The 67703-nt window shown below is 33.2% G+C and overlaps 4 protein-coding genes and 1 non-coding gene across 8 annotated transcripts; 4 read left to right on the top strand and 1 right to left on the bottom strand.

Moving 5' to 3' along the window:
- Positions 1–25047: 25047 nt before the first annotated feature.
- LOC134262432 (neurogenic locus notch homolog protein 1-like) lies at positions 25048–31514 on the top strand. The gene is made up of 8 exons (XM_062744829.1): positions 25048–25172; positions 25743–25909; positions 26283–26412; positions 26514–26674; positions 26924–27288; positions 27593–30475; positions 30625–30787; positions 31009–31514. The coding sequence occupies exons 1-8, from the start codon at positions 25122–25124 to the stop codon at positions 31106–31108; spliced, it is 4020 nt and encodes a 1339-aa protein (XP_062600813.1). The 5' UTR covers positions 25048–25121; the 3' UTR covers positions 31109–31514.
- Positions 31515–34172: 2658 nt separating this feature from the next.
- Positions 34173–34245, top strand: Trnat-cgu (transfer RNA threonine (anticodon CGU)). The gene has a single exon. It is a non-coding gene; the product is annotated as a tRNA-Thr (tRNA).
- A 7564-nt stretch (positions 34246–41809) lies between these two features.
- Positions 41810–44669, top strand: LOC134262428 (uncharacterized). Its single transcript, XM_062744822.1, has 4 exons — positions 41810–42053; positions 43270–43503; positions 43961–44026; positions 44119–44669. Exons 1-4 carry the CDS (start codon positions 41810–41812, stop codon positions 44556–44558), a joined length of 984 nt encoding a protein of 327 aa, XP_062600806.1. The 3' UTR covers positions 44559–44669.
- Positions 44670–49809: 5140 nt separating this feature from the next.
- LOC134262424 (E3 ubiquitin-protein ligase TRIM45-like) lies at positions 49810–52533 on the top strand. Its single transcript, XM_062744817.1, has 4 exons — positions 49810–51254; positions 51379–51462; positions 51555–51641; positions 51733–52533. The coding sequence occupies exons 1-4, from the start codon at positions 49814–49816 to the stop codon at positions 52371–52373; spliced, it is 2253 nt and encodes a 750-aa protein (XP_062600801.1). The 5' UTR covers positions 49810–49813; the 3' UTR covers positions 52374–52533.
- Positions 52534–55545: 3012 nt separating this feature from the next.
- Positions 55546–63172, bottom strand: LOC134262431 (zinc finger protein 808-like). Of its 4 annotated transcripts, none has more exons than XR_009991008.1 (7): positions 63125–63172; positions 62530–62606; positions 61712–61868; positions 60090–60185; positions 59713–59871; positions 55781–59243; positions 55547–55737 (listed from the first exon to the last, which is right to left on the bottom strand). XR_009991008.1 is itself a non-coding variant. In XM_062744827.1 (7 exons), the coding sequence occupies exons 2-7, from the start codon at positions 62563–62565 to the stop codon at positions 56335–56337; spliced, it is 3321 nt and encodes a 1106-aa protein (XP_062600811.1). In that variant the 5' UTR covers positions 62566–62606; positions 63125–63172; the 3' UTR covers positions 55547–56334. The 4 variants fall into 4 exon arrangements, 3 of the variants coding, with proteins under 3 accessions (XP_062600812.1, XP_062600811.1, XP_062600809.1); XM_062744827.1 differs by having other exon boundaries at positions 55547–59166; positions 59203–59243; XM_062744828.1 differs by having other exon boundaries at positions 55546–59186; positions 59692–59871.
- Positions 63173–67703: the final 4531 nt, after the last annotated feature.

Below are 67703 nucleotides of genomic sequence, written 5' to 3'. Positions count from 1 at the left end.
AATATGAAAACCTTTTGGTTGTTCAAGTTCAGTTTATTCACCCAATCTATTCGTACATGGGGTACATGGGGTATTGTGCATAAATAACATATAAACATTATGTACAATATAAACAGTCTGGTCAGAGGTACATACACAATATAGGAAACATGGCAGAAGATTAAGGGTAGAAAAAAGAGTGGGGAAACATATCAAGGAGGACAGACAGCAGCATAGATTTTTTGGATAAATATACAAAGTTTTTTTCAACATATTTTCGTTTGAGGTTGACATAATTTCCATAAATTTAATAATATTCGATCTATGAGAATAATAATTTCCCAGGTAATTCTTTCTCACGTTAGCTAATGCTTTACATTCTAAAATATAATAAAATTCATCTTCAATTAGTGTTTTTACAAAGTGTACATACATGTATTCTATCGCAGAGTGGTAAACCATGCCATCTTCCAGTCTCCATCGGTAAATGGTGATTTGTGGTACGAAATTTCATAAATATTGTTCAAAATTTAGGAGATATCTTAATACAATTTTCAAATCCAAAATTTTGTTTAAATATTCTAAAAGTTTGTCCTTTTGAAGAATTATTAACGTCACTAAACCACTTTTGAATAAATTGATCTTGTAATATTTGTTTTACGGTAGCAGTGATCAATTTATAATTCATATTGGCACTTTGTTCGTACCATACATTTAGTTAACCACATATATTACATATTCTTACAAGGATTAGGCTTTAAACCTAAAATTTAGCAAACTGGAAAAGAAGATCTATAGTGCACTCTCAAAATTTCTTTTCAGACCCATCTAGAAATATCACTGTATTATCTGCATATTGCAAAAAGCAGACTGTTCCTATACAAAATTTTATACCCTTAAATACTATTCTGCAAAACACATAATGTGGTATTTTTATATAAAAGTTAAATCCATCTAATAATCACAGCTAAATTTAAGATATTCTTAAGTTTTGTTCAATACATTTTTATATTTTTCAATGCAAGTGATGCTTCTTCCTTGGTTATCAGACCCTCTTATTTGGAAGCTTACTCAAGTGAATGTTGTCCTTAATTTTTAATTTATTTAAATTTATATCCAGTAAAGTGTTATTACAGGAGGAGTATAATTTTTTTAAATCAAAATTTTCAATTTCTTTAAGGCATTCTTGTTGCGAGTTTATTTTTAAACCGTTTCCATAGATAGATATTGTTACTGTTTTATTAATGTAATTTCTCTAGATCTTTTCTAGACTCAAGAAATAGTTTTTAAGTTTCTTACCATATATATTCGATGTCTTCTATCTATTCTCGCTTTTTAAAAATATCAATTCCACCTATTCCCACTTGCAAATAACAAAAGATGTTTAGATTTACCTGTATTTTGTATATTTTAAGACAGAAAATATTGAATACATCTATGAGAAAATATGTGTTTAGGATTTTTTAAGTAATGAAAAGATCTTATACAAAAAAGCAACTTAATACCTAAATTTAAGAACATATATTCCACCTATTCCCACATAAAATCTTACTATTTTCTACATGATTTTTAAAAAGTGGGAATAGGTAGAATTACTTAGACGTCGCGCACGGTGTTGGTGTCAAAAAGTTAAAAATTACAGTTGCGGCGGCATTTGCGCTATTTTCATAATTTTAAAACAATTCACTATATGAAAACTATATATCATTCGGTCGGTAATTATATACTTAATACTTTTTAACAAAAATATTGATAAAAAAGTTCCATTTGTTGAAGATATTAATTTGACTTTTCTGTCAATTACGTGAAAAACGCGTGTAGACCGGTAACAAGGGCGTCGCACACGCAATTACAAAATGTTGATAACTTCCTTAAAACAAACAATACAAACATAAAATTTGGCAGAAAAATTCAAAATGTGATGCAAATGATGTAAAGTTTTAAAATTGTAATGTCATTCAATCCGTATGCTCTGAACGCGTCGCTCAAAATCCAAGACAGAGGTGTAGACGCGCGTTAATCGACGAAATATGGGATACACATAAAAAGTCTTTGGTTACTTAGAATAATAATTACATGAGCTAAGTCTATTTTTAAATTACATCTCGATACTCCTTTTTGTGTGTTGAGAACTATATTTTATAAAAGACTGATATTTTGGGTTGATATGTATGTTGGATTTCTGGTATTAAGCCGATTTATAGTGAGGATGTTGAATAAGATGGTGTGTCACAAAGTTAGAGGTTTCAATGTCACAAAGTTTTTAAGATTCGTAAAATGGTAAATTTCGTAATGCTGGGTGAAAAATTCATGTTGAAAATTATTTTAAATTCTACAAAATGTTGCCATGTTATTACGGAAAAGATCTCTAGACAGAAATTTAACTTGCGGTGTCTTAATTTTTAGTAATAATTGCTGTTTCACATATATGCACTACATGTAAGTATATGTTACAATTGAATTTGACGGCAAAAACGTCACATTTAAATGCTGAACTCCAGAAATTACCTTCACTTTAAGAATTTTTTTTTCTAATTTGGCACCAAACGACATTTAATACAAAATGTGCAAAATCAAAACTTTATTTAGATATGAAAATGAATTGATTCTATTAAGGAGTGCTTGTTTTACAGGTTTTTTACAAAGTCAACATAAATGTCACACATTGTCCAAAAGTAATAAATATAACTATAATTGTATAAATGTGGTAATATAAACCGTATGTATAGTCATTAAAAATAGACATATTGAAAATTAGAAGATTTTTATGAAATGTGCATCTTTTCAAAAAGTTATTAGTATATTCAAAAATAATTTTCAATGGAATTTTGACAAAATCCTAACAAAATATAAAACTCAACATAAATGTCACACACGTAAAAATTCGGCGTTTTGACGTTATAACGTTTTAAAAATGCAATTACATAACCTAAAGCGTCAAAAGATAATTTGCCAAATAGACTAACTCTTACTGCTGATGAGCCTGATATGGATAAAAGAAAAATGTACCAATAATGATTGATTTTAAGAATAACTTTAAGTTTTGAAAGTTGTATTTATATATATAAAAGTAAGACATGTGCAGTGTATACTGTACTACACTGTATATAAGTATATACTGTAACTATATCTCCTTGTACCATTCAGAGTCCGAAATCATATCCTTACATAAATTTTGGTTTGTGTGATTTTTTTTTCTCGTGTCTTAATTCGGACTCTGAATAGTACAAGGATTCTGGTATTTAGTTACATTATCAAAATGGAATTATGATTTCCAATTTGAATAACCTGATACACGATGTAGTAAAGTGTGTCAACTCTATTTGATGCTGTTATAAACTGTTCTACATGGCGAATTGAATAGGGGTACTACTAAACAGAGTACGATAGAGTACGATAGAGTACTTTAGAGTACGCTAGAAAAATTGTGTAATTTGATGCAATTATATTGTTTATTTATGTATGTACAACTTGATTAATTTATTATAAACTTATTTGCCAATATTTGTTTCAAATATTTGTTTTTAGCGATATTTTGACAAGAACTAACATCCAAAATTAAACGCATTAAACAGTTAAATATTACGGTATACCTATAGCTAATACACCAATCTCGATTACAATATTGTTTCAGACTTTCTTTCTAAAGACTTGCATCTAAATTTTATTTAATAATATTAAATTAATTGCATGTGTAGATTTTTCACATTCACAATGAGACATTTTAACGTTTCAGTTAAATTAGATCGGGATCAAACGATCAACCGTAACCTGAAATCAAAATTGAAATAACTCCTAAAATACAGAAAAAATACAATTTTTTTTTAAAAATATATATTCAATATGTTAAACTAAAGTAGAAAAACATACAAAAAGTAGTTTAATTGCATTAAATTATAAAATATTACTAGCGTACTCTAAAGTACTCTATCGTACTCTGTTTAGTAGGACCGATTGAATAGTCCAATATTGAATAAGGATAAAGGGTTGTCGGAGGTTGTGATTTAGATAAAGTATCAGATTTTCACTACAATTATAGTTCTTTTTGTCATCATTTACTCGGTAGCATCGTATGAAATGAAAAAAATTATTTTATTTTGTTTTAAACAAAAAAATAGGTATATAAATTTACATATGAATTGCCGACATTTGGAAACAGAGTAAGGCGAGATCGGCTATATTACCTTATTTCTTTCAATTAAAAATATCTGTTTTTCATTTATATACTTTGTTATAAGCAATGGATCTTTCATTTTTCAATATTTTTTAGTAATGTTTTAACTCATTTAAACCGACCAAAATAGTACCAAGTAACCATTTATTTGAACAAAATCTAGTTTAGGGATAGGATAACGCCTCTATACATTCGCCTCAATCTGATTAAAATCTGCAGACCCCGCCGTCACCAAAAATCCTCAACATCAACCTCAATTAATTATTTAGAAATAAATCTTGATGGATAGGCGTAGTCACGGGGGGGGGGGGGCAGCGGGGGCACTAGCCCCCCCCCCCAATTTCAGATATGGGGGGGGGGGAAGAGGATGTCTGTGCCCCCCCCCCCTTTTTAAAAGAAGAAGAGAATCACAGCTATTTTCCCCAACATTACCTTTACTATAGGAAATATTCATTGAATACCCCCCCCCACTTGTATAATTGGATTTAAAAGTAACTTGCCTTTGAAAAAGTTGGCCTCTACCCCCCCCCCCCCCCCCCCCACACACACACACACGAAATAGGATTTTCGAGTTTGGAGAACTTTTCCTTTTTCTTTCTTTTTTTTTTGCTTGTCAAAGAATTTCTGGAGTTGTGGAGCCCCCCACCCCAACTTTTTTTTTTCTTGTCAAAGAATTTCTGAAGTTCAGCCCCCCCCCCCCTCCCAACTTTTACGTTTGTGACTACGCCTCTGTGATGAAAACATATGCGAAACGCTCTTTGAAACACTCTTTCTTTCCATTTATAAGCATGGAAAGGGCACACAATCCCATAAAACAGGTAAACTGCATGGGTATCCAAAGAAGTAGGAAACTTTCGATCATTGATCAGTGAGCTAGGTACGTATTAAGGGGGGTGGGGGGTGGAGAGGAGAAAACTGAAATATTTTTCGAATAAATGCAACTGAAACCTCTAATTGAACTCCACTTCAATGAAAATTCTTTTCATGGAGAACTAAAAGTGAGGGAGAGGGAGGGGTCGATTCTCAAGTTCGATTCCTATTCTTTTTTAAATTGAATTATTCTAAATATTAAGATCTATATTGCTGTAAGAGAATAGTACTCGGTACGTAAGGGTCTATGTGATGGCTAAAGATGGAATGGGAATAGGTACTTTGAACGAAAAAATTAATTCAGTGATAAATCAGCAACATAGTTACAATCGTACAACTAACTGAAAACAAAGGACAGGTTCGAGGGCCTACTGATATATGACATAGAATGGTTTCGAATTTATCGATATTGAAGTGAAATCACATCAATTTATTTCTACACAGTTTTTTTTTTGAATACGAGAAAACTCATGCTTATATTTTCCACACGCAACATGCATGTAAAGTTTAGACCTAAAATATCTGCATCGAAGTACGGCCACGTATAATATACATTTCCCTTTGGGATTTTTATGAAACTAAAAGCTATTTTCTGATTGAAACAGACACATTTTAATCATTTTTATATAGACTATATATGAGTAGAAACATTAGTAAAATACAGTTGAAACTTTGTCAGACAGACCATGATGATACCCGACCAGAAGAGAATTTCAATTTAATCCCGGGATCAATCAAGATTAACTCGTAAATATTAGATAAAGCCAAGTTTATAAAATCATGAAAACTATTTTACCTTTAATCGAGACCCATCTAACAAATATTGGAAAAATAACAAAATAATTTATTTGATGTATTTTATATCTACATTGAACTATACTCGTACTTACGAGAGTTTAATTGCGTGTGTTTTCAATGAATTGCACTATATACATGTAATTGGCGGTATTACTGGGTGTTTATTTTAATGTTAGCGAAAAAAGTAAAAACGTAAAATTTTCTAGAAGTTCGCGTAAAATAACGTCATTTTGACGTTACCGAAACTGACACCAACACCGTGCGCAACGTCTTAGTAACCTTTATGTTCTACCCATTTAGCTTTTTGTCTTACAAACAGACCATTAATATGTTTTCTAACTTCTTCAAATTCAGATTTTGCGGTATAAAGTTTTTCATCAGTTTCGTTAGAATCACTGAAATATCTGATGATTTCTAATTCTTGTATCTCTTCTTCTAAAAGAACGTTGTTTTAGGACGATACAATATATTTTTCTCAATGTCCCCCTAAAAAATTTGCACTTGTGTAGAGAGGGTCCTTAATCATTACACGATTATATAGTGTAACTACATACTGAAGTTTAATCTTATTTATTGTGTCTTTCACTAAACTTATATAGCTTTTATCTTTTAAGAGAGAGCTATTAAACTTCAAGAGCCCTTAACCCATCTTAAACTCGGAAAATAAAATACGATGTTCAATAATTGACTGATCAGTTCTGTACCCAGACTTTATATCAACCTTTTATCATATCTTTGCATGTTGTCAGATAACCATTTTTAGTCCCCTACCGGTGAAATTGGAGGGGACTACAGGTTTCCTCTGCGTCTGTCTGTCACTGTCTGTCTGTCAATCTGTCAGTCTATCCTACATGGTTTTCCGCACTTTTTTCGAAACGCTTGCAGATATTGATCTGATATTTAGTATGTGAGTGTATCTTGAAGAGTGTCAGATCAAGTTAAAATGTCGTTTCGCTTCATTGATTTTTGACAGAGTTATGACATTTTTAATTTTCATAATGGTTAACGATCGGTTTTGTGTTGCGCTGAATTCCGATGGGCAACATTGGAAATACATGTCTATGAAGCGAGAAAAAGACGTTAAAAAAGCAGTTGAATTTTCGGCTTTGTGTGGATTATTTTATTAGGTAAAAGACATTTGCAACCTCAAAATTAAGCAGTTTTACCTTGGTCATAACTTTTGCATATTATAGAATAACTTCCTAAAGAAAAAGGGGAACCTGTTTGGTAAATATGAAGCGAGGAAAAGACGTTGAAAAAAAAGGAATTAAATTTACGTCTTTCTGTAGATTATCTTATTAGGTAAAAGGCATTCACAATCTCAAAGTGAAGCAGTTTTACCATGGACATTACTTTTGCATATTATAAAATGACAACAACTATGCAGGTCACTGTATATATGAATATACATGTATAATATATTATGGGACAAATTAGTGAGTTTGCATGCATATTGCTGGCGTAATTATATTGGCGTATCACTATATTTATAAATGCTCATACCGTAAAAAACCTATTGTTCGTGGGTCACTATATATATGCATATACAGAAATATGGGATATATATATTGCACCAGATTTTAACTAAATAAATTGTTGGTCACTGAATATATGTATACATGTATAATAAATTGTTTTATAAATATACTTCATGTGATTAAAGTGATTGCGGGCCACTGTATAATTATGCATATCAAGAATTGAAAGGGGGTTAATGTAGTGATTGTACCAGTTTGTGAGTCCCTGTATATATGGATGTGGGATAATTATAATATTGCACGTGATTTTCACTGATTGTTGGTCACTGTATACATGCATTTTATGAAGTTTGAAATAATATATTGCACGTGATTAAAACTAATTGTGAGTTACTGTTTATAAAAATAAAATGAATTGTGGGATAAATTATCTCACCTGATTATAACTGATTGTGGGTCAATGTTTATATAAAGAATTGTTGGATAAATAAGTAAGTAAATCGTTTATGATAGCGGCATGTGTTATCATACAATACAATTATATCAGAAATATTTACGGTAATACAAATATTCAACACTCGGCCCTATATGTCACTTTTAACAAAAAATAAAGAAAAGATATATACCGCTGCACAAAAATTTTTTGCGTAGCGTTTTTCTGTACAACAAAGATTGCATTTGCATGCATGATTAATATAAATATTTTTAAGTGTGCCAAGGAAAATGCGTTAAAATGAAAATAAAAATAATTATTAAGATCCAACATAGAAAAAACTGGGTTGCAATTAATTATGAAACTTTAAGGAAAAAATATATCAAACCATATTATTTCAGATCACCAAATATGTACAAGCTTACTCAGTTACTCAGCTCTCATGATGTTAGGGTTTTAATTGGTTTAGGGAAATTTATTCTCCATGCTATGAAATTAAGAAATAATGAATAATATGATCCATATGTATTCATGTATTATGTACTATAATAATAGTATTTTTTCATTTAAGAATTTAGAATTGGAAACATATTGTATATCTGTTACAAGAAACAATGAATAATATAACTCATATGTATACATGTACCATATGCTATGATAATTTTTCATGTAATAATGGAGAATACTTGATATCGCGATTACTTAACTTAGCGGAACTCTTTCGCGAAGGAGGTAGGAATCGTCTGTTGGGTTGGGGCAATGTGCTATTCAATACAATGCAAGATCGATCATTGTAGCATTTATAAGGACAGATAAGTAAAAAATCCTGGTAGAATACCTCGCTAAACAATCCCTGAACCAACCTAATATATTTTTGAGAGGAGCCAATTCTAAATTGTCACATTTTTAACGATATCTTTAATTAAGCGGACTCTTCTTGTTAAATTTTCATTTAAAATCGTCACATTTTTAAGCAGATAAAATATTCTTAGCTTGCCTTATTTGACGATCTACTATTTGAAGTTCAATATCTGGCAAAACATCGTGATTTCGGCATTAAATTGTTCGAATCATTCGATTGTCACTACTGTAAACAATGTCATTTGCCCCCAGAAATGTACACTTTTCTCGACTCCCCCGCAAAAGAGCGGTAGTAAGTTAGATAACTGTGAGGAACTCATTGGTAGTCGCGATATTACGTATTGGAAATATATTATTGTATATTAGTATCTGTTACAAGAAAAAACGAATATTATTATATGATTGAATAATTTCCAACTCTGATTGGCTGGGATCCAACTATGTTCGAAAAATATTACGTTGTATTGACCTGCACGTGACCTTCCAGGTCAATACAAGGATTTATTTCCTCTACATTGATCTAAAAATAGATTGGGAAATTCTAAATTCATACAAATTGTTTTAGAAAGCTATTTAAACTACTATGATTTTTATTTTCATGTGAACAAAACAAAAGCAAATATATATTTTAGGTGCGTGTGGTAAGAAGGGATACAGGGACCTCCCCCTTCCAACACTTTTACTGAACAACAATTTTTGTTTTATTTTTGGGCAGTCAGTTTTCCCTGATAATACTGCTTTCTTTCAAAATAAATCCTATAAAAAAGACTAACATTGTATATTTCATTCATGGCTGCTAAAATTGATTTTTTTTAAAATTCAAATTGATACGACTGGTAGGGTTTATTAACATTTTAATTCTGCTACTCTCTTGTATTTGGCTAGGACCTAATAAAATGCAAACAAGTAATGAGCTTTATCATTTTATCAGTGAATTATATAATAAAACAATTATTGCTGCTGTTTTTTCGATCAATACAGTGATTTAGCCATCTTTGAAGTACAATATTCACCTCGCCCTTCGGGCTCAGTGAATATAGTACTCCTCAGATGGCTAAATAATAGTATTGACCTCAAAAACCAGCAATAATTGTATAATATATCTAATTAACATATGATAAATGCTAGTAAATAAATCTGATATGTATTTCAAGTACATGTATTCTGTACAATTCAATAAAAAGTGGCACTTGTTCTCTACTTCATCTTTAGAAAAAAAATATATTAATATACTGCACGTGCTTATAACTGATTGTGGGTCACTATAAATATGTATAAAATTATATAATGAATGGGGGGTTAATGTAGTGATTATACCAGTTAATGGGTCACTGTATACAAGTTTATAACGGATTGTGCGATAAATATATTGCACTTGATTAAAACTGATTGTGGGTCACTGTATATACATTGTACATAATAAATTGTGGGATTAATAAATTGCAGGTGGTTAAAACTATGGGTCACTGTATATACATGTATGTATATGATGAATTGTGGGATAAATATACCGCACGTGATTATACATGATTGTGGGATACTCTTTGTTTAAAATATGTAGTGATCATCGCTGTTTGTGGGTCACTTTGTATATTTAACATCGTGGGGCAGTTGATTATATAAATTATATTGCCAAAGAGCATAATCCCTAGAATATCTTGTTAAGATTCTTTTAAATAAGGTATCGCAGTGAATCATTATGATCCGATAATACTCATAAAGTAATATTAAAAATGTTGTACAATAAATATATTGCACATGATTAAATCTGATTGTGAGTTACTGTTTATAAATATAAAATGAATTGTGGGATAAATTATCGCACGTGATTATAACTGAATGTGGGTCACTGTTTATATGTTATAAAAAATTGTTGGATAAATAAGTAGGTTAATCGTTTATTATATAGCGGCATGTGTTATTATACAATACAATCATATTAGAAACATATAATACAAATATTTAAACACTCGGTCCATCGGACCTATATATAACTTTTTTTTTAAAAAATAAAGAAAATATGTATATAAATATATACCGCTGCACAATAATATTACGCATATCGGTTTTCTGTACAAAAAAGCATGCAATATTAATATAGATATTTTGAGGGATTAAGAGGAATATAAAAGTATTTAGATCCGACATAAAAAAAAGTTCCGCCGAATTGTGGCTGAAATATTGCCGCCTCGGCGTTAAACAATATCAATAAATCAACCAATCATAAAAAAGATGGGCTGCCATAATTGTTAGTAAATAAATTAATATGATCCATATTTCAAGTATTTTGTATAATTTAATGAAAAGTAGCACTCGTTCGCTACTTTATCTTTTAGAAAAAAATAAATAAATATGTAACTGATTGTGGGTCACTGTATATATGTATGAATACGAAGAATGGGGTGGAGGTGTTGATGTAGTGATTATATACGAGTTTTGAGGTCACTGTATGTATGTATTGAACGGTTTGTGCAATAAACACATTAAACTTGATTAAAACTTACTGTGGGTCACTGTATATACATTGTATGTTAATTATGAATTGTTGGATTAATATAATGGAGGTGGTTTTAGCTGTGGGTCACTGTATATATGTACATAATGAATTGTGGGATAAATATACCGCACGTGATTATATATGATTGTGGGACACTCTTTGTATAATGGATGTAGTGATCATCGCTGTTTGTGGGTCACTATATATATATATCATCGTGGGACAGTTGATTGTATAAATTATATTGCCAAAGAGGATATCCCTAGAATATCTTGTTAAGATTCTTTTAAAAAAGGTATCGCAATGAATCATTATTTAATATGATACGAAAGTATTGGAAAGTAATATTGAAAATTCAGCAAAACTGTTCTTAATGGTTTATTTTACATTGTATATAAGTAAATATAAATACATGAATATATTTATAAATATTTTATCAAATATTAATGCTAATATCTTTTCATTGTGAATTACAGCAAATAATATAATTATATAGCATAAGATAATGTTGCGGGTCACAAAATTCATATATAAAGAGCATTGTGCGATGTATATAGTTTATCCCACAATGTTCTATATATATGAATGTTTTGACCCACAATTATTTACAATATTTTTAATATTAACTCAAAAATAATATTATATATTATATAAGGACCATATATAATGCCTAAATAATGAATGTGGCATAGCTATGCAATTTAGAAATGCGAGATCCCACAAACCAGCTTAGAAGCTCGGTGCCCACAAACAACCTCATATACCTATATATATATATATATATATATATATATATATATATAGTCTTGTTTAAATAACAAAGCAAATTCCAGGGGGGGGGGGGGTCCAATCTCCCTAGCCACTCCCTGTCCATGAAATAACAATCTATTTTGTGATTCCAATTAAATAGTACATTTTTTCCCTTTTGACTAATTATACATATTTTGTTTCTTGTATTTGTATTATGTCTGTCTAGTGTTTATTTGTCTGCAGAAACTTTAACCTTGCCCATAAGTTTTAAGTGGGATGGGCTATACACATGGCTTCCACATTTCATAGGCTTATTTCTTGTGACAAGACCTTTTATTTTGACCTCTTGATCGCTTGACCTAGGATTTTTACACATTTTTACAAGAAAAATACCAAACTTTAAATTTGGCCTAAATTTTGATCAGTAGGTGCTAGGGCTTTCATGCTTAACATGTGTATTCATTGTGAACTGTCAACAGTTATAAATATGTTTGACCTTGACCCTAGAGTTTGAACCACATAAAAAAAACTTTAACCTTGGCAATTAACTTTTGAACAGGAAGTACTAGGGATGACTTTTTTCACATGTGTATTCCTTGTGACAAAACTTTCTTCTGATACCAACAATTTGAACCATTTGACCTTGACCTTTGAGTTTGACATATATTTGAGAAACTTCAACCTTCGCCATAGGCTTCCATACAGGGGCATCAGTGTTTCACAAACACATCTTGTTTTCATTTTTATTTGGTGGTGTCTCCATATGAGGGAAAAATTCCTGAGAGAGATGTATTCACAACAAACAAATTACTAAAGAAAATATAAAACATGAATATGTTGGTCATGCATATCTCTGCAAGAAAAAACAGCTTTTCAAATACTCTAACCATATTGTAACCCTTTCAAAACACTCATTTGAGTTTTTCTGGTTTCCTTATCATATAACGTCTGTTGTGACGTGTCGTCCATCTGTTTGTCTGAAAACTTTTTACATTTTTAACTTCTCTAGAACCACTGGGCGAATTTTACCCAATTCATATAGAAATATGTAAATTTGCATGTCAGACTGTCCATCTGTCTCAATAAATTTAACCTTGGTCATCACGGTCATATCTACTGAATGAGAAGAGACAAGGCATTCATATTAAACTTATGTACTAGTATTTACCTGTGAGAATGGCATGGGTTTTTTTTAAATGTGACCTAGAAGTTTGACCTACTAGCAAAACAGATAAATTGTTATAAATTCATCATTTTGAAAGAGAAAAGTTAGCCCTTAGAAAAGTAAAATTATTGCAGCAATTATATTGCCGCTATATTGCGGCAACATTGCAGCAATACATTTTTGTCACCAGAAACAAGCTTTTTGGGTTAGTGAAATATCACCGCTAGCGGCAACAACTTCTGGTGACATTCTGGCAATACTGCCAGAAAAAAGCTTTCTGACAGTATTGCCAGAATGTCACCAGAAGATCTAGGATTACCCATTAGGCATTTGTGAGCATGCTCAGTCATTTACTTCCTCTTTTTAAATAAAATGGAGGGAATTCAAAGGCAAGCATGTTTTGCTTCATTATTGAATGGTATCAAGTTAATTGGGGTTGTTAATTGTGTACAATAGGATTAGACATGATGACTAGTAAGACTGAATAATGTGGAATAGCCAGAAAAAAAGAATTTCAGCAATTTCCATGGCATATGGCCTTTTGAAAGAATTATAGGAATGTCTAACTCTGTTTTCATGGTACATATGTATATATATCAAACTTGGTAAGTCAAAACCATATTCTTTTTTAGATGAATGATTCTATGGAGATAAAATAAGAAAAATTATAAGTATTTCAACTAGTGCTTGTGAAGCATGTATACTATACTTGTATGTCTAATATATATCATACCACTATTGCAGAAAAAGATGAATGCATGTTATCAATTAAATGCATGAACATATATAATTAATTTATTGCATAAATTTGAATACCTGCAAGAAAATTATTATGATTCTATATATATGTTGGAAATTACAAACAAGCTATATATTATACTGATTAATTGGCATTGGGGAATATGTGATGGGCAGCTAATTAATTAGGTTATTTGAAAAATGATGCAGAGTTGCTGGACATTTCCACAGTGGCATATTAATATTTTTTATATAAACATTTTTTTATGTGCATGCCCGGATTGATAGACTGGGGGCGCATATTGTTTTTGTCTTGTCTGTTTGTAAACTTTAACCTTTGCCATAAGTGATAACTTTTGAACCAATGAGAGATAGAGACTTCATATTTGGTATGCATATTCCACTTATTAAGTCCTTTCAAATGACACCAAGGTCAATGACCTTGTGACCTTGACTGTGACCTATATGCTAAAAATAGTTTTTTAAATTGAATATTCGCCATAATTTAAAAACCATGAGAAATAGAGACTATATATTTAGTATGCATACTCAACTAATTTAGGTCTTTAAAATGACACCAAGGTCTTTGACAAGAACCTTGGCTGTGACCCATATGCTTAAAATAGGTTTTTTGAACCTTCGACATAACTTTTGATCCATGAAAGATGGCAACCTTATATTTGGTATGCAGTCTCCACTAATTATGCTCTTTCAAATGACACCAAGGTCAATGACCTTGTGAACTCTGCTGTGATCTATATGCTAAAAATAGCCTTTTTAAACCTCCACCATAAATATTGAACCATAAGAGATAGAGACTTCATATTTAGGATGCATATTCCACTAATTAAGTTCTTTCAAATGACACCAAGATCAATGACCTTGTGACTTTGACTGTGACCTGTGTGCTAATAATGGTTTTTCAAACTTTGTTGCCGCTTGTTTCAAAAACACATCTTTTCAAAGAATAGCATAAGCTTAAGAAGCTATTTCTTACTGACTCTGTAGCTTATTATGCTATTGATTTTTATGTTCCTCAGCACAATTTGTTAATTGTTAGACTGATAGATAATTTTTTTCTATTAAATACCAAATTATATAGGTAGTACTGCAGTGTTGCCCCAATATTGCTGCAGCAAAACCTTAAATAATACATGTACTGCAATTGCTTTGCAGCAACATTGCCGCAACACCTTTCTGGCAATATTGCCGCAAATCTAATTTACATACGAAAAACGATATTGCCGCAATATTGCTGCGATATACTGCCAGAATGTTGCTACAATATTGCCGCAAAATTGCCGCAACACTTTCGTGGCAATATTGCCGCAAATCTAATTTACATACGAAAATCGATATTCCCGCAATATTGCTGCAATGTATTGCCAGAATGTTGCTGCAATATTGCGGCAATAATGCCAGAAAATGTTGCCAGAAGGTGAGTATTTTGGTAAGGGAGGGCATTCATATTATAATGCATGTATATTATTACCTGTGAAAAGACCTTTCCAAATAAATCATGACTTTTAACTCTGTGACCTTGACCTTGAAGCCTAACCTACTTTTCAAAAATGTTGCATTTGCTTATAACTTTTGATTGAGAAAAGATATGACTCTCACATTCGACATGTACATTAATTACTCATAAGAATTCAAGATGATTCCCAGCATGCGATGCTTTTTTACCCCTTGACGTTGATGCTTTACCTAATATTCAAAATATTTAACTCTCCTAAAAGATTATTTGGCTTCTGAGTAATATTAAGGAGGACTTCAGGGAATACAGGGCTTTTTGCATAAAAAACGTAATTTTTCCACCCCATTTCACCCCCCAAACCCCCCCCCCCCACCCCGGGGGGGGGGCAAAATCAAAATTCCGAAAACTTACTGCACATCTGTATATCACCACCAACAATCTCCCAAAAGAAGATTAGACTACTGTGTAAAATGTAGGAGGAGTTCAGGGAAGACGGGGCTTTTTGCATAAAAAACGTCATTTTTCGACCCCCATTTGACCCCCCGGGGCTAGCTGCAGATCTGTGGCTCTCCGAAAAAAATATATTGATAGACCGGAGAGCTACAGTGCTACCCATTGAAAAAACTGTATATTTATTGCGCTCAAAAAAGTGCGCTCGGTTCTTGATTAATTCTTCCAAATTCTTACCTCAATTGCAAATAAGGAAAGATTTCAAAAAATTCCTTTATCTTCTATCAAGTACTCTCATAGTTGATATGCAAACGAAGCATATTGGACCGAATTATCTTTGAAACCAAAATGACAGTATGAATAAGCGAAATGTTCGATGATTACAATATCTGGGTCAGGAGTTCTATTAACAACAATTATGAGGAATGTTTGGTTGTGGAAACAGCGAAAGAATATGCTAGGAACACACAGTTAGTAATATTTTGAGATTACAGTTTTAAAAACATGGAGAATAAAATCGAGAACCGAGCGCACTTTTTTGTGCGCAATAAATATACAGTTTTTTCAGTGGGTGGCACTCTAGCTTTCCGGTCTATCAAGACGTATATTTTTTTTCGGAGAGCTACAGATCTGCAGCTACCCCGGGGCAAAATCAAAATTCCAAAACCTTACTGCACATCTACATGACACCATCAACCAACTCCCAAAAGATGATTAGGCTACTGTGTAAAATGTAGGAGGAGTTCAAGGAAGACAGGGCTTTTTGCATAAAAAACGTCATTTTTCGACCCCCATTTGACCCCCCGGGGCAAATCAAAATTCCAAAACCTTACTGCACATCTACATGACACCACCAACCATCTCCCAAAAGAAGATTAGACTACTGTGTAAAATGTAGGAGGAGTTCAGGGAAGACGGGACTTTTTGCATAAAAAACGTCATTTTTCGACCCCCATTTGACCCCCCGGGGCAAAATCAAAATTCCAAAACCTTACTGCACATCTACATGACACCACCAACTATCTCCCAAAAGATGATTAGGCTACTGTGTAAAATGTAGGAGGAGTTCAGGGAAGACGAGGCTTTTTGCATAAAAAACGTCATTTTTCGACCCCCATTTGACCCCCCGGGGCAAAATCAAAATTCCAAAACCTTACTGCATATCTACATGACACCACCAACCATCTCCCTAAAGATAATTAGGCTACTATGTAAAATGTAGGAGGAGTTCAGGGAAGAAAAGTGTGACAGACGGACGGACGTACGGACGGACGGACATGAGTAACAACAATATACCCGAACTTTCTTTAGAAAGTGCGGGTATAAATAGGTCTATAATTGTTGATATCATTTCGTTTACCTTTTTTGTGAACAGGTGTAACGTTTGCTTGTTTCCATTCCGTAGGAAACAATGAACTTTGGAGTGATTTATTGAATAATATGCATAATGGAAAACTTAATATTGTTGCAGCTTCCTTTAGAAGTCGCGGGTTTATGAGATCTGGCCCAATCGCCTTAGACGTATCTAATGAAAGAAGAACGTTAGTAACTTCATCAACAGTCAGTATTATTTCTGAATACACGTGATCAGAAGCGTTGTTATTACATATACTAGTATGTGGAAGACTCGCTGATGAATCGTCGATTTTTGACTGGTTCGTAAAGAAATTGGTAAATGCGGTTGCTTTATCGTAATTGTTATCAATAACACTGCCATTAACCTCCAAGGGAGGTAAGTCGTTTCGAGTCTGAGTGTTGGATATTTTATTTACCATATTCCACCACTTTCTTGAGTCATTACACTGGGTTATATTATTTGATGGCTTTTTGTAGTAGTCCTCGCGAGCATTACGAACAGTGCATATACTAAATTCAGACCATTTGTCAGGGTGATCAGTTCGTTTAGCGATTGAATGTAATCGTTTCCGTCTTTTCGAATTGCATTATTTATCCAAGGAGGATCGGATTTTCTAATTGTCACTATCTTATTGGGAATGTTATTTCTAGCATGCTCTATAATTGTTTCATTAAATCTTTTTACATTGGTGTTGATGTCAGAATCGGAAAGTATTTCTTCCCAGTCGACTGAATTCAGGTTATCTCTATATGAATCATAATCGCCATGATTGAATGACCAAATTTCGCGTTTAAATGTGTGAGATACGAGGGTTGTCCCGTTAAATCGTGGACAAGTTGTCTAGTGTAAAAAATAAACATCACTGCGTTCTGAAATTTTCACTATTATTTAGTACATATTTAAGTAATATACACAGCAAATTGCAGATAAATATATGCATAAATAAGCAAATTATGAGATTTTATGCTATGTATTGTATTACCTTACGGAGCATGGATTATAACGTCAAAGTGTCTAAAACAGCGTCTCGTTTTATCTTTGCTGAAAATGAAGTTGGATGAGTCCGACTTAAATTTAGGAATTTCATTGATACACATTCTTTAGTCTCCATAAACAGTCGGAGAACCAGTTGGGACCCTCATGCGAACTTCTGAAGATTTATTAGTAAGTCATAGACAATATTCTCACCAACATTCAACTAATAGAAAATCTCATATCGGTGGTCTACTGTGTTTTGCTATTACATTATGAATTTGTCCGTATGTTTTGTACTCCACAGGGACTCGATCAAAAAAGACTTCGCTAAGAAAACTCCTATTTCATTTGTATACTTAAGATATTGTGATATTTTTATAATCTTTTTTCTTCTATGGTCATTTCAAGTCTCTAAAGGTGTCATTACAACATCGAATTAAAACGGAACTGCTCTCCGGTGCGCCGTAACGTCATAAAACGTCACCATTTTTCATATGATGTGTTTACCACTTTCCCATTTCGAATGCTCGAGAAACTGCCAAAAATTAACCAAATGCCTTAAAAGTTGTACACAGACTATAAAATTGATTGTGGAATTGAAGTAGGATAATTTTAATCCAAATCTTATGTATTTAAAACTTTTATTTTGAATTCAAACTTGTGTATTCTTTAATAAAACCTTGGTTTTTTGTCCATGCGCCGTAGGGCAATATACCCCGTGCTCATTCAAGCATAACAAAATCTTAATTTTTGCCTATATTTTATCAAAAAAATTATCATGCACTCAAATATGATATATAAACATTTACTGAAATTTTCAGCTTAATGCGCCCATTACTTTTCGAGAAAAACGCTTTGTCCACGATTTTACGGGACAACCCTCGTATTTGATCATATTGACTTATCAACGCATAGACAGGACAATGATAACGTACGTTCTGGTCCAGAAAACAATCGCCAACATAAGCTTTTTCCAGAATATTATTATCACTGACCATAATAACATCCAAAAGTGTATAGAAGATTCTTCGGTAAAATGAGTAGGTTCTTCAATTAGTTGGGTCATGTTGTACATAGTTATTATATTGATGAGATAATCAGATTGATAATTGTTGGTCAGTAAGTTTGCGTTAAAATCGCCTGTGATTATTATTTTACTTATTTTAGTGTTATAAGCTAAGTCTATGGAGTACTCAATATCACTCCATATAGATATAGGAGAGTTTGGGGGTCGATAAAAAGTTCCATACAGACAGGATTGGCCACCCATAAAAAGTTCCAACCAAACGCACTCAACCGTGGTTGGTTCGAGGTCATTTCGGCGTTTTGCAAAAATATTGTCCTTGACATACACTGCCACGCCCCCACCCGTTTTCGACTTTCGACAATGACAGAATGGAGAGTGGAAGTTGTGTAAATCGATGTCCGAGTTAATATTGTTTTCGTGAAGCCATGTTTCAGTGAACGAAAGGATGGTGTGGTTGTGAAGTTCTGCTTCAAGTGTTTGGATCTTGGGAATTAGACTTTGGACATTTAAATGGGCGAAAGTAAATACAATGAAGCACATTGAAGTGGTAAAATTTTCCATTTGGATGAAACGTTCTGAGTCATGTTTTGAACGTTAAATATAACATAACGACACGCCCATTTTTCTTTAGAAACAAGGAAGAAGTATTCGTCGTAATGTTTCAGGACACCCCATTTTCCACGACAAGCAACATGAGTTATACTGAATTGAAGATTTTTAAATAAGAAAGAGCTATATATAGAGTTCCCGCTTAAGTAAAACAGGCATTGCAGCGAATTTTACATAATTATGATTTTATCATGGTTATTGGAGTTAGCATAGCACATGTATCAGTCGAACACGTGCTTACTCGGTGTTTATGTAGGCCGCCAATTTCATTGGCTATTACATTTATTCTACAGGTATTCGATTGAATCATTTGACCGATTTTCCCTTTCTAAAGAAATGGGCGTGTCTAAAGATAGCTCAAAACGTTCCATCCAAACGGAAAATTTTACCACTTCAATGCGCTTCTTTGTATATTTGGGTCGAATGATGTGTTGTTTTGAGTATTTGTTGATGAACTACATGAGGATATTGAACACGAGACACTTGATGATAAGATAGGACTTGGATTCACTTCAATATATACTGACATATACTTAAAAGCTAAGGATCTGACTTTCTTTCTATAGACGCTGCAAGAACTCTTTCTATGCGCAGAAAATGTAATCTCTTCTAACCAGAATAGACACTATGAATATATGATTTAATTTAGTGACTTCTTAAGCTTCCTTCTCTTATACTTTTCCAAAATCCACACGGCCATGAAAAGCTCTACTGACTAGAAATGATCACATAAATTACTACGTATAGTCAAAGATAACCAAACAAAGGTGGCCGGTTCTGTAAACACGACGTTATGTCAATTTATTTTTTTAAAACCTTTTATCAAGTTTTACTTCATTAAAATGAATCATATATCTTACTGATAATTTTTTTCTGATACCTGGCTCTTATTCTTAGTTATCAGGAATTCATTTTTCAACACTCAGCTGTAAAACTTGTTCAAATTGGAATTTTCAAGACTTTATTATATGTACATACCAATAAACAAAATATAAAATATAGGATTTTTTACATACCAATATTTATTCAGCATTTATTCATGTAGACGAACCTTCTATCTCGATATAGACTATACATGTATACGTAGTAATTGTTTATTTTTTGCAGTTCTTATTTATTTTTTAAAATACTTTATTTTTGAAGGGAAGGAATTGTCATGTTGTAAATTTTGAATTTACCGGGTGGCAGTAAATACAAAATTTATAACAAATTTTGTATTTACTGCCACCCGGTAAATTCAAAATTTACTACATGACAGAATTTTCAGGTAATTAAGCACAAGAAAAACCCATTTATGAAAAATTGACTGCAAGTCACTCTGGTCACTCTGGTGTAAAAAAATATATATATGTGTAAATTGGGAATACACGGTAAACCTTTTCAAGATTTAATTACAAAAAAGTTAATGTACCATAAACAAGGCCACGCCAGCTTTGAGATTTTTCATACATGTTCATTTTTAAAGGACCGACTTTCTTCACTGTACACTTAGAAATAAATCTGAACAAAAGTAATGTTAATTTGAATTGATGACCCATGACTTTTTTCCTTGACCAATGTACTTGTTGAATTCTCGAATATATAGCTCATATCCAACTGTATAGAAAAATACAGAAGTAACTGTACATGAAAATACACAAACAACCAAAGGTCTGAAATTCTGCAAATCTGAAATTCAGGTTAATCTTAATCTGTTCGGATAATTGGTCGTGTGTATTGACGCGTGACTCTCGAAAAAAAAAAGACAGGTTTATACAGGGTCAAACATTTTTTTTAAAAATTAAATTCATATGATTTTAAAAATATGTATCTAAATGTATAATAAATTGTTTTGATCTCCCATTTTACTATTTTAGAATATTTTGCTAGCCATAATTATCATCAAACTGAGAAAAAAAATATTTGTAATCAATAACTGGTTCTATTTAAAAACCGACATTTACAAAGAATTTTGCAATTCGTGTTTTTCTCAAATTACCTGATTGACAAGAACTTTCACAACTTTCAATGTATCTTCATTCTGCCAGCTGCCTTCCAAATTAGTATATTTATGATCCAGAACATAAACATGAAGTACACGCTTTAAACGTTTGTCACGTGCACGTGTATATATCGTATATTTGATCCTCTCCTCATCCCTTATCAAAAGTTTGCGCAACCAGTCAATGAATATTACATTGCCATTCGGGGTGTTTCTGGACTTATGTATGGAATGGTATAATCTCGGCAAATCCATTTCGTGTCGGAGAGAGGATTAAAATCGTTTTGTTTACGTTGCAGTAACAAGTCCATTGACGAATAAAAAAAAGCTTCGATTTTAAAATCACCGGTTACTAGTGCGTACACGAATTAAAGGAATATCCTAAGAGAGAATTTGTAAATTACAAAATTTCAATGAAATGCATTGAGATAGGATAATAATTTTTTTTTATTCATTCGTCCCTTACCCCTGAAGACGGAGAGGAGGCTAAGTGTTTCCTCCGCGTCTGTCTGACTGACTGTCCTACGATCTGTCAGTCTGCCCAGCTTGGTTTTTCGAACTAAACATATCATACAGTTGTATGTTCAGTACATCGCATTGTTTTCGTACCAGGGCTAAAAAGCAGTGAGCGAGAAAGGGGGTGATCCCAGCTAAAAATTGAAAACAGGTCGTTTTTACGAAATGATTTTTTATAATTCAAAGTTATATTGGCAATCGGTTTCAGAAAAAGGGTGGTTTCAGCTATAAATTCACAACAGGTCGATTGAAAAATATATTTCAAATAATTTAACGATTATAATTTGAACAAGCTTCAGGTTGAATTTTCCACTAAAATTGAAAGAAGAAAATTCCATGAAAAATTTTTAATTGAACCCCCCCCCAATTTTCAATAGCTAAATTGCGTTCTTCAAGATCTTTTTTTTTTAACCGATGTTTACCTCAGTCTACAAAGATAGAGGTGGAATATGATGAAAAGCATGCCGAAATATGAAATTTACGGCCCGATCACGTGATAACCTAGAACACATCAGATAACGCGTTGTGTAGAATATTTGTAAATAGGTATAATAATATATATTTATCTTTGACATGTTTGACCCAAGCGTCTATGGCCTTTTCTGCATCTCTTTTTTCGACACACGTCCGCGACTCTGAGGTATGGTCATAACAGACCCTTTAAATCTTGGTAGCTCTGTGGACCCTCGAAATTCGTTCCACAGAGTCCCAGGAGACCATTAAGGTATGAAAAATAATCACAATGATCGATGAGAGAGAGAGAGAGAGAGAGAGAGTCTATATTGTATGTGATTTAATGTTATTCTCACACTTGAAAATGAATGATAATGTATATTTATGGAATTACTGTCTTATTTTTCGATTTCATGAAGTGATCAATCGAGTGGCTTGCATGATAATTTGCATAAACGCCGTCGGTCGTTTTGGCTATATATTATCACGCAAGCCAATCGATTGATCATCTTTATGAAACTGAAAAATCTGACAGTTATTCCTTATATTTACATGCTTTGATTCCACCGATCCACGTGCTCCAAGCCCTGCTTCTGTCTAGCTGTTTGTCCCGCCCTGCACGTGTTTTTTTTTTTTTTTTTTTTTTTTTTGGAACCGCGCCAATACATTGATGGGGAAATAAAGTACATTTACAATTTGTAATTTTATCTCGGACAAAGACATTGGAAATGTAAATATCAAGAAATCAAAAACACGGAGGAACTCTTATTTATGTACATGTGTAAAATATTACATGTACATGTACTACAGTGTATGCAGTAATTACAGTAAAACAGTATCATAGTTATTTGAAAGATACTGTATTTTAAGGCAGAATATTTTTCGATTTTTACTGTAAGTAAGAAATGCAAAATGATTAATTTAATTAGCAATCTGTAAAAGTTTCAAATGCGTCTTAAACTTGGTTATTCTAAGCATGTACAAAACCTTAAAATACATGTACATAATATCATTTATATACATGTACATTGAAACTGAAGTAAACGTTATCGAACATCCCAAAAGTTCACAAACAGCATCATAATTGTACCTACCAACTCAACAATAGTTCTACTGATAAATAAGCTGGATTTTTCTAGCACACAATTCAAATCAAACCATTTTTAATTAACAGATTTAATTTTTTGATAATTTGAACTTAAAAACAACTTGAAAAAAAAATCATTTTAATTTTTTGCAGTAATCCTCCTTTAGCAGTGTGACGTCACTCTATTATTTTAGTAGACACGATGATTGCAGGAGTTGTTCTTTTATTTCATCTCTCTAAATGGCTGTGCTACAAATACATCGGTAAGAAATGTTCGTGGCATTGACTTTTTTGACATTTTTTGCAAGACATAATGTACTGTAGATGTACTTACTAATTTAAGGACCTTTCTACACCATTGCAAAATGTTTGTCGGACATTAACAAAATTATATTGAACAAAGGGGTGAATATTGAGTTTATCCAATTACTTTTAAATGTATGGTACGTGGCATTCACCTCCAAGAAAATGTTCAAACACAACACAGTATCAGTGAACAGAAATCACTGTTGGTTATATCCATTGAGAAGAAAATACTTGTCATGTAAATTACAGGTTCACTTTTATTTCAGCATTTTAAAAATATGAAGAATACTTAAATTGATTTAATACAAATTGAGTAATACGAGTATACTGTAAATTTCTTTTTATTGGAATCTTGGAATTTACATTTAAGGAAAGATTACGCTACTTACAGAAAAATACGATAGAATCAGAACTCTTTAGTGTGCAGTGTAGAGAGTGTCCTTAATCAAATTAGAAATCAATTTCAAAAAATCTTCATGGCAAAAACTCGAAAAGGCGTTAAACTTTTAAAAAGAATTTAATTTTTCGAACATTGAGCTCTTTGAAATGCAATTTCGATTTTTTTTGTTTCATTTAAAAGCAAATAAATTTATTTCAATTTGTATTTAGGCCTAAAAAAATATGTTTGTTTCTTTCATATAGCGTGTATAGAAGTAACATTAATGACAAAAGAAATGGTGTTTTCAGCATTTCTTTGATATTTTACGGTGAAATAAACTTCTCTCTGTCTTGAAAAGCTCAAAGTTGGAGACTGACTGTGCCATATACAAAAATCAGAAGAAAATTGCAAATAAATATTTTATAATTTGTATTCAGTACTATATTCAGGAAGTACTATGGAGCTGTACATAAGAAAAACAGATAATCACATGAATTTTCTTTTGATATCTAGGACAAGAAGAAGCTTGGTGATTTCTGCCCTATAGTGGCATGTACAAGTAAGGTTGGACCTTATCGACGTGGCATTGTGTCTTGTAAAGGCACCTTTGCACCCTTTTAAATGACCAAGATAAAATATAGAAATCGATTGAATTTTTTAATGTACTTGGGTTACCCAGTCGTTCTCAAATTTGGAAGAGATAAGATACCCCGTTTTCCAATATTAGTACATAACCAATTGAATATTAGGTCTAGAAGAAAATGGACGCAATAAAATATGTACCCTTACTGTTGTTGTATTTTACACCGCAGGTAAGTCGTATTCTTAGTACTTTTTTAAAAAGAAATCAAAAGCCAAAGAATGAAAATAAATTTTTCAGGAGAGGAAAATTTAAAAAAAAAAAAGGGGGGGGGGGGGCGGATAAAAATGGCGGAATTTTATCTAGATTCATGTACATATTATTCACGTATTATAATCATAATGTAATGCTGACGACTAAGCTAGAGTAAATGAACCTGCACTTATTTGGTCATTCAATCCAAACAAACCAAGGATTATTTTTTTAATTTTATTTTTTTGAAATAGATTTTCCCCGAACATGCACATTCATTGATATTTTTATTTTCCTCAAACCTCCTGTTCTTGGAATATATTAACTTCTACTACCGCATAATATAATTATAATATGTATAAATATAATATAATAATTATCTCTTTTCGGGCCTGCAGACAAAATTTGTTTTACTCACTTTTTATTATAATTTTTGCATACCATTTTAATTTGTAACTTCATAAGACAACCTCTTATAGTCTTAAACACGTAAAAGTCAGAAGTATTCAAAGATACATGTAGTACATGTACAATGTATTTTGTATTACAGCTAGTGTTTAGCGAGGTGTATGTTGCCGTGTCCATAAAATCTTACGAGAACCCCGATAACCGCGTTGAACTTGGAAGAGGGATTTCTCATTCAGTAATCTGCTGTCATCGACAGCCTGGACCGAATTGTACCACTCCGTGTACACCATTTGTCCGCATCTGTCTGTAGTGAGTATTTTTAAAATTTAGAGTGGTGGATACCGAATTATATATAAGGGTGGTCTCCTTAAGAGAGCTGGGGTTGGCCATTTTAGGCTATTTAAATCTCCCGGAAACAAGAGTTCTTTGTTTTAAGGAGATATTTTGCTGATAATGATGAAGTGTCAGAAATTTTTATGGAACTTCTCTTGTTTTCTCAATCAAGAAACCTGTATACATATTTGTTTTTGTCCACTACCCCCCTATTATTTATTCGCATTTAGATTCTATGTTGCTTTCATCGGTTTCTTAAAAAGAGGTTTAATTTCAGATCATGAGTTTTACAGAGATTTTTTCTTTAAAATTGCTATAACTTTCAAGATTTGAATTTCCTTTATATCAGTGAAACCACTAACAAAAGATGTGTTGGAGAACAAATAAGTAGTCCTTTAAATCAAACGAAGAACATGACATTCACAGACCAAGTTGGAAATTTGACAAACCCTGTCATCCTCAAAATACCAAACTGGTCGGTAAGTACACCATCTTTTGGAAAAAAAAACTATTTTCAACCTTAAGAAAACATTCATTCCTTACTTTCATGCCTTTTATTTTCTTCTAAATGCTGCTGCAGGCAAAGGATCACTATAACATTCAGATTAAGTTCTACGACATCGGCTCAACGTTTGAAACTATATTTTATAATGAACAACATATCACCGCCAGTCCAGCAGACAACTCGGGGTCGGCAGTGGAATACATAAGTAATCTCCCTTACAAGCCTACAGGGGCTAGGTATTCATAGTTTCTTTTTCATATCCCAAAAAATCGTAATTTCAAGATTTTTACAATATGTATCGGAGAATTATAATTTCATGTTTACCCAAATATTTATTAGGAAAAAACAATTTGCTGAATATTTTGGAAACAAAATGCACATAATTCAAAACTGCTTATGAAAGGCTTGCTAATAAACTTTAATTAGTTTAATTGACCTGTACAAGTTGTAATAGCATCTCTTACTATATCTTCTAATCTCTACAGGGTAGAGACTTCATACCGTCTGTACAAGTGTAGTCCCTCACCGGATGGTCACATACAGTGTGATGCAAAAGGTGATACCCTGTGTGCTCCAGATTTCTACGGACCATCTTGCAACATTCACTGCAAGGTTACTGTTGGGTCATATTTCCAATGCGACAAGAACGGCACAAAAGTTTGTAAAGAAAAATATCATGGTGATAATTGTACGATTTTTTGCGATCCGCCACGTCATGGGGTATGTGACGTCACTGGTATGCTTCACTGCAATCCAAATTATTTTGGAGAGAAATGTGACGTTTTCTGTTTGACACCAGCAAATGGAACAGGACATTGTGAAGCAAACGGCACACTGATTTGTCATCCAGGTAGTAATACTATATATTTTAAGGACTGAAATTTAATTTGATGGTTTTTCTCACAACCTGATTGACCAAGACGTTACAACTCACATATTTTATAGTTGCCGATCTGTAGCTCGCTGAGCTGAAGACAAACAAAAAGGGTTGGACGACTCTGGTCGGGCAATCCAATTTTGTTTAGACTAGCGAGCTACAGATCTGCAACTAAGACACTTGGATAACACAAATTGTTGTATGTAATATGATGCTTTTTGCCTGCAAAGGTCTCATTTTTTTAAAATCAGTACAATTTAAAAGATCACTTTTATAGGTTGGACTGGGATAAATTGCTCAACAGTCCAAAAACTTTGTGAACACGGCCTTTCAAAACCAGATAAATACAGTCCCATGGGATATAAATGCTACTGCGAGTCTGGGTGGTCCGGTCCAAGGTGCTCTATCGATATCAACGAATGCAACGATACATCGATGTGTGTTCACAACGATCAATGCGATAATCGTCCAGGCGGATATCTGTGCATATGCTCTTCTGGCTGGGAAGGTCAAAGATGTGATACAGATATAGATGAATGCAAACAAAATCAATGCATTCGAGGAAACTGTTCGAACACGCCCGGTAACTTCAGTTGCATTTGCGAGAATGGATGGACAGGTAATTTGTGCGACAAAGAATTAAATGAATGTAACTCTAACCCTTGCAAAAATAATGGAACGTGTCATGATCTGGATGGTTACTATAACTGCACATGCCCTGTGGGAATAACCGGAAATAACTGTGAAACCGACGTTGACGATTGTGCACGTGTTGTGTGCCGAAATAACGGAACCTGTAAGGACGGTTTTAATAGTTTTACTTGCCTTTGTCAACCAGGATTTTCCGGACCTTTGTGTGCGATAGAAATAAACGAATGTGCCAGTTCACCTTGTAAAAATAATGCCACTTGTTTGAATGGCATAAACAGTTTTTCTTGTCATTGTCCTCCAGGATGGAATGGAACACTATGTGACGTCGATATTGACGAATGTAAAATGAACACTTGTCAGAATAATGCGACATGTATCAATGAAGTTGGATATTACAACTGCTCATGTGCAAGTGGATTTTTCGGTAAAAACTGCGAGACCGATTTTGACGAATGCACTAGCAATCCTTGTATGCATGGCGGAACCTGTAATAATGTAATCGGTGGTTTTAAGTGTGACTGTTCCCCTGGTCACATAGGCGACAAATGCCAATATCAGGACTATTGTAAATACAGCCCTTGTAAAAATAATGCCACTTGCTTCAACAATAAAACTGAATTGACATGCCAGTGTACAGAAGGGTGGAGCGGGTTTGACTGTAACAACGATACAAATGAATGTTTATCCAGTCCCTGTGTGCACGGTAACTGTTTGAATACTCCAGGCAGTTACGTTTGTACTTGTGAACCTGGATGGACATCGTCTGCGTGCGACCAAGACATTGATGAATGTATGAATGATCCTTGCCAATACAACTCAACATGCATCAATAAGAATGGTACATTCGAATGTCATTGCGCCAAAGGTTATACCGGTGAAAACTGCAGTATAGACATCAATGATTGTCAAAATGTCACGTGCCAAAACAACGCCACCTGTGTGGATCTTCTAGATGACTTTGTTTGCAATTGTTCTCTCGGATTTGAGGGTCGGTTTTGCGAGAATGAAACGAATGAATGCAGTAGCAACCCTTGTCAGCATGGAAACTGTTCGGATTTAATTGGAGCTTATTCATGTTCCTGTTTACCAGGGTGGGAAGGTGTCAACTGCACACTTGATATCAACGAATGTAAAAATGAAAATTGTTCCAATAATGGGATTTGCGAGAATTCAATAGGTAGTTACCACTGTAACTGCACCGCTGGGTTTTCTGGAGATCATTGTGAAACAAACATTGATGAATGTGCGTCCAATCCTTGTCAACATAACGGCACATGCCAGGACCGGATAAATGATTTCTGGTGTGACTGTGATAGTAGATACAACGTTGGAAAAATGTGTGAGTACGAAAACTTCTGCAAATACCATCCTTGTAGAAACAATGGAACTTGTAAACAACATGGCAATGAGTTTACGTGTAAATGTTTACCAACGTGGACAGGTCTTGCATGCGAGGATGACATTGATGAATGCGCCAATGGCACCAGTGGCTGCAAAACAGGAGAAACATGCATAAACAAACTAGGAGGTTTTGAATGCTTATCATGCAAACCTTCGCCATGTAAGCATGGAAACTGCTCGATAAATACAAATACGTCTAGTATATCATGCAGTTGTTCGCCAGGATTTGCAGGAGAAAAATGTGATAAAAAAGACAACTGTGCACCGCCTAATCCGTGTAGAAATGGGTTCCGTTGTACCAATGAAGATGACGGTTTCCGTTGTCATGATCCGTGTAAGTCGTCACCTTGTGGAAACAATGGAACATGTAGAGCAGTCAACGGAACTTACAGCTGTAACTGCTCTTCCGGTTTCATTGGAAGTGACTGTAAACAAAAGGATTACTGTCGCAATGTAACTTGTCAAAATAACGGGACCTGCGTCAACGGACCCAATGGTTTTAATTGTACTTGTCCATCAACCTTTAGCGGCAAACTTTGTGATAAGTTCGATTACTGTACATCAAGCCCATGTCTGAACAACGGATCGTGTTCGCTGGACAATGCAGGATCCCAGAATTACACTTGTTCGTGTTCGTTTGGATTTACTGGTCCAGATTGTAATCAGACAGATTATTGTGCTCCCGATCCATGCATTCACGGCAACTGCTCAATTTCTAACAATACTTACGAATGTAAATGTCATTCTGGTTGGTATGGCACAGATTGCGATCTGGAAGATTTCTGTCTTCAGAAACCGTGCGCAAATAATGGAGGATGTGCAAATAACAATCAAACGTTCACGTGCAATTGTACGGATGGCTGGATGGGATATAATTGCACAGAGGCTGATCCTTGTTATCCTCAAAAATGTTTTAACGGAGGTAAATGTTATAGATACAGTGGATCATTCTATTGCTTATGTGCACAAGGATACACGGGGAATAACTGCACAGAAGATGTGGATGAGTGTCAAGGTCAGAACAATTGTCCGCAAATTTTTACATGCGTCAATGTTCCAGGATCATACCATTGCGAACCCCCCAACGGTCTTCCCAGATCATTGATTGGTAGGTCACGTTTTTCATTATTTATGTATTTTTTAAAAATTACATGATTTACTGCATATACGTATTTACACGTAATATTGATTAGTAAAACATGTCTTTTCTAATTACCTTTTAACAATTTTATGATGTGCGGTTTACAATACTTCTAGGCAATAGAGGTGGTGCATACAAGGGCAAAATAAGGAAATTATTGGTTGAAAGTAATTATAAGGAGTTTGTGGCTGATTTGAAGCAGGAACTTGTGAACCATGGCCTCTGTCCACAGGAAGCGGAAGTTGATATATCAATCATGGGGATTGAACAACATTTAACGTGAGATGCTTTCCTCCTTTAAATATATATAATAAAACATTCATGTCCAACCTTTCAAATAAATATTTTAAGATGTACTGCTTCTAGTTTTATGCAGAGTTACAAGTAAGTTGTCTTTTTTTCCCCTTTTTAAAAAATAAAAATCCAATATTTTTGGAACCATACCATTGGAAATGTTGAAAATAAGAAGGCTATAGATGTTCTTTGATTCTTTATTGTAGGCTTAACCAATCCGTCGTGGAAATGAGAGCCCTATGCAGAGGGAAGACTATTTCACAAGAAAATCTTATGTTAGCTTTATCAGGATTAGGCTTGGTGTAGAACATGTGCAGAATTCGTTTCTATACTTTGAACAATTTTGTGTCATTTAACTGTCCTCTTACATGAACATGGAAATTAAAGAGTTACTGTACTTGTATCGGAACATCAGCGGGGAGCGATAGTACATGTATAATCCGGTCGCATCATGCGACAGCACATATAAATATGCATCCATGAATGCATGTATTTGTATTATAAATAAAAAGGAAACGACTTATCTGGAGATTGCATGTGGACCTTGTATATATTTGGAAATGTAAATAATATGCATGTAGGAAAGAACACTTTATAGTTTTCAAATGTTAGATATAAATTACATGTTTCATCATTTACTTAAAGGATTTTCTTTATAATCATATTTTACAATTATATATTTAATTCGATTTTTTTATTGGTTAATCACAGATCGTCTTTTTTTTTTAAAGTAAAAAATATTTATCTTTGAAAATAACATGATTTGTACATTTGTTTTGATTTAATATTTTTATATACATTTTCTTTATCTTTTTATGTAATAGTTTATTCACAGAAAATTCTTTCATTTGTTCAGTTTCTTCACTTTCTTAATAAACCTTTAAATTACATTGATTTTTGTGCAATGGTTTTTGCGTTTTTGAAAACCACATCGGAGTCGAAATTAACTTCTTTATATACAACTCTGAAAATATTGTAGCAAGCAAAAGAAATTCAGTGTTACAAAAGAGATCCATGTACATTAGAATAAAAAAAACTTTTATGACAGTGTTCGAAGTTAAATTTTCATAGATTTATGGATATTATGCTTCAATTTTAATTTTTAAAATTTTGACAGAATATACAATTGGCAGTTCTTTGATTTATCTAATGCTTATGTCTATTTTCTTCCAAAAATAACACATTTCATAAAGTTAACTCTTTTGAATTGCAAGAAAAACCAATAGGGCAATAAAACTGGTGATGCATTGAATATAAAGATTATTTAGTAAGATGATGCATTCATAATACAGATTGAAATGCGATTATCAATAGGGGTATACTATCTGAATGTCATAATTACAATTTACTCAAAAATTTTATAATCATAATAGACAGTTCAAGGTCATTAAAGATCAATATCTTGTATGCCCCCACAGACACAAATGATAGCCAAAAACGGCATCTAGAGGAAGCAATATGTCTAATAAAAGCTATATAGGAATATACTACAACTCCCAATGTAGAGCTCTGGTCAGCTGTTGCAGTGTCTGGGGATACGACTGTCTTTGGTAACTCATGATAATCCATTTTGCCCAATGCCGCTCAAATGGGTTTAAATCTGGTAATTTAGATGACTATGGTAGAAACAGGTTGCTGTTGCTTTGCAAGAATAAGATTCTTAAACGAGCCGTATGTGGCTGTGTACATATGTATTGTCAGATTGAAATACGGCTCCAGGATGCTGCAAAATTGAAATTGCATGTGAAGGTAGAACATCGTTAGAGTACCTTTTTCCTTCAAAATCCTTTGAATATGAACCAAATCAGTCTCACTTTTATCTACTTCAGTAATACCGTTTTCCATATCATTACTCTACCACCACATCTTTCAAAGTCCTGGAAGCAGTTTTCTGTCTAACGTTCATTACAAAGCCTTAGCACTCTTAACCTTACACAAGCTTTCCGATAAACACTCTGGACTAGTAACCAAAATGTTCAGCGGTGTTGTTGTGGCCATATCTGTTGATCTGAGGTCTTTGAAGTCTATATTTGGTGTTGTGGTGTCAGAAAAATGGCATGAATAACCCTCTTGGGAAAATTTTGACATTCTGTAGTCAACTGCAAACGGTCTTGTTAGATGTACTGTGCAGTTCAGGGGAAGCCTATGCTGTAGATGACGTCATGGTGAAACATTCATAAAATTTACGTAATTCTCTGAAGTGAGCCTGTGCTGCTGATGTCACACGTGGTCTGCTGTATTTTTTGGGTGTTCCATGTTAATGGTATATGTTTTATAAGTTATAGATATGGTGCTGAACGAAACATTAAAAGCTCTTGTAATGGTAGATTGTGCTACACCTGCTACCAGTCGCCCATTTTCCTTTTTGTGTTATGCAACATTCTGATGCAGCATACTAGATAGCGTCAATTTTCAGTTAAAACCACATTAAAAATATCGAGAAACCCTGCCTTTGATAGCCCCTTTATGCCTGAAGGAATTGCATCAGAAACCAAGAAATGAAAATGGAAATAAAAAATTTTGGGGGCAGTTTGCAAAATTAGGCATTTTTTCTGTGAGATTTATACTTTGTAGAATAGCTGAAATGTTAACCATTGCATTAAAAAATAATGCATTTTACTTAAATGCATCATATCCATCTAAAAAAATGTATAACAACACAATCTTCCATTTTTCATGGTATTGTTCCTACTATCAGTATGTGTTTGTTTTTTTCTTTCTTTCTATTTTTTGAAGAGTAGTTATAAATGATCATACAGATAATCACGTGACAAAGGTCTGGGGTATTAGCTCGATCGTTAAGTTTGTTTCTTTGCACAAAACTAATTTCAGGTTTTGTTAGAGCAGAGATATCTATTATATGGTTTAAACTTTAATAGAGTATGAATCAAATAGATTGATGAATATTCATTATCTAAATCCAATTTTTAGTTCCATTAATTTATGATTACATGTATTTGGACTAATAACTATTGATAAATGAATTAAGTTTGCTCTAAAAATGAATCGTATACTTTTTTTCTACTTGGATATTTCTTTGGACTTTTTGTGGAATTTATTCTTTTCTTCTTTTTGTGATAACTTCATTTGAAGCTTTGCATCAATTTTTAAACTTGTGGACCTTCTGCCAAGGCTTTTTGTAACAGTCGAATGTATAATTGTGAGTATAAAACGACTTAAATAACCATCCATGATTTTTGTTTATAAAAATGATTTCATGTTAAAAAAAAAAAAGTTTGCCTAGCTCTCTGCAATAAAATAAGATCCCGTCATCTTACCAGTTGTCTTCGTCATAAGTGACGTCATAATATGTATATGGATGAAATACGCATTATGACGAATATATAAGAGGTATCTCTTTGTCTGAAAGGCCCTCATGGCTCAGTGGTTAGAGCATTGGTCTCGTAAACCAGGGGTCGTGAGTTCGAATCTCACTGAGGGCATATTTTTTTTTTAATCATGCGAGCCCTAGGTAATTCCATCATGGTGTGGTTTGTGATGAATAGAACGGACTTCAAGGCTTGAAAATCTCACTCAGCGTTGATGGCCCACTGTTTACTGTATGTCTAATTAATGTAACTCAGTTTAGCAAAGTGGCCCGTGGACATTTATTTTATCAAACCCATAAGTGCGATCAGATTTTAGAAGGAAAAAAAAATAAATCTACATGTAGCTGTTGACATTTATTTCTTTCTACTAAAGATTTTAAATCTCTGTGAATGCATTAGCTTGTACATTAAACATTTAATGATTGAATGAAGATTTTTTTTTTTCTCAAATAGATTATCTTTTAGGCTATTGTTCTACTCGCGGTTTTTTAATAAACACGATAGAAGCTTAAGCCCTATGCAGGCTAACTCGCATATTGTAGCCTACTAAGGATTGCCCGTCTCGCTCTGTGCGCATTCTATTAATGTGGAATTAAACATTGTAGTGAACTAATGACAATTAACAATGACTTGTTTATGATCGTCAGATTTTCATGGAAGGGCTAATCAACATGCGTTGATTGGAAAGAACACGTGCTACGTCTCTGGTCAATGGCTGTCAATTTGACTGACGTGTTCGATTTATTTTGGATCCACGATTAACAGAAAACTCTGTTAAAAACATACAACATACAATACCATCTAAATTTTTTCATGTGTAATATTGGTACTGCAATTCCATTCAATGATGACCTACAAGAACGGTGGATAACTCTCTTTTCAGCAAAAACAAATTTAAGGCAAGTGTTTTTTAAATTATCTCTTAAATTACTAATTAAAAAAAGATTTAATGATCTTTATAATTTTGTAAAAAAAAAAAAAAAAGAACCCCATCTTTTTACAAAATATTTGGGGAAAAAACGTTTGTAACTTTGTATGAAATTAATTTGTACATTGAAGTTTTTATGTTTTGGAATTAAGTACTAGTTGAATACAATGATCTAGTACATTTTAAAAATACATGCATATTTATTGTAATTAATCTTAAACTGTGTTTTATTTCATAACAATACAATACTATACGCTGTACATTCTATAGTTTCTTGATAATAAAAGAGCCCCCTCACCTAAGTTTCTTTGAATCACATGTAGTATTTTCTATTCCTGTTTTATATACAAGAGATTCTTAGTTATTTGAAAATTTGTTTAATCCTTTTTGAGTAATGTTAATTATAACGCATAAAATATGTTCAAAACCTTCAAATAGACTGGTAATTTTAAAGTTTAGCTGAATTTGTGTCGTTAGAATCGCGAAATGAATAGAATGGAATGTCACAGGCAAAGGATTCTTCATATATACGGATGTAAATTTATAAATAAACGGAAACACGTAAATAATTACAGTAAAACTTGTCTAACCCACAGACAATTGGTTCCAAGGAGACAACATTTCAGATTAAAGCCAACATTTAAAACAAATGAATTTACAAAAAGATTTAAATTTAAAATCGAATAAAACAAGATTTTGGATTATACATAATCCGGATTAGACAAGTTTTACTGTATAAAAAAAGTACATAGAAATATAATAGAAATTTTAGTAGCTGTAGTCCGGTATTGGATAACGTTTGTTGCATGGTTGCATGTAAAACTTTAAGCTCTTATTTACAAAAACTTGACAAAAACTTTAGAAAAAAAAACATGTAAGTGTATTTTAAATTAAATTAGCCAGTCTTCCTCTTGAGACCTTATTTGTGATGCTATCTTCAAAGAAAAAAAACTATTAATTACTGCAAAACGATGTTGTTGCTTATTTAGCTTATTAAATTTTCATAAATATAATCGATACAGTGTCTAAATACGCGATTTATTCACCCGTGCAAATTCGCATGACAATACCTATATTTGTACACAAACGTAAGTTTATATTAAAAAGGTTAATCAACCGTCATGGAACATGTTTTTATCGGAATTCTTTAATTCACATTAATTCTTCCACGTTTTATCTGTATTGAAGTTCGATTCAAATAGGTTTCAATTTCCTCCCTGCGGCTGTGCTAATTCTAGCGATATTTAGCGTTGATCAACCATTTATAAACCAGCTATATTTTTTTCAAGCATCAATCAATGGGAGAAGTATGGTATTAATGAAAATGTAGAATTCTCATGCTGAGATATTTATTAAGAAATCCTGAAGAGAATCCAGCCTTTTCCTTGTATGGCTAATCTAACTTTTGCAGAGAGAGAGAGAGAGAGAGAGAGAGAGAGAGAGAGAGAGAGAGAGAGAGAGAGAGAGAGAGATGGACGTTCCTATGGATAAGAAAGTCTTTTCTTACTTTTCCGTCTTAAACTTCTTTTCTCCCTTTTATAAAATTAGATTAACGTCATTCCTTCATGTATCCTTTTCAATTTTTTTGGTGAAATCTTTGTGGTAATGATGACTAACAACAATTGATATTTCACAAAAAAAAAAAAAAACATTTTATGCTAAAGATTAATTCAAAGTATCAATGATTAATTTTCAAACCACTTATAAATCACTACAACAACTAACAAATCAATTTTTAATTCATGCAGTGCATACTGGCATGTAAAGAAGGGCAATTAGAGATATTGAAATTTGAAGCTAATGCCAACTCAAATTAGACTTCACGTGGACCTAGGTCTGTGCATTGATTTCTGAGCAATATGAATCATTCCGACAGTTTTTAATGGAAATGGGGGTATTGTCCATAAAAACAAACAAAATAGAGTTAAAAGGTCACGGCTATGCAGACTCTTGATTTTCTATGAATATATTTGCATTTTTGTTAACTTTAAATCATTTATTTTCAATATTCTGTGTATAATTTTTCTTTGTTCTCTATTCAGATGCGGAGAATTTTATACTGTTTGTCATGCATTACGATAACTATATGTAAGTACAATTTTAATAGCAATCTTAATTATTTTTTTTTTTTTACATTTAAAACATATTTTACAAGATTTTCAGGTTAATGTAACATTTATATATAATAGTTATATAACAGATGAGATTTTTTTCTGCTGAAAATTTGTTAATTCATTATTGCCTTTTTTAAATTCTCATTTGCATTCATCTCAAATAATTCCATTGACCAGAAAAAGCGTACATATACCACATAGAAAATATTGTTGATTTTAGTGTTGTCTTTACCTCCCATTCGATACTTTTACCCAAAAGAGCTCTTTTGAATAGAAAAATGTTAGAAAAGTTACTTTTATTAAAATCTTCGTCAGGCAGAATTTTGGTAATCCGAGTTTACGTGAAAAATATCTTACCAACAACAACATGTTCAATCATTGTAGTCCTTGTATTTTTACCCAAAAAAAAAAAAAAAAACCACTGAGTTCTTTTGAATGTGTTAGAAAATAAAATGTTTTGGGTTTCCTAAATTCGGAAAGTTTGATTCCTTTTATTAAAATTTTGGGGTCCACCAGAAAAGCCAAAATTGTCATACACTAAATTTGCGGGGGTTGGGGTAAGGGGTTTCAGATTTTGAGAATTTGTTGGTACTTGAATGACGTCCACTTTCATTTTGTGTATTGCCTTTAGAAAAGTAAAGTTTGTTGCAAAGTTCTCATGTAATATATACATACGTATAATGCTTATTATTTTATTATTATTATTATTAATCTGGAATACCGTCTATTGTAGCCTTTTCGATGTCTTTACCAAATTGGACCAATCAGAGATTTGTTTTCACTATATACAACGCAAACCACACCTGGAACGAGGCTAGGGAATGTTCAATGGTTACTCATTGTGACATTTTGTAGCTTACTTGAGTCTGGTCCATTTTACGACCAAAGGCAAAGAGACTTAAATTAATTTGCTAGGTATATACTAGGGCTGTTCGGAAATTATTGAGACAATTACATTTACTCCATAAAGGACGGAGATAATTTCAGGAAAATTTATCAACATTTTATAAAGAACGAATAAAACACTTATGCAAAATTTCTAATTCCTATGATAATAAGGAAAGTTTCGGTGAAATAATAAACATGCATATGTCTATCGACCTTACACGTATGTGGTTTCGCATGTAAAACGATCGGAAAGCAAATCCTTTTCCTTCTTTGTTATTACATATAACAGTTCAAATTGTTTTAATCATAAAATTTAAAATCATGCAGTGCCGATTTATGCAACGCGTTATTAATACCGTAACGATATTAATACCGTTAATAACTGATGGTCGTATTTTGATTTTACAATTAATTGTAAAAAAAAATGTATACCAATAAATAACAAACCCTAACACATTAATTTTTTTCTCGTTTGATTCCTTGCGCTAACAGATGTGTTTTGACTCAAAATCCATTTTTTCGGATTTATCTACCGCGCTTAATCTTTTTTATGATCTCCGTATTCCTGATCCAAATTTTAACAAAATTGCACAACATTTATTTGAATTAAAGCTGAAAAATTATACACATAAAAAGAATTATTTTCCTTATTATGGGTCCACAAAGAAAATTGTGTTACATATTTTCAATATCTGATTTCGAAATTTGCGATGACGCATTTATATACCATTGTACAGAAAATATTTAATATTTGTAAAATATTTTTTGCTTTTATGAATTCTTAATGTATGGGCAAATTTTCACCGAAAGACGTTCATTTATACACAATTTCGTTGATATTTTGATTTCAGTAAAATTTGAAAAACAGGTAAACTACAAGTGTATTGGTTTCAATGATATCTGAAAGGAATATAAACTACAAGTATAAAGGAAACAACTATAAGAGGAATCAAAACGTCTACTCATCAATATTTCATTTTCTCGAACAGTGTTGCAGGGGACACTTAAACCTGTATAATTATTTAGCTAAAATTGTAATTCTGTATTTTTTCTTCAAATTAGAATACTTAACACAGCATTTAAGGAATCACTGTCTAGTTTGTTGGGCACATATATACCCGAGCCTCAACGATCGTAGGATAATGTAATATATACATAGGTATAATGCTTATCAGTATTATTTTTTTTAATCTGGAATTCCATCTATTGTAGCCTTTTCGATGTCTTTACCAAATTGGACCAATCAGAGATTTGTTTTCACTATATACAACGACAAACCACACCTGGAAAACGAGGCTAAAAAGTTTGGAAATCTGACTTAAAACAAATAGAATTTAACAACGATCAATGGTTACTGTCGAATTATTTAATAGGAGGAAAACAAAACGAGAAATGCACAAGAAATGGTCCATGTGGAAACTTCTCTTGTGAGTTAAGACATTTTGTAGCTTACTTGAGTCTGGTCCATTTTACGACCAAAGGCAAAGAGACTTACAATTTACAGGATATTGCAAATACTTTTAATAACCACTTTACGGATGTCTCTAATATGCCAAAACAATTATGATCCTAATATATTATGTAATTTTGTTAGGTCTAAGCTTGATGAAGAAACATTGTCGCTTGAGGAAAGTGAAGTTTATAACGTTAAATTCTCTAAATATCAATAAATCAGCTGGCATTGCGCCCAGTCGTCTAAATATATATGTAAAATTTATTAACTACATAGCAAGTTCCATGCAAAGATTTTGATTTCAATAAAATTTGAAAATCATGTAAACTACAAGTGTATTGGTTTCAATGATATCTGAAAGGAATATAAACTAGTATGAAGGAAACAATATTCTTCTATTAAGACAAATTTGGAATCAAATCATACGTTGTGTTAAATTTGGATCATGTGTCTCCAATATTCTACCCGTCACAGCAGGAGTGCCACAAGGGTCAATTTTCACTTTTATTTTTATTTACATAAATGACCTTCCATTACATGTAAACAGAAATATTGATATGTTTGCTGAGTGTTGCAGTGGACACTTAAACCTGTTTAATTATTTACAGCTAAAACAATTAAAAATTGTAATTCTGTATTTTTTCTTCAAATTAGAATACTTAACACAGCATTTACTGAATCACTGTCTAGTTTGTTTAATTATACTCGGGCACATATATACCTTCGTAGGAGTCCTTTACAATCGTTCTAAATCCCATCCGGTTTGGTTGAAAAACAAGAGAGTTATAGCCATTTCAAGTTTCAGCCAATCAGATTGCAGCACACGTGCATACGTGTGATTTCATGAATATTTTTCTATACCATATTGTAGGTTATCCTAATGCATGACTATATTTTAAATTTCAAAGAATTTCGTCAAAAAACAAAGGATAATAGCCATTTAAAGTTTCGTAGGATAATTTGCATAATGGGCATAAATTATCCAATGTTTCCAACGTAACTGTCGGTGATGTCCCTGGCATATCCAATAGAATAGATTCCTTAATTTACATTTGATTGTAAAAAATTTCATCAAAAATAGAAAAGTAGATATCCATTAATTGGTCATTTCACGTGTTGATATATTATACATTTGATTGCAAATGTTGTCTAATCTTTCACCCCCGCATGTGAATTTCAATTGTCCCCAGACACAAAGACAAGCACAAGATTTATATGCATGTTAGGCCTCCTTAGCGCTTGACCTTTTGCTCGGCGAAATTTACATTCCGAAAACTATATTACAATGTTATATTTTACCATCTATTAACTATTGTTTGACTATTTGGGGTATGCCCCCAAGAGGACATGGACAGACTATTTAAATTACAGAAAAGGGCAGCAAGGATTATTCACGCAAGTCCAGATTCTTCTTCTAAACCACTGTTTTAGAAACTTGGATGGTTAACAATGAGCTAGTTGATCTATACAAATACATATTATTATACAAAATTTTCAGTGGAACGACTCCCCAATATCTTTGTAATTAATTTGAATTTCATTCTTCTACTTCTTAAACTTTCAAAGGCCTCTTTTCAGTATTCAGAGTTATCTCTCAATCAGAGAATATAGAAAATTACATTATCAGCTGTCGCAAATTTTTTGAGAAATGGAAAAACTATTGATACATAATCATACCTTAAACATATTACTATTATATATGATTTTATTTTAATTTAGATATATATAGTAATACTGCCTTCTTTAAATAAAGTATTTATTATTATTATTATTATTATTATATCTTTCAATTGGAAAATTTATAATATGCATGTTAGGCCTCCTTAGCGCTTGACCTTTTGCTCGGAGAAATTTACATTCCTGTTGAATGATCAAGAAAGAAACTCACCAAACTTTCAAAGAGTTATCACAGAGAAAACGAATAGAAAGGAAATATCGGTACATATACCCTGTTTTATTTTAACTTAGTTAATACTGCCATTAGGAAAACCCTCTTCTCCTTCATAATTAATCTGCCTCTCTTAATTTTCAAGAAGATCGACATTATGTTAAGTGCACTTATTTTTTTTCTCAATAACTTTAGTCATCTCTTCGGAAATTTCTATAATTGCAACAGCACTGTTTGATGATCTTTGTAAATAATCTGATTAAAAAAAATGAGTCTGAAAAGAATCCAAAGACAAGCATTTTAAACACAACGCTCGAAATCTTGCAATCATTTATGCCTTTTCTTTTCCTCAAAAATTCTTCTTTTTCAGAATTCCAACCGAGTCCTTGCCCCGAAGACTTCACGAAATGAGATACTGGATGGATGTGCACAATAGAGATGCAAACAACAAAACCGACTTTTATCATGACAACTGTTCACACGTGACCTATTTGGAATGGGACGACTCTACTAGGTCTTCCTACGTGGTGGATCATCCTTGCGTTTTATTTGACGTTTACTGGGTACCATTTGGAACTAATGTACACAAGTATTGGCTGGGTATGCCCTGTAACACGGAACATGACTTCGTGTGCATGAAGTTAATGGACGGTAATTTTACAGTTATCTGCTTAGCTTGTTATGAAAAAGGAAAGGTTGCAACTGGGGAGGGGCAATATACTATCCTTCACTAATTTTCTTCAAATAATCACGTGTTAAGAATATTCCAAGTCTAACGTTCATATAATATTGAAGACATACATGTACAAAATGTATATGCATAGATGTATACATCTTTCTTTTCCCCTTGGTTTTTGCTGTGGTTTTATTTCAAATATTTTTGCTGGACATAACATAAAGAAACCTTTGTCAATATCATAATACTTGTACAGTATATATGATAATAAGCAATCAATGGTAGAAATTTTAAAAATTCAGTTTTCTTTTCTTGTCTGATTTATGAATATAGATGATATATCAAAATCTTATTTGATTATATGTCTTATAAATTAAGAGGAAAGGGATTTAAAAGATTACATTTTTTCCTTTTCATTATTATACTATTTGAAACACAAAAGGTAAACTGAGTTTGAAATCAAGTAGTGAACTATACTTCTGGCGTAATGGCGGCGTATGACAAGGTTCCTTTTCTGCTTCTGAAAATTTCTTCTGAACAATGAATTCAGTTTCAAATTTCCAATTAAAAAATATTATAAAAACCTGTAATTGAATAAATAAAGTTATTAAAAACTAATATTCCCTAAACATTTAAGTTAAATAGAATTATTAGGAAAAGCCATTATGTATTTTTGTTAATTTTTCTATGTCAGTGTGGTACTATCATCTGATAGACCCGTAAGGGGAACATCATTTGATGTAAACAGAGAAATGCATGATTTATAAAAAAAAATAAAAAATAAAAAAAGAAGTAGGGTTCATATGATTGCGTATGCTTTTTATGCTTATTGTCAATGATAAAAATAATGACCTTGACATGGCCTTGCTTTTAAAATAAAAGGTCGAATAGAACTTTATTCATACTATGATTTAGTGATATTGCCTTCTTGAATATGTTGAAATTTCTTCAAATTTTAAAGATATACAATCAATATGATAAGCAAACACTATAAAGAGGATAGAAGTAGTCTGTTCTTAGAATAATAGCGATAAGAAAGAAAAAGTTATTGAGATCATTATGAGGGATGCAAGTACTAATGTATTATAATTCTTAAAATATTAATATAAGTACCTCAATATTTACTTAATTTTAATTTGCTTTCAAGATAAAAGTTATACATGTGTAATACATTATTTTTTTTCCTTCAAGAGCTACCGTGTATCCACTCTTGCAATGAGTCGGTATATCTTGCCCCGAAGTCTGATGTTGAGTGCGAGGCTTACTGTGGGCAACTCCTCGGGTGTCGACACCGGTTTTTGACTCTGGACGATTTTACCGTCTGCCACATCATAAGGTCATCATTTATCAACGACGACCCCTTCTACAATATCTGCTACCTCCAGGACTTGTATAGTTATAACGTACGATACTGTGACCCACCAGGTTTGAATATTAATATTTCAATGGTAGCGTAATCGTATTTTATTATCAATTCCAGTGAAGTGTACCGTTTTGCATTACGTCACAACCTATTTGAAGTTGCAGTCAAGGTAAATTATAGTACATACTATATGTACGTCTCCTAACCGCCGGCTTTAAGGTTAGTAGTTTCTCCATATCCCTGATTGTTTGCTCGTACAACAGACTATTGCAGAAAAAAAACACAAACAAGAAACATCAAGATTGCGATTAGGACGAGTGTACTACTAGTATTTACCTTGACTGCAGCTGTCAAAATAGGTTGTGACGAATAATTCAAAACGGTACACTTCACTGGAATTGATAATATATCAAATAATTATTCTCTTTCTTTGTCGATATCCATTATAAGTTTTGCCATTAAATAGATGATGCATCAGAAGTTTCATTGATGTTTGATATATATGTACAATTTTCCTAGGTTCTTACAATATGTCCTACACGCCCAATAAAGAGCCAAACGTCACGGATCTATGTGCAGAGCCAGGTAAGCATGTTATTGAACATTCCTTTTTTCAGAAGTCTACTTACATGTATAGATTTAAATCTCCGTTACCATTACTGAAATGTTTGTTCCAGAAACAACAACGGAAGTTATACAAACAACAACGGAAGTACTGACAACATTAGCAACAACAGAAGGGACAACTGCAAAAGTGTCTTGTGAATGTCCTTGTTCTGTAACAGTGAACATAACAGACTCAAATTTAACATTGGCGGAAAAAGTGGAGCAACTAAAGAAAGAGTTAACCGTTAATAAAAGGAACACTTCTGCACACAGACGAAGCAAAATCAGCATGGCGGATCATAGAGTTTCTGCAACAAGCATAGGATCATTAGGGGTGGTTATTCTCTCGGTAGTTTTAGGTTCTATCTGTATGTTGGATCTAACTAGAGTGAGGTGTGACAAAATTAAAAGGAACTGTAGTAAAAGCAAAAGTAAAAGGATTGGTGACAGTAAGGAAGTATTGCCAAATATTAAGCTCATAAAATTAGAGACTAAATCCACACCTAGCTGAACCAAAGTCTAAATATAGACGCACAGATATTTTTCTGTTACGGTTGTACTCCTTGTGGAAGTTTGTGCAAGTCCCTTTTGTATAAATATACAAAATATACCATTTGTTGATAGTACTATTGTGTTGACGTGAAAAACGTTCTAAATTTTTCATTGATTTATTATTGAAATGATATGTTTTGAGCTAATATTTTATGCGCTGCCATGAAATGGCTTGAGTATACACGTATTATAATGTTAGTATCATGTCCATACGTTATGATACTTTATCACATTTTACGTTTATCTCAAATTCAAGGAATGTGATATTTCAAATAGAAATCAGACCATTCAACTGTGGAAAAACATTTGACCTTTACCTTATCTACGACCTTAACCTCACTGTTCCATATTATTTGTTTAAATCAATTTCAAAGCAACTTTACCATTTTTTTTAATTCTCGGACACTGATACACACTGGCGGGGATTTTCAACCGTATAATTATCCTCTGACCTTCACCTACCCTATGACATTGCCTTTATTTTTGCTTTTATCAAAATTTACGAGATGTTCAAAATATTTTGTCAAAAACTATTGATTTCGGGGATTATTCAACTGTGCCATAATTTCTGATTTTGAACTCTCTATTTAATCTTTTCTTACCCTCGGTTTATCATTTTGCATTTAAGTATACATGTATCAAAGGCAATTTGACCTTGACATCCTTTAAAATTTGAACTTGATCATTTTTTCTTTATAATTTTATGATGCATCTAATTTTGACATGTTAATCTTTTATCATATTTTCAACCAGGATTTGTTCAGAAAACTCCATAATTATATGAATTTCTGTACGAGCATATTTATTTGTATACATACATGCACTCAGAAGATAATATAGACTGAAGTAAAGATATACTGGATATAACATAATGAACTTAAAACAATGAGACTTTAATAAGCTGTTCGATAACAGATTCCAGAATGAATCTATCTTAGAGTCAAATGGAAGGTACATTTTTGTCACTGCTGTAATACAAATGTGCCTTGGGTGGAACAGATATACCCTATGGGAAACGTTCTAATTTTTATAGTTATGTTAAAGTTTTAATAATATTTTTCAACATTTTAGTGCTATAAATTGTGCACCATTTGTTTTTAGAAAATAAATATGTTTTAGTTTTTATTATGAATCAACAGCCTTGAAATAAATTTTATAGATATATGTCATTTCTATCTCTAGGCTTAAGTTTTGACCAGAGTAAAATCCATCGGTAATGGATAGCAATGTAAAAGTGTTCACTGTTAAAGTACGATGTAATTGAATAGTTATATTGATAAAAAGTCGATCGCCCAATTCGATCAGCATCCCAGTTTAAAGAATATCACAACAAAGGTATAAATGAACTTCATGTGTCTGAGTGATGTACATGTATAATTATGTATGGGTATGGGGACATTGCAGTGGACTGTATTTTGGGATGTTGTTCTCTGTCTTTTGTATTTTTTTTAGTTGTGGGTATTGATTATATTGTTCTATGACTTACATGTTCCTTTATAAAGACGGTGTTGATTGAAATGCAAAGATGTGTGAGGTAAAGGTATATTATAAATCTGTTAGATCTTTTCAAATTGTTGCTTGAAGAATGCATATTTTAATGACCACACATATTCATAATTATTGGTTGTTGATTGGTGATGCTTGAAAATCAAACACAGAAATTTCATTAAAAGGTTCACGAGTACCAATTTTCGCTACTTAACATGGGTCTAATTGCGCACTTTGGACAATAATTACTTTCTATATATTGCTGTCGTTCTCCCCTAATCAACGAAAGTCTTACCACTTTCGATCACTATGTTGGATAAGGCGGACCATGAATCCAAAAGTGATCAAACTTATCAATGGATCTTTTCTGTGTTCAGCATTATTGTCGCCTCTGCATCCCTGCCCGGAAACGGTTGGACGCTGTTCGTTTTGTCCAAGAAATTCAAAGGTGTTTCAAAGTGTACTAAATCTCTTATAAATCTTCTTTCCCTTTCGGACATCTTGCTAGGTTTTTGCATTTTAGTGCCAAACGCCGTTACTTTATTTGCGGGTCGTTGGGTTTTTGGTGACACAATGTGCCAAATTCTCGCCATGGAAGTAAAGGCTGTGTTTTCTACCTCTTTGATTACTCATTCGGTCATAGCCTTTCAAAGGTAAGTTGTTTCCAATTGTTTATACATTTCGAACGATATTGTAACATTTAAAACTAATGAAATAATTCTTAAGGGAACATATTTCTTTAAATATATAGGTACCGCTTACTTCAACAACCCTCTGTCCGCAGACATCACAATCAGGCAGAATATTCTCTGTTGAAGCGGAGAGCCGTTCTTGTAACTATTTGCATGTACACTCATATTTCTGCATTTCCCCTGATGTTCTGGACTAAAGTGTCTAAAACTGGCAACTGTGGAGTACCTCCTGGTCATTTAACGGCAGTGAGCTACCATTCTCTTGTGACTAGTATCGTCAATGGATGGTTGCCTCTTCTAGCAATTGTCATCAGTTATTGTCTTATTCTAAAAAGAACAAGACAGTTATCGAAAAAGGTAACTAGTGAAATGCAATCAAATGTAACATTTACTGAAACGCAAAAGGAACGCAACATCCTATTCTAAGGGGAAGTATTATATAAGGTAACATGGGTTACTTTTATCTAGAATAAGGATATCTTATATTTGTAACTATCCGTAATTTAACATTTAAATGATTTTCGTACCATTACCAGAAGTTAAGTTTGAATCCGCTTAAAAATTGCCTATTTATGGCTTTTACGATATAGCGCTTTAGATCCTTTAATGTAAAAAAAGTGCAATTAACGGCGAAAGATATTTATTACACACTGTTAGGGAGAATCTCTCCACTTTACAGCAATGGTCAATCAACTACCTTTCACTCCCTAATTCTAGGCACATTTTTAACAAATCTATTTTTTTTACCCACCTCCCAGTCCTTTACAGTCGTCTCTACAAATGACAAACTCGCTTGATTTGAATGTTCTGCAATCTAACAGACAATTAATATTAAAATCAAGCTGGTTTATCCCCTGTAGATACGACTATACAATTAAAGTGGTGAAAGATAGTGTCCAGAACTACGTGTAGAGAGTGAAAGGCAGTTGATTGACCGATGCTGGAAAGTGAATATTTAAATGATAGTTGAGCATGTTGAGAGGGGTGTTTTAACAGTGACGTTTTACTCTCTTAATGATAATCATTAAACATTTTTATCAGCTAGATCTCTAATGCTTTTAAATGAATTTACTGTATTCATTTTTGAAAATCATTAGAAAAAAATTCAAATATTTGTAGATAACGGAATGTTGCGATTTTTGCGCTTCAGTATATTAAACTTTAAAGAGATACTAACATAAGATGAGGTACATTTGCCAATTGAGTTATTGTATTTAGAGGTACATGTATAAACATGTAATTAATAAGTAGCTCAAACATGTAAAACCTTAGGTTTTTGAATGTCATCAGAAGATTTTAATCACTATCTAGAACGTTTGTTTTTCAAAAAAGATATAGAAATTCCACATGTACGGGGAAAAAAGAAGAAACTTGGAGACTCAACACGAAATAAATAACAAGAATATAGTTTACATGTACATATAAATATAAGTAACAATTAAAATCTACCATGTTAATGACAACTCAAACACGCAGGTCCTTCCAATGGGGGTCTCCGCTTTCCACTGGACCAAATCAGCAAGATTGACCAAAGTATGTGTTATTATGGTGGGGTTTTTCGTCTTAACCGGATTTCCCTTCCAGTTGTTTAAGATGCTGGGCTTTTTCCAGCCCAGTTCTACAGTAATGTCAATACTGACCGCTGTGATGTTCTGTCTATATATCCTGTACAGCGCCCTCTGTCCTGTTCTCTACATGATGTTGTGGAACAGCTACAAAAAAAGATCGAGAGAGGTGAGTTCTCTTTCACTCTCTCTCTCTGCGCTTGCGCATCCGAATGCGTAAGTTTGTCTAAAGATTTCAGGTAAAAACAAAAAAAGTGGGAAGAATTTAAAGTATGTAATAGGCATCTTTAAAAAAAAAAAGAATTTAAGGGGATTTTTTCTCGATTTGGTTACACAATGATTTATTGTTTTATTGTTATTCAGTTTTTACATTTTCAAAACTGTAAATTATTAATGTCGATATTAATGATATTAATACCAGTACTTGTACATAGGATTTTTTTTCCAAACTTTGAAATGTTTTAAAACGATAACTTTAAAGTTAATTATGTTCACGGTTAAAGTTTTAATCTTGTTCAGAAGCTATACAAAAACGATTGGTCATTTGTCCGTGACCTTAAGAAAAAAATGCAGAAGTTAAAATTTACTCCACAGTGTATAAGGCATAAGATATTTTCCGTTGCAGGTGTATCTGGAACTCAAGAAGAAACTGTTTTCAATATAACAAAAAAAAAAAAAAAAGAATAAATAAATAAAAAAATAAAGGAATAAATAAAATGACATCAAGAACAGAAGTTTTTTTTTTATTATTTAACTTTTTAAGATGTTTATCGAACCATCGAAAAGATGGTTAACTAAATCTGGTTGCACATAAAATCCACACAATGGTTCCTTGGATCAATGTTTGGAAAGTTAAGCTTGCTTTACACATGAACATGGGAGATAATTCGAACTCTTATTTATTTACCATGGCCGAGATATGAAATTGAAAGACATTTTGACAGATAAAATATACAACGATACGCAAAGGCGCTAGTTAAACATTCTCAATCCATTGTTCTTATCTGCATTTAAATATCACTTTCAACCCGTTGCTAATGCCCATTTTATTCGAAAACAATGCACGCAAATTTTCTGAAACGGAAAGTTTGAAACAAAGAAAAAAAATCGCGTACTTTTAGAAATCGGTGGCCTGAGACATCTTTTATATACAACGTTTAATCAAACGGATTTTCTCCAAGGATCTCTAGGTTAGTTTCTTATCAACATTATATATATTTGCAGTAAGTATATCCAGATTTTTTATATTCATAGTTACTTTTTTAGATTTTAATTTATTTAAAATTTAATATTTCAAAGAACTTTAATTAATACTTGAAATATTAATTTATGGATTTTAAATTTTAATAGAATATTATATTAAGACCGATCAAAATTATTAAATGTACTTCATATTGATGCTACAGTAACCTTTCAAATAAGACATTTCAATTGAAGGTAATATATTTTTTTCTTTCAGGTGTTTTATAATGACCTCTCACAATTTAGAGCACTTTTTGAAGTGCACGGACTGTAAGAAATATTTTGACGACGATTCACACGCTCCGCATGTGCTGCCCTGTCTGCACACATGTTGCACAAAATGTCTAAAATCCCGAGTCATCAAGGAAGAAGTCCAATGTCCGGAATGCGCGGAGAAGTTTGAAGCCTCTCAAAACGATATTAGTAACTTTCCCGTCGACACCGCGCGAAAACATATCGTAGATTGCTACAGAATCCAGAAAAAAAATGCCGATTTCAATTGTGACGAATGTGGAAATTCCTCCAATAAAGAGCGAGCAACAATGCGCTGTAAAGAATGCAATGAATTTTTATGTACAAAATGTACAGACGCCCATCAAAGAACAAAACTAACAAAGCGACATCAATTGATATCATTAGAAACACTTAAGAATTCTCCTTTGGAAGAGTTTCACACAAAGCAGACTTGCTCCGTGGAAGGACATGAAGGGCAGCCATTTTCCTTTTTCTGCACATCCAAAACCTGTACCAAACCTATCTGCAGTCTTTGCGTTGTGCGAGACCATCAGCAAAATGGTCATGAAGTTCGAAATATAAATGATGTATACGTGGAAAATAAGCGGCAAGTGGAGGGGCAATTATTGGACATCAAACACATGAAAACTTCAGCAGATGAGGCGATTGAACACATAGAAGATGAAATTCAGAATCTCTACCTGAAAGAAAATGCCGTTGATGAAGAGCTGGATGCTCATTTCGCTGCCTGTATAAAAACCATGGAAAAGAGAAAGGAAGAACTCAAAGAAAAGCTTGCATCTGTGTCTCAAAACAAAAAGAAAGACCTTGATGGACAACTAGATCGCCTGACGAAACAAAAAGGACAGCTGGATCAAACTTGCAAATTCACGGATGACCACTTGCAGTACAGCAATGCCGCAGAATTCTTGCTCATGAAAGACCAGATACTAAATCGAATGTATACCTTAAAAGACCAGTCCGTCGAAACAGTACCCCATGCAACATCGAACATCAAATTTCAAACTACCAACCTAGGTGACGACTTCTCGGAATTTTGCCAAAATATGGGCGACGTATGGGCAACCTCGATTTATCTTCCGAACACTCGCGTACAAGTTCTGGATATAGCGACTGGAAGAGAGCAGTGTCCATTGCTTATCACCTTGAGCGACTACCAAAACCGACCGCTTCACGAGCCTGGCGTAGATATTAAAGTGGACATTTTCAACAGCAAGAATCATAAAACTCTAGCACATGTCCAAGACAAAACGCGGTCCCAAGGCTGTTATAAAGTCGCCTTTACAGCATCTAGACCTGGAGAATATAGAGCAGTTATCAAAATAATGGGGACAGTATTAGAGCCGGGGGAATATGTCTTTAAGGCCAAACATCCGGATCAAATGGAATCTGAAGACAGTTTAGCGGATCTAAGTAATTCTAAAGATAATTCGATGACAATATCTAAATTTTGGTTTAAATTAAACACACAAACTAGAAAAAAAATATATTATGATAACTGATTCTTTTATGACTCAATTCTTTAAAACTTTTTTAGCCCCAAAAGAAAAGAAGGGAAATGACGAAACAGGTGTGCAGAATTTACATGTACATGTTCAAGAGCCCAATGGTAATGCTGAAGGTAAGCTTACTTTCATTCTGTCACTTTCTTTCATCTACCTTTCAAGCTAACAGACAAACTGTTACATCTATTGATTTTGAATATATTTGCAGTTGAAAAGCTGAACCTGCAAGGTCTAGCCACATCCAGGTCTAGCCCCGTGACATCACATAAATTCAAAGCTGTCGGGGACATTATATGTAAGAAAACGGCTGAATTAGTTGCATAAAAATATTTTTAATTAAATCATTTTTATTTCGTTTACATGTCTTTTTTCGCAAAAATTTTTAGGTCCAGATATGAGCCTCAACCACTTAACAGTCCATCCGCAAAACGAGTTGTTGGAGAACCAGAAAACCTTAACTAACCAGAAGGGCCGCCATCGTCCGCCTCGGAATCTCTCCCAAGCTTTCCAGAACTTCCGCGGAACTATCGCAAATCGCTCCATGGGAAGAACAGGGCAGTATTACTTTGAGGTCAACATAAGCTTCTTCATTAAGCGTTCACTACGACAGGACCTTATCTTTGAGGTAGGACTATGTCGTAAACCGGATGTCGACAAACACTACACGATCGACAATCATCAGTTTTCGTATGTCGTCTGCGCAAGAAAATGCCACATCTGCCGTACTATTTGTCTTCAAGGATGGAGTAATGGCCAGCGATTCTATCATGCGCCAATCACCGAAAACTCACCGCCAGGAACTTCTTTCAAAACTACATACGGGTTTCTTTTAGACACACGACAGAGACAATGGGTCGTTATTGATGTTAAAAGTAGGAAATTCATACTTAGGTTCAAGCACATTGACTTAAACAAGCCACTGTGGCCAGTATTTGGGCTATATAACCCAGACCTGGTCAATTCGTCGCTGACGCTTCGGTCTGGAAAAGACATCTCAACAATTTTGGAGGTACCATTTGACTTGTAGCACCACTCACGTTATTATTTATGTATCATATTAAGCTCCTTTATAAATGCAGTCAACTTGCCGATTTTTTGTTGCTAGAATGATAAGTAACTCTGATACTCAGGATATACACCCTTCCGACTACCTAACTAAAGTGAAGTTATCTGTATCAGTGTCGAATGCTGCCTCGATTTTAGCTGCAGAGCTCAATTTATGGATATGCTCTTTAGCGAGTAAATGCTCCCATTTGTGTTGCACTTGACTGGATTGAAACTGTGGTTCATTTTAGTTTCCTCAAGTATAGAACTTTTGTTCTAGAATTTTTAAAAATAAAGCATGATTTTTTTTTCATTTCATATACATACATGTAATTAAGTTTTTGAAAGGCTTTAATTTTATTTATTTTAGAAAATTTTCCATCCATCTTTTTTCTCCATATTATGGGTGTCAGTTCTCTATAACTTTATTTATTTACAAGTGTTTTTTGTCCTTTAGGACGTGTGGCGGCCGGTGTAATAGCTTTTTTTGTTGACAATCATTTTCTTCTATATATATTATGGTTTAATGTTGTAAATAAAAAAAAATGAAGTGGTGTGCTTTTGTTTTAAAGTGAAAATTCATTAAATAACTAACTTCAAAGTAGGGATGTCAATCTCACTGTATTCGAATAATTGGGTGCTTTAGTCGAGGACTCGAGAAAAGTATCTTATCTCATGTCGGCCTTTTTGGACAACTTTGTTGTACACTCAGGATCTAAAGTTAAATAGTCCTCGACAAATATTCTTAAAAGCTTGCTTAGTTAATTATTAGCCTGAAATGAATGCAATTGTAAAGGCTTCAAAGGGATAATTCAAGCATTAATGTCGTGGGAGAATGACTACTTGCAAGATCCGAAGCGGCGAGTCGTAAAAATACGGAAAATATAACGTACGAAGTCAGATTGAGATCGGATGGAAGAAGGGTTTTAAAATGATTTCTTCCCTTGTATGAGTTTATCGTCCCCCGCTTTCTGGAAGTTTAAGGTAGGTCCGTACTTTCAGAATTTTCTGTCAAACTGATAATTTTTCAATTTGAATACCTTGAACAAGTCTTAAACTTACTAAAACACCCATAAAAGGCATGTCTTTGCAGGTTAATTTTCATACAACATGCCTCAGCGCACATACCTCTAAAAACTCAACAGCCAAAATTGAACATAAAAAAGTGTGATATCATATTTCTCTTACTTATGCACCAAATCACATCAAATTTATGTTAAAACTTATGAAGATCAAAAATATTCATTTGCCAAGAGAATATTTGAAATCTTTACTGCAAAACATTAACAAATTGGTGTTGAATCTGTCCATGTCTTTCAGAAAAAAATCTCAAAATATCTTTATTTTTTATAATTCCCAAAATCCAAAATGTTTAGATGCCATTTTTTCTTTAAAAATATTAAGAATTATATCTAATGTTAACAAAAACAGCTACTTTATGATGGTTGACCAGAGAATTTTAATAAAACAGTCTTTTGAAGACATATACCCCCATTTTTGGAATATCAATTTTTTCAATTATTCAATGCAAAATTTTTTAAAAAGTAAAAATTAAATGGATGATATAGGCTCTAAATCAATAAAAATAGATCTCAGGTTATTTGCTTAAAAGAAAATTAAAAAGATTTAGGTCCATAAAAGCAATTAAGAATTTTGTGTCTGTGTATGTACTAAATGACATGTAGATCTTATGGACAGAGTGCAAAGTGTTAATTTCCATAAATAATGTATATTAAATGCTTCATATGCACAATAACACTATAATAAACAAATATATACTTGCTAAATAATTTTCAATCACCCAAAAAGATTTATATCAATTGAAAATCAGAATTTTATATTGATGTGTAAAATTAGAACCGGATCCGATCCGTTGTGGGCCTTCCTTAAATCTCGTTTAATGTCGGTTTGTCACAAAAACGTTAACCGCGGTCATTTCTTCTGAGAACAGAGATACGACTCTCATATTTCACATGAATTGTACATTTACATTACTTGGTGACAAGACCTTTTCAAATTTGCATCAAATTTTTTTTTTAAATGAAATATATCGAGATAGTGAACAGTTTACATGTACAAGCTCAAAAGCACATTCCGCCGTGTTTTATATCCAATGTCTTTCTGCAACAGGTATTCATGGAATATACCTGAAATCTTCTTCTCAAGAACCAGTGGGCCAGGAAAGCTGAAACCTATATGGAAGCATCCTGGGGTAGTGTAAATTCAACATTGTTAAAATCAACACCCCCCGGGGGTAGGGCTGGGCCATAATAGGAGGTCCAAGATTTACATTGAAATATATATGAAAAATCTTTTTAAATCTTCTTCTCAAGAACTAGTGGGCCAGGAAAGATGAAACTTGTGTGGAAGCATCCTGGGGTAGTGTAGATTCTAAATTGTTCAAATCATGACCCCCAGGGGTAGGATGTAGGGGTAAGATTTACATAAAAATATATAGGAAAAATATTTTAAAATCTTCTTCTCAAGAACCAGTGGGCCAGAAAAGCTGATACTTATGTGGATGCATCCTTGGGTAGTATAGATTCTAATTTGTTCAAATCATGACCCCCAGGGATAGGGCGGGGCCACAATACGTAATCCAAATTTTACATAGAAATATATAGGAAAAATATTTTAAAATCTTCTTCTTAAGAACCAGTGGGCCAGGAAAGCTGAAACTTAGGTCGAAGCATCCTGGGGTAGTGTAGATTGTAATTTGTTAAAATCATGACCCCCGGGGGTAGGGCGGGACCACAATAGGGAATCCAAGTTTTATATAGAAATAATTATAGGAAAAATCTTCTTCTCAAGAACCAGTGGGCCAGGAAAACTGAAACTTAGGTCGAAGCATAATTAGGTAGTGTAGATTCTAAATTATTATAATCAAGATGGGGGCTGTTGGCAAGGAGGGGGGGGGGGGTAGTAGGCCACAACAGATATAAGAAGAGGGGAAATTTGGTAAATAACTGCATCACCAAAGTTACTCAGGTGAGCGATGTGGCCCATGGGCCTCTTGTTCAAAATTTGTTTGATGAGTAAAACAATATGCGTTTCTTTTTTTGTTGAGTATATTTCTGTTCAGTTTTAAATAATGATAAAATTATAAGTTTATACAAGCTTTCCATGTTTAATTAACAGATGAACCAACAAAAACATAGATCTTATGAAAAAAAAAATGCCCCAAGAAAAATAATTTCTGGAAACTGGTAATGTACACAGCTTTCATTATTTTGTAAAACTGCAGTGAGTATGAACAATAAATAAACAGCAAGATATTATCCTAAACTGCAATTACAGGCATGAGTATCCAAAAAAAAAAGTCAGCTCAACACAGGCATATAATGTAGCTCAATCATATTGTTTGTCTGGCAAAGTTCTTTATAAAGATACATGTATCTCAAAAGCTTGGACATAAGTTTAGATGTAATTAGTATACTTTCCTCACTATTTCAAATATCTAATAACTTCAACTTTTTTAAAATCTGATACCTGGTAATCTTTCAACATAAGCAAATCAGATATCTTCAGGATTAGGATTGTACAAAAATCTTAATCTTTTTATGTTCTAATATTCTGTCCTTAGTCTGGAAGAAGATAGTAAAATGCAGGGAGGAAAAGGAAGATAAGCACATTTAATGAATATACACCGTAGTGGATTCTGAACAACAGATACTTCAGATACATCATTTAAAAAATTTGATGTACAAAACTGATGTAAACATTTTTCCTGAACACATATCACAATTAAGTCCCCTTGAACATGTTGAGATGTCAATTTTCTTTTGATTTAGGAATGTTCATATACACATACACTTACATACAAATATACTTGGACTTATGCATCATAAAAGTAGCAATAAAATTCATTCCAAGAAAATTTCGCTGGTAATTATTCTACATTCATCAAAGGAAACATGTACAATGAATATGTTTTGGCTTGTCAATTAATGCTGATTACCGAGGTTCAATATGGACTGTAGGGTCTCCACAGCCTGGGCGTCTAAACTCATATTCCTATGATTCTGGCCACTGGGTTCAGGTCCCTGATCATACACCACATATACCTCCGTGTTTGGCTTCAAGTTCTGATCTGAAATCTCCACCTCTTCTAGGACCTCTCTAGGCAAGTTATCAATGTACTGGACGTTAGAAAAGTCTATCGTCACTGTTTCTTCATTCTGAAGCATGCCCATCAGTTCTGAACCTTTCTGTACTTCTAAATCCTTCCTTATACCTCCCATTGATTTGTAAAGTTTTCGATATTTCGTACTGCTTTTGGCTGCCCTGTATTGCTGAAGATCAACAGATTCTACCATGTCCTTTTCCATATTTGCCAGAAGTTCATAAAAGGCACTTGGATGAATTCCTTTCTTTGCACAGTTCTCGTTGTGCTTATGAGTTTTCATGTGTCTTAACATTTTCGACGGAATGAGAAAATAGAGGTCACATGCAGTACAATGAATATTTCTGTTTTGTGCGTGAGTGTTTTTGATGTGGGAATTCAGTTGAGCTATAGTGCAATATCTGTTACTGCAGTACTCACATCTGTGATTCTTCTCCACACCGTGTTTGGCCAAGTGTCTAGCATGCTGTGTTTTGGTGGCCAGGACCTTGTCACAATATGAACAAGGAAAAACGGTCAGGTTTCTTTTTTGGACTTCTTCGGGATGATAAACCACCCAGTGATACTTAAGGCCATCATAACATCGAAATGTTTTATTGCAATACTTGCAGACATGGCATCGATCCATGTCATGCCTTTTGGCGTGCATTCTCAAACTAGGACGACTTTTGAAAGCATTGCCACAAATATGACACACGAAATCACGATAGGTTCTATGTGTCTGCAGATGAGAAATTAGTGAAGACCTGACGTGAAACTTTTTGTTGCACTTTGTACAAGGAAATGATTTGACATCTGTATGTCTTTTCCTGTGAGCTGTAAACAGATTTTTCTTGTAAAATGTCTCCCCACATATATCACAAATGAAGGTTTCGTTTTTATTCATAATGCCCAGGTGACTTGCCATATGGATTGCTAATTCGTTCTCGTTTGTGCTACTTTTTCCACACTTCTTACAAATGAAATGATCTTCATGGAAGTTGATGGTAAACTTGGGATTGTCAATGATTTTCTCATCTATTTCTGCCATGTGGGATACCTTGATATGATCAGCAAGCTCTTTCCGTGAGTAAAAACCTGCCTGGCAGACCTGGCATTCACATGGGAATGTTTCCTTCACTACTTTTGGCTTCGACACCCTATGTATGTCTCTCAAATGTTTGTCAAGGTGTTCTTTTCGTGAAAACACCTTGGGGCATTTTGGACACTGCACCTTATCACCTTCTCCATGACTATGCATGTGACGGTTCAACATGTAATTTGAGACAGCGATATGTCCACAAATATGACATTTAAAATCTCCACCATGGGTAGTGGAGAAGTGGTTTTCAAAATTCAGTTTGCTCATTAAATGCTTGGAACACACATGACATTTTTTCCTTATTTTTTCTCCATCTGGAGGGTGACAGCCACTGTCGTGTTCTTTCTTCTCTGTTTCATCCTTAAAAGTGGCATCACACAAGAGGCAGAAATTCTCTTCATGATTTTTTAACAAGTGCTTCAGCTCCAAGTATTTGCTGCAGAATGTTTCTTTGCAAAGCCTACATTCTATGTTAACAAGATTTTTTTCATGCTTTTTCTCATGCCTTTGTTGTACGGAGAACCTGCTGAAAGTTTTCTTACAAACTTTACACTGGAATGTTTTTTTCCCAGATTTCTGAGTAGGTTTTGATCCTTCTTTCTTCTTTTTCTTTAAATTAACCTTCAGTTTCTTTCCTGGTGGAGTGGACTGCATACCTTGTTCATCATCTTCATCATCTACATCATCGTCACATACATAATCATCATCATCGTCATCATCATCACAATTTTCATCAGATTTTAAATCTTCTTCATTTTCTTCTAGCAAATCTCTGGAATTGACCTCAGCAGTTTCATAACTTCTAACACCACTGTTTCCCTGAACTTCAGCAATATTCTTGATATCATCCGTTGAACCTTCAACTGCCTCTGGCTTAGAATCGTTAGCCATTTCAGAGGATGGAGATATATGATTTTTCAAGACATGATCCAAGAAGTCTTGTGAAGAAGAAAAGTCCAGGTTACATTCCACGCAGTAATTCTCCTTCGTTAACTCATGTTCCTTCTCATGGTCATGTAAAGCTGATAGGGAGGAAAAACTAATGTCACACTGTGAACACTTCTGATTTGGGGATCCATGACAATTTATAATGTGGTCTTCAAATTCATTTCTTGAATGACATTCTTTTACGCAAAAGTGGCATTTTCTTTTGAAATCTCCCTCTCTTGGACAGTTTGCTTTATGTTTTTCCATCTCCTTTGTATCAATCTCAAAAATAGTGCACCAAAAGCAAACATTCTCACTATGTTGCTTATGCAAATGAAAAAAGAGGTCTTCAAAACTTTGAAATACTTCTGTACATAACTGACAAGAAGTCTTAAACTCGTGTGTTTTTTCGTGTTTTTCAACATTTTCTTGACTGTTAAATATTTTGTTACAAACACTACAAGAGTAGGCCATGGATAGTTTTGTAATTTCTGATGTCTGCTTCAGATTTTCTGATTTGATTTCTGTAGCTATATGTTTATCCTTCTGCTTTTTCTCCACTGGTTTTGCTGGCGATTTTGATTTTTCAGTGCGGTTGTTTCTGAGGGAACTGAGTTTCTCATTCTTTTTGGTAGATTCTTTCATCTGACTTTGCATTTTTCGGTCTGAATTATCTTTCACCTGACTTTGCATTTTTCGGTGTGAATTATCCACCTTTGATCCTTTGAAAAATAAAAAAAATAACCAATAAAATATTCTTTTTAACCATGTTGACAGAGGAAAATTAACATTCAAAGCATAGGCATTCATAATCAAAGATATGCATAGTACATAATTATTTTTAAATGAAATGGTGGCAGTATACAATTAAATTGTTTAATTGATAGCTGATGAAACAATGAGAATAGTCTTCTTCTGGATTCATAAAAAGTTCCTTATTACTACAAATCACTTTTTATTCACAATAATTTATATCACACAAGCACTTCCACTTTGCAAAAATTAATTCTGTGTATATTTGTATTTAAAAAAAACATTAAACAATGATCAATTCCTGAACATTTTTATCTGCAAATGAATACTCAAAAAATTTTTCCTGAAAACTAGATTTCGCAAAAATTTGATAAAAAAAAAGTTTTTGGATTTCCCTACAAGTGCGTTTTTTATGACCTAGTTTTCCTGTACACTCACGTTTCTTTGGTGGCACCCCCTCCTCCTTTGTTTTCTGGGCCCTTTTACTTCTAGTGGGTGAGTAGTAGTCCTCCTTCCATTTCGGAGCTTTAATTTTACGTCCATGTCGCCCAAACACAGCAGGAGGTTCTGGTACCTCTGCTGGAGGTCCAAAGTCATCTGAGATACAAAAATTACACATATTAATTTGAATTTATGAAGGGGGGGGCTAATTTTCGAAATTTTTTCTCGGCATAGAGACCCATGAATTCATGTCTACCACAACATTTAAAATGTCCAGAACTACTCAACAATTCGTCAACCATGAAATCAAGATTGCTTAAGTCATTTAAACAACTACCCATGATCATTTGTGTCTTAATTTCACATGTGTTTACCTTCAACCTCCTGCTTGATACGGATGTTTCCATAAACAGGATTTCCTTGTAATGACTGTGAGGCAGGTCTGGGTTTTTCTATTGCAGCAGAAGTACCTGTTAATTAAGAAAGGGCATTTTAGACTTGTTTTTTAAATGCTTAAATAATTATGCAGATTAAATTCAGTAGTTAAATAAAGCATAATTTATGCATGTATTTTAATTTAACCAAAAGAGAAATGCAAGAATATTAAAGGTGCATATACATGATATATATATAGACACAGATTTGAAGTTAATATTTTCTCAAATTTTCTGTATAATATCATGACTTATATATTGCAATAGCATTTCACACGAAAGTATATTCAAAAATTTATTTCATCTAAAAGTTATTGAAACTTCAAATTTTCGGACGGGTTTGATTGACACATCCTTGCACTTCCACAAATTTTAATTTTATTCTTAAAAAAAGAGGCAATCTTGTTGTGTATTAATGAAAAATATTTAAACTGTTTAAAAATAAGAGTTTGGCTATTAAAATGAGCCCAACCACCGGGCTGTCATCTGAAGTTTTGTACCCGCCTGCCTGAGAAACAGACCGGGCGCTCGGGCAGGCTGTAATTTCCAACCCTGATTTGCTATGTAGTGATTATGTAAAATCAAACCCAGCTGCAGTTACTGGCTACTGTGAGTAATAGCATTATTGTTGTTCTCAATTTTATCGGTTTATGTGACCTTTATATTAGAAACTGTAATTGTATAAATTAACAAAGAACAGTAACTTTTCTTTAACTTTTCTTTACAAAGAGGAGTAACTTCAGTCTATGTATACTATTTCTGTGTAACAGAAAAAAAGTACACACACCCCACTCTGTTAAAATATACATGTACATGTAGAATTAATGGTATGCAATGCATGTAAATTTTATATACATATACATAAACCAGTATTGAAATATATATTGAAATCATATACATAATTAATGATAATCATCAGGAAACAGGACAGGTTAAAAAAATTGGAAAGTGATAGTTTGACATAGTTTTTACAAGTTATTTAGGAAGGTCTCTAAATGTTGTGAAAAATTAAAAGTACACGTGTATCAGATTCATCATCAATGAAAAAAAATTGTTTATAATATAATATTTCCATTTCTAATTTTTCTCTCTGTGATAACTCTTTGAAAGTTAGCGGAGTTAATTTCTTGATAATTCTACCGGAATGTAAATTAGGCAGGTCAATAGGACAGGAGCTAAGGAGGCCTAGTATGCATGCAAATCTTGTGCGCATCTGTCTCTGAGTCTGATGCTAAGAAGGCCAAATATGCATGAAAATTTCGTGCGGCTGTCGTTGTGTTTGACGTCAGTGGGCGAGGATTACCGAAATTGGGATAGGAATCCTCGTGTAATTTAAATCTATGTCTGCATTTTTAATGTCTAAATCTACACTTTTATTTCACAATGAAATGGAAATATAAGGAATCACTGTCTAGTTAGCATAGTATGCCTGGGACATCAACAATAGTGGGAAACATGGGATAATTTATGAAGCCCGTTATGCAAATTATCCCATGTTTCCCACTATTGTTGATGTCCCTGGCATACTATACAAACTAGACAGTGATTCCTTAATTAACTACCTTCATAACAGAAGCTGGTGAATTTGTTTAACAAGGAAACACTGCTCTCCACAAACTGTTGTCCCATTGGTGTTCCCTCCAAGAAGGATTTAGAGGCCTCCAGCTTGTGGGCACCAAGAATAAGTACCTCATAATTGTTTTTCTGAAGGCGCTTACACTGAAACAAACAGAAACATTCTAACTCTAATGAATTTTTTCCTGTTCTAAAGAATATCACTTTTACACATAGTTTTTCCCCAATTGACCAATACAGTGAACATCTACAAGATCTAATGGTTTAGGCCATGGATATCAACAGGTGTACATGTAGCTCAGGTGGTAAAGCACCTGAAGTACATAATAATGTAGGGGTTTCAGGTTTTATTCTTCATCAGGCCATGCATTTTTCCTTTTTTGTAACATAATTTGGTGCCTTTGTCAACCATGGACTTTCTTGTGAAAGTCCTTCCAGAGGCAGTATGATCGAAATTGGGCTACCAATAAGAACTTGGGTATGATGACAATTTAATGACGAAGGGATCTAATGGTTTGGACAATGGACATCAACCTTGGTAGGTCAGTTTATAGAGCACCTGTGAGGGATGCAGGGGCCCAGGGTTCCTCATTCAACAATACCTCAATAAGCTTTTTCACTTACTAAATCTCCACAGAAAAGAATCACTTTATCTATTGCCCTGTTACAGAGCATAATTCAAATTCAACTACAAGAATTCACACATGATATATAGTTTAAACTGTATTCTCATGGCCATGCAGCTATATGTGGTGCATAGATTTACTTCACATTATATCATACTAGTATCTAGTGATATATGTACCAAAGACTTGGCTTCAATAATCAGCTGGTTATCCATCTTTGAATAATTGCATCTCCTCTCACTTTTCAGTGTTACTCCTAAAAAAAATTGAAATTCAACATTATTTTAGGAACAGAATGAAAAATATAATTTCTGAAGTGAATATACATTTATTATACTTCATATAAGAGTGTACTGTAAACTTCCTCAACCCTCTACACACTAAAACAGAGACTGAGTTCTTTATTAATTTGTTAAACTTTTTCAGTGTGCTTGTAAAATTTGAAAGTGTGTCATGTACATTTTTTGAAAAAAGTTATCAAATATTAATGTTTAAAATTATTACATAAAAAGTTTGAATGACAGCACTGAAAAAGCATATACAGTGTAGTTAGTTACTGCTGTCTGCACAGACACCAAGCCCAAGGGTGTAACAGTTGGAACAAATCAAGTGTACCATTTACAGCAACGAAGTAAAAAAAAATCTTAATTTTATTCCATAACATAGTAAAATATATAATAAAAATGGAGTATTGAATATTTTGAAACATGAATAGAAGATATTTAGGGGTAAAATACATGGAAAATTAATCAAAATAATACAAAACGACCTTACTCGAGCAAACCGGAAGCCCGTGAATTAGTCATCCTTGTTAACTCGTACTTCAAATCTTCGAAATACCGTCTTGTGTACACGAGAGGTCTAGCTAGTCTGATTTTGACAGTTTTGTAAGCATTATTTAATTAAGCAAATATTTACAGTATATTCTTATTCTAATTCATGCAGTGAATATATTTGTAAGATATATTGGGGGGGGGGGCTGTCAATTAGTCATATAAAGAATTTTTGTTTAGGATCAAAGTTCTTTTCTTTTTTGACTTTGAATGATATTTCCATTTATCAACCTTTCTACACCGAAATTCGAAGGAAAATTCCTATAATATTAAATAATACCGAAAATTTGTACTGTTAAATTCGTACACATTTTATTCTTGACAGTAAACTAAGTTGCGTGAGTTTATTTATAATGTGAATTGTTTATGGTGTACACAATACAATGTATATCCTTGCACATGATATGTATATAGTTTTTGTATTCACTGCTGACATCACGCACAATTTAAAGAATGGGGGGGGGGGGGGTTACATGTATATATGTCTCCACTTATATTTCCTTACATAAATTTTGCCATTGAAAATGTTCCTTGAAAGGCCTGTTGACCTCCCCACTTCTCTGTTGGAGCACAGTAAAAAGGACAATGTAGTGGTGTAAAAAAAAAATAGTGGAAGAGGTTCGATCTTAGACGCACCCCTTCCACATATGCACACAACACATCATTGCTCGTAGAGCAATAGCCGGCTTTCGTTACGGTGACGGTGTTCAACCGGAAATGCTGCTTCATCACCGCTTTTATACTAGTAATCAAATTTACGAGTTAGAATATAGTACGTTTGCGCAATCGCCTTTGAGGCAATACAAACACTAAATTAAACTTTCAAAGTTATCTGAAATTGTCAAAAAATAATTATAATAATATACTTTCTGCCTTCTTCTTCATTTTATTTTTTGTTTAAAACATCCGAAAGGTTTTCATCAGGTATCCTGTCAGCGTCATATTCTATAGATAAAGCTTGTACTATCAGGCTAACACAAATGGAACTTTTAAATTGGTCTCTGTTCATTAGCCTGCAATTGATCCCGGTTCTCTGTACTTCTGAGTACTTTGATTTTTCCTAGACTGCCCCCCCCCAAAAAAAACAACACACTTTCAAAAATGATGATATCATGCTACGTCCCTGGACTTAGTAACAGAATAATATATTTTACAATAACCTTGCTCCTTTTTATAGATAGTGAACGAAAGGGTGTTTTTTTCTAGCTAGGCTTGAAGAAATACTTAATATTAATACCTTTGCATATTTAGACAATATGTTTAGAAAATTGCTTTTTAAAAGCTAAAGAACATGAGAGGAAGGAAACCATTTCCCGGAAACATTCGTTCGAGGTTTATACTGATTCTCATTACAATTTTTTTCAGTCTTACATCAGACTTTTTGGTCCATTGTAAAATTATATAAATGATAAATCAGTTAAAGGAAAATCATAAAAAAGCGTACTTGAAATTTTTTCTGTGATAAAATTGAATATATACAAGTGCATCCTACATATGACTAAACCTACTACATGTAAGTATATACTTTTTAGGTGTACTGAGAGAGAGAGAGAGAGAGAGAGAGAGAGAGAGAGAGAGAGAGAGAGAGAGAGAGAGAGAGAGAGAGAGATTAACCTGTTTAATTGCCAGCGCTTGTATCAGATGGCTTAATGCAGTACAGGACACGGTTTCATTATTCTAGACAAGGAAGGAAAATTCGAAACACAGAACTTTTTTTTCCAAACGGAAATCAGTTTCTGCTCTCGGCCAACATGGAACAAATACTTGTACTGGAAATTAATTATTATATATTGAACCTATAAACATCATTTTTTTTTTGTCCATTATAATGGGAAAAAATCTTCCTGTTTAATTGTAACAGATGGGTTGGCCAGAAACTTGAGAAAGACGAATGGCCGGACAAATAGTTATAATTAAAAGGACAATTTATTATATTCACGTGGCTATACACATGTACATATATATGCGATATATACGTATGGGCCATACGGTTTCCAAATTAATTTGTTGATGGGAAATATGATTCTCTAGTAAAGGGTACATTTCATATTCTGAGAGATAATTTAAATTTAATTGAATTTTACATGAAATAATTATTTATTTTGCGTTTATCCCCGATGGTATATACATATTGAATAAATGTATTACACTGCAAATATAATTTATAAAGAAATGCCCAACAAGCATCAACATGGATAATTGGGAAGGGTCCTCTCAACAAAAGCATTTGTATGTGACGTAAAAATAAAGTCTTCTTTGTAGAAAAGAGGTAAAAAAAGCATCAAACGAGAAACTTTAATAGCAAAATCGCTCCAATGCTAAAGAGTCATCTATTCGTATTACTTTATTGATATATTTAACTCAAATTTTGTTTTCATTAGAAAAAAGAAAGGCTGCTCGTGATACTGATTTTTATAAAAGCAATGGACGCAGAAGCTCAGCGGGTGTGAGTTGGGTTTAGGGGTTTAATACAAACTCCTTCGAGAAATATTTATCTGCATGGTTGAATGGTGAAGTACAAACTCGAAAAATCTTTGTTTTGCATAAACTTGATGATGGCAGCTTTGTTTCAATTAATTAAAGAGGCGTCTACCTAGTCAGATAAGATTTTATTGATATTAAATGAAATTGAACTGTCTGTTCCTATTATCAACACATCAGTCTGGCGTTAGAACACCCACGATATTTTGCATATGTAGCTTTAGAAAGCCTGTCAAAAATAGAAGAAAAAAAAAAAATCAAGTTGTGTGTCCATTTTTCGGTACTAAGGGGTGTTAAGAAAGTTCGTTCCATGATGAAATATTTTCAAAAATTTCAAAATATTGCTTAACCAAAGCGATAGATTTTCAAGTCTGACAAAATCACAAGAGTGTGCTTTAGATTAATAGCAATTCATTTCTAGCAGGAAATTATAGGATTTTTCTTCCATATGAAAATATATGCAACATCTTTAAAGCACCAGAATGATAAACATGCTGGTCATTTAATGTGGATAAATTACTTTTGTTTAATGCATCAGACAAGCTGATGAACTTATGTATAAGAACGAAAGATCACTTTTCAAAAGAATTGGTTTGTCATATTTTCCCAGATTTGATAATTTTTGCATAGTATTTGAAAGGATGTTTTGACCTGTGTGCTTAATATGTCACAAATATGCGTCATTTTAGAAGATAATTTAATACAATTTTTATATAATAGCATTGGAATTTATCACAAACTGTAAATATCTTCTCATATTTCTTTTGGAAATACAAACTTTCTTAACACCCTTTAGAAATCAATAAAGTATCATCACTTTAATGTGATTTATTATTTTAATGTAAGTTCTTGCGGAAATACGATGCTTTGGTTTTGAATGTTTTCCAGAAATTCTAGAAATTTTAGAAATAATTTATACAATTTTTATATAAACATCAATTTCCAAATGTACAGAAATATTTTAATACATCTACCCGTTTCCCTTTGGAATATATGCAATGTATATCTTGATAGTCTACAATGAACAAACCGATCCCAGTTTCGTCTGCTATGTTATGTAACTGTGTAATACCAGTATTTCTTTGATAGTGAACAATGGTTGTAAATATCAAATATGAGAAACTTATGAATCTAAATAGAAATCTGAGCAATTTTTACAGCCCCAGCATATATATGTATAATTATAATTATTCACTACCTCTTATGGTATTCATCTGCCAATATTTTTGAAAATTGATTTCAAAAGTCATTTTTGAAGAAAAGAAACAGAAAACACGTTCATCCTGTCACAACAGCAATGGAATCAGTGCAAGATCCAGCAGGACTGAACAATGTGAGAATTCATTCATTATATAGCTTTAACTCTATCGAGGGTTTCAAGTCGGCCCTCCAATAGCTGGTCGATATCACTATTTTGATCTGCAGTATATCCATATAGATATCGATACAGGAAATAAAAAGGACAGTCGATTAAAGAGAAAAACTCGAAACATTCGCTTGAACTCAAAATAAAAGAAACCACAGAATTTGGCACGTCTGTTTCATATTTGGATATTTTACTAGAAAAAATTAAAGACGTTAATGCATGAAATCTCAGTTAAATCGAAACGCTCTACGTACTGACAATTTACTAAAACAAGACCAGGAATTGACAATTTAGGTGATGATACAAGGCTATCTTGTTTAACGCAAACATTTCGTAAGTTCTATGTCGATGCATGCAATGGCTTTTGCAGCAAATACAATCTATCTTTACGTCAATATTGACTGGGGGGTTTCCATGTAAATTGCATGGCCATTATTTTCAGACCAAATTGGATTTTCCCATTGGCTTGATCATGACGAGGATCTAACGGCGAGGATGCTTACTCTTCAAGAGATACCTGTGCTTACCTGGCCTTACCTTTGGTTGTTCCTCAAGGTTTTTGCATTGTTTCAATGGTCAACTTTTGAGTTTGCTTACTGTTCCTTATATTTATATTTTATCAAAGTGGAACGAAATACAAATTGCATAAGTTATGACGTCATATGGGAATCTT

The sequence above is a fragment of the Saccostrea cucullata genome, unplaced genomic scaffold (assembly GCF_032062105.1).
Source record: "Saccostrea cucullata isolate Sc308-1 unplaced genomic scaffold, CSIRO_AGI_Scuc_v1 ctg2100, whole genome shotgun sequence".
In the NCBI taxonomy this organism is placed as follows: Eukaryota; Metazoa; Mollusca; class Bivalvia; order Ostreida; family Ostreidae; genus Saccostrea; species Saccostrea cuccullata.
Note: the sequence above shows the minus strand (reverse complement) of the source record. Positions and strands in the feature narration are given on the sequence as shown.

Excerpts from the sequence above, each read along its gene's own strand:
- LOC134262432 (XM_062744829.1), top strand. The coding sequence starts at position 25,122 with ATGGACGCAATAAAATATGTACCCTTACTGTTGTTGTATTTTACACCG. Across the intron at positions 27,289-27,592 it reads CACACTGATTTGTCATCCAG|GTTGGACTGGGATAAATTGC; the intron begins GTAGTAATACTA and ends TCACTTTTATAG. Across the intron at positions 30,788-31,008 it reads GGGATTGAACAACATTTAAC|GCTTAACCAATCCGTCGTGG; the intron begins GTGAGATGCTTT and ends TCTTTATTGTAG.
- LOC134262428 (XM_062744822.1), top strand. The coding sequence starts at position 41,810 with ATGAGATACTGGATGGATGTGCACAATAGAGATGCAAACAACAAAACC. Across the intron at positions 42,054-43,269 it reads GTGCATGAAGTTAATGGACG|AGCTACCGTGTATCCACTCT; the intron begins GTAATTTTACAG and ends TTTTCCTTCAAG. Across the intron at positions 44,027-44,118 it reads GGATCTATGTGCAGAGCCAG|AAACAACAACGGAAGTTATA; the intron begins GTAAGCATGTTA and ends TGTTTGTTCCAG.
- LOC134262424 (XM_062744817.1), top strand. The coding sequence starts at position 49,814 with ATGACCTCTCACAATTTAGAGCACTTTTTGAAGTGCACGGACTGTAAG. Across the intron at positions 51,255-51,378 it reads AGACAGTTTAGCGGATCTAA|CCCCAAAAGAAAAGAAGGGA; the intron begins GTAATTCTAAAG and ends AAACTTTTTTAG. Across the intron at positions 51,642-51,732 it reads AGCTGTCGGGGACATTATAT|GTCCAGATATGAGCCTCAAC; the intron begins GTAAGAAAACGG and ends AAAAATTTTTAG.
- LOC134262431 (XM_062744825.1), bottom strand. The coding sequence starts at position 62,565 with ATGGATAACCAGCTGATTATTGAAGCCAAGTCTTTG. Across the intron at positions 61,869-62,529 it reads TTATTGAAGCCAAGTCTTTG|TGTAAGCGCCTTCAGAAAAA; the intron begins GTACATATATCA and ends TGTTTGTTTCAG. Across the intron at positions 59,244-59,712 it reads GGGGGTGCCACCAAAGAAAC|GATCAAAGGTGGATAATTCA; the intron begins GTGAGTGTACAG and ends TATTTTTCAAAG.